This window comes from Haemaphysalis longicornis, unplaced genomic scaffold, assembly GCF_048455015.1.
Source record: "Haemaphysalis longicornis isolate Haplotype H1 unplaced genomic scaffold, Haemaphysalis longicornis Haplotype H1 scaffold_1, whole genome shotgun sequence".
NCBI lineage: Eukaryota > Metazoa > Arthropoda > Arachnida > Ixodida > Ixodidae > Haemaphysalis > Haemaphysalis longicornis.
Window position 1 is genome coordinate 449,295,961 of NW_027526203.1, and position 69,948 is coordinate 449,365,908.

The window sequence follows — 69,948 nt, forward strand, 5'->3', positions numbered from 1 at the left end:
GGAGATGCGGCGCTCCCAAAATTGCTGTTTTAAGATCAACTTGCACAAGTAGTTTGTGAAAACTTTATATGGGAAAACTAAAAATTCGCACAATATAACATGTGCAACCCGACATTGTGACTTCAATTAAACCTTTACGAACAGCATCACCTTCAAGGTGCTGGAAAATTATGCAGTCAGTAAGCATTTTCCTCCACTGAAATTGACGGGAGCGTTAAAATCCTTGGCTCTTATGCTCTTTCGGAGCAGCTTGGCGCAATTTCTGCAATTTTCAAGCTTTTGGAGCAGCCTGGCGCAAGAAAATGAATTTGTATCAAAATCAAAACTGCGCAATGTGCGCAGCTGTCTCACCCCTGCTTTGTATACCACCCGCCTTGATGCGAGAATGCTTCGCGACACCCGAAATCATGTTTAGTGTTCGCAACACACTGCTGTGGAGGAATTTTCAGAATCTTATCACCAACTCATTCCAGCTGCTCTTTTCACATTCACAGGTGCAGATTCACAAAAATTGGCTTCTGCAGCCTAAGGGAGCAGGGTGCAACTGTTGGCCCAATTGGGCACACCAGCCCTACAACTGAAACAGCAAGACATGACAGTGCTTACTAAGCAGATGAGAGGAAAAAACCACATTAAAACAGCACAATATCCCATATCCTCTACAGCTAGCTAATAGTTAACAGCAACAAAATTTATGGCATCTAGATTTTCAAGCTTCCGCAAGCCTAGGCATTTATTTGCCTATCAGAGAACTTGCCAAAAAAAGAGCTGGCAGCACTACCCTATGTGCACAGGATTCCCTCAAATATAAAAAGTTCTTGCCTTGTTCAAATATCTTCTGCACCAAAAAAGCTTCAAGGCCTACGCTTAGCTTTGCCACGTTCAGAAGGGCAGCAAAGCTATCCTATCATGCACATGCCGATTGATTGATTGCAGGGTTTAACGTGCCGATGAAACGCAGGTGATGAGGCGCACCATAGTGGAGGGCTCCGGATTAATTTTGACCACCTGGGGATCTTTTTTGTGCGCCAAAATCTCAAACACACTCGACTCTTAGCTTTTTTCCTCGATCATTAAAAGCGTCCGGGAATCAAACAGGCATCCTCATGCTACGCAGCACAAGGCCTTAGCCACTGCGGCGGGTTTATCCTGCACATGCAAAACGTGGTCATACAGCGTGTACAATGAGAAAATAGTTCAGGATTACTGCACTCGCCAAGCATGAACTCTCGCCTGTCTTGGTTCTGATAGCAGCTTAACCACAATTACGAAAAGGAAGATGCACATAAGGCATGATCACACTGTGTGACAATCGAAAGAATCCTGAAACAGCACGGTGATCATACAAAGGAAGGGAAGGACCCGGTGCGTGCGAGTCAAGCCCCTTTATTAATGTCGTCGATCTCAGCTAGTCTCCTACGTCTCCATGGCCACACTCTCCTCGGTGTGCTTGCCCTTGCCCTTGTCCTTGAGCTGGCGGCCGCGCGCGCGCCGCTCGAGGATCTTCTTGCGGTCCTTGTCCATCTTGAGCTTGACAATGACCACCTTGGAGGGGTGGATGCCCACGTAGACGGACGCCCCGTTGGCCTTCTCCCGCTGGATCCGCTCGATGTACACCACATACTTCTTGCGGTACACCTGCACTACCTTGCCCACCTGCTGGCTCTTGTGGTGGCCCCGCACAACCTGCAACCACCACCCGGAAATCAGCCACAGCAGCAATGCAACACACCTGTTAGTGAATTCATGCCACTACGGCAGCGATTTACTGAGCCACTAATATTAAAGGTAAACTTTCTGTCTCATTGATGGCATATCTCGTGTCTAAAATGCACTGCGAAAAAGCCCACTTTGACGATGGTGATCAAGGGTGAAGTGAAGAAAAAAAAAAAAAAACCTTCCTGTGGTATGAATCAAACCCGAGTCCCCCGTGTTACGAAGCTGACGTCTAGCCAATCAACCGAACCCGAGTCCCCCGCGTTACGAAGCTGATGTCTATCCAACAGCACCATTCCGATGCAAAAGAGGTTTTGATTTGTAAAGGGGTGCATGGATGTGCAAAACGACTATTGTTCAACACGAAGCTTTCTTTGTGCGAGATCAAATAGCAAAAAGTCAAAGTCCTATCTCAGACAGCACCCAAGGAATCCCCCTCGAGAAAGTTTCGCATTCAACCACCATCGACATTGAATGATTCTTGAAGTACCCCAATTATGGCCCAACAATTTTTGGAATGTTAAAAGGCCAGGCCTAATCTAAAGAAGGGGCTATAAGCTTTGAACACCTTTCAGTGACTACCCACCACTTAATGTGACATGTATGACAATGGATGATGAGGGATGAATTGGTAACCCAGGACATCTAAAATGCTGCCATCATGAGTGCAATGTTTTGTCAGAGCTATGTTTCACCTTCATGCCCAAATTTGCGCAGTTCATGTTTATTCCAAATAAACATTCTGCAAGGCAACAAATTGGTGTCCACCAATGTTGCAAAGTTAACCACTTCGGAATTGGAATGAATCTGGAGTATCTTCAGCTGGAACCTACAGACAGGCTGGCTCTGTGTAAGTCCCAGCTGAAGAAAGTATGCGAAGCACACAATAGCTACCCACTAAAGAGACATGCTGTGTGCAATAGGGTGCATTCACAGGGCCTTGGACCGCGGCGGCGGCGACGCCATATGTGAGGTTGCACTCCGCCGCGCGAGCAGCGCGTTTCCCGACGCAAAACGTTGTTTGCGGCGTGGTGCTGGCAAGAACGTTCATGTGGACGGTGTTTTTCTCTGCGTGATTCGTGTGTTTGAGAATGTCTGGTCGTAACGAGTAGCCAGCATTGTTTTCGCTGCGAAATTCCGGATGTGATGTTCACGCCTACAACCGCAGACCCGAAGCAGGCCGAACAACGAAAGCAAGCGAGCCGTTTTTTTTTTTTTTTTTTCGGAGCGCGCTGTTGTTTCGAAGCGAAGGCCAGGGCAGTGCTTGAAAACAGTGATTTTGCGCGACGAATGCAACTATCCAATGGTTTGACAGGCGCGGCCAGCGGCGTGCATAACCCGGTCCGTTTTGGCGATTTCGCGCTATCTCGGTGTCATCCCCATGCGCCGATTTCCTTCTTTCCTCCGTTGCTTGAAGCGACCGTGGCGCCAGTAGAGAAAATTTCTGCACCCAAGGCTGCGAGGATATTTGATGTGGTGCGGCGTGTGAGAGAGGAGCTGGTTTTGATTGATTGTGGGGGTTTAACGCGCCGACGCAACGCAGGCGATGAGGCGCGCCGTAGTGGAGGGCTCCGGATTATTTTTGACCACCTGGGGATCTTTAACGTGTGCCGAAATCTCGTACACACGGGCGTTTTTGCTTTTCGCCTCCATCAGAAAAGCAGCCGCCGCGGCCGGGAATCGAACCCGCGACCTCGTGCTCAGCAGCGCAACGCCTTAGCCACTGAGCCACCGCGGCGGGTGAGGAGCTGGTTTTACCGTGCACCACCCAGGCATGTTGCGCGCTTCTTGAGGAGTATGAGAGACGGTGAGGTGCTCTGGGGACAGTGTTCTGGACGTGGAACGCACGAAGGTCGTCCATTTGAGCTCCTAATGAAGCGGAACAATTACGCACAGGGTATGGGTGGAAACCATCGCGAGGTAAGTACGTGATAAAATTAGGTATGGTGGTGACGACAAAGATCCCACCGATGATTTTCAAGTCTTTTCCTTTCGGTAAAGACGAAGCAGAAATTATAAGCAGAACAAGATTATGGAACACGTACGCTTTGGCTACTTCGAAAGCAGCGCAGAGACAAGTGACAAAGGCTGCTCTAGTTTGTCCCTGCATACGTTAACGTTTTAGTCTCTGCGCTGTTTTTGAAGTAGTCAAACTGCGTACCCAGCGTCAAGCGTGTCGGAACACGTAACACGCTTGGTCATTAGAGAACAGTCGAAGGCGACGAAGAAGAATTGGATCAATTTGGATGCCCGCAATTACCTGGGAAGCGATATTGCATGTACGCGTGCGTTCACCTCAACACTCGAAGTAGCCCACGTTGAGGCTGGGAGCCCAGTATGGTTCGTCTCATCCATAAAGTACGCCGGCTACCTTAATTTGGGAACATTTTAAGCATGGGAATGTTTCAAACATGTGACGAGGTGCGAGGTGAAAGCTCCGACGCCCATCGTCCCGGGGCCCACCTGGATGAAACGGGTTCCAACAGATTCGATACTGATTAGCCATATTATCGATAACTTCTTTGGGAATTTGTCGAATGAAGACAGACAGCCTTGAAGCACTGCCCTAGCCGCCGCTTCGAAACAGCGAAAGGAAAAAAAAAAAAAAAAAATACACGGCGCGCTTTTTTTATTTTGTCGCGCAGACTGCTTCGGGTCTGCGGTTGTAGACGTGAACAGCGCACCCGGAATTTCGAAATGAGAACAATGCTAGCTACTCGGTAGGACGAGGCATTCGCTAACCCACGGATCACGCAGAAAAAACACCGTCCACACGAACGTTCTTTCCAGCAGCATGCTGCAAACCACGTTTCGCGTCGAGAAACGCGCTGCCCGCGCGGCGGAGTGCAACCTCAAATATGGCGCCGTCGCCGCTGCGCGGCCCAAAGCCCTGTGAATACACCCTATAAGCATTACTTAATTCCCTGTCATCCCCCCAAAAATCTTAGCCCAATCCGCTACACTAGTATCTGCAAAATTATTGAATATTCAGGTGAATGAAGGAAGTTCTTTGGTAGGGGTCAGGCAGTCACAAATTTCGCATAGATGATACAAAGACATTTACAGAACAGCCTGATGTCAACATTTGAGGCGAGGAATTGAGAAAATGTCATCAAAAACAGAAACTGCTTGACCTCAACAGATAAGTGGATCAGTTTTTATGCAAAAAAAGGAGGGGGGGGGTGGCAATGTTGCCAGTGATATGCGATGAATGCTGAATTATGAAAATGCCTCCTACACTCAGTTGCCAACAAGCCAGCCACTTTTAACACTGCACCCTCAACATTTAGCTGTGAGAGTCCTGTGTATGCTCGTTGCAAGAACTCAACCCTGCTGTGTGTCAGTTCAAAAGCTGAAATCACCACTTATCCTAAGCTGCTGTCCTCAAGACAGGACTATACATACACAAAATATACCCTGGCACACAGCTAAAATAGAACCAAAAGGTGGACATAGGACAGGGAGGATTTACAGTAAGAAGCCAAGCAGTTGTTGGCCTACAGAGGCTCATTTCACACCTCTTCGCAAGCACAACCGGATTGGAAAAGCAGTCAGGAGAGTACGTTTAACTGCTTAAGTCTGACAATAAACATAGGACACAATTCTGGCACAAATGTGCTGCCCCGTGAAGGCTATGAGGCACCAGAGGCCTTATAAAATTTTAAGTGTCTGTGAAGTTAAAGTTGTTCACTGAATTGCTTCCATGATGTGTAGATTTATGTATTGGCCCACTGACGGGACCTTTCATAGCTTCCCACCAATTGTTCAAAACTGAACACGCACATATTCCTAATAAACAAACCAGACATTTTGCTTTTATTTCCCTTCCCGTTTTACAACACTAAGGTTCCCCCAAGGTTAGAAACTAAAACTTAAAAACGAATCGCTTTGCACTTGCAAGCATGTTAGTCCCTTCCACAACTTAAATGAAAAGGAACGGGCGACAGGAGGCCTGATCTTTTCAATCAATCAACACGTGTTAGTCCCTTCCACAACTTAAATGAAAAGGAACGGGCGACAGGAGGCCTAATCATTTCAATCAATCAACACGTGTCGCCCTGAATGTGCAATTTTTAAGCTCTACTTTTGCCCCTTTATATTTTGCCATAGATAATTGCCTAATGTACTTGTCACCTGAAGAGCCCTAACGAACATGGCTTGGCAGCAGGCACTAATTCCAGCAAACCTGTCGGAAAAATGTGGGAAGAGATAGTAAATATGGCAAATCCAGTTGCCAAGACTATTTACTGCTGCAAATCCTGTCAAGCGTTCTTAACCCCCCCCCCCCCCCCCCCCCCCCCAGAAGCTCAATTCAACACATTATATTGTGAAATGTGAACAGAGCACATGGCGTTCCAGCACATGCGTTTCGGAATACAGAATTAAGTTCACGCCCACCACATTTATTCGTGCTACCATTATCAAACTTCATAGTGCAGTTTTTAACCTACCCAGCTACCAAGCGTGGTAGCAGGAGCTCATAGCAAATGTGGTTATGGGCCAAATCAAAAGCTCGCACGCCGAAGGATGCTCTAGCCATACCCAGGTTGGACGCGAACCCTAGCATGCAATGTACTCCTCCTGCACATATGTGGCCCGACGCCAGAATGCACAACATGTACTGGAAGTCACGCACTGTTTTTCGTTTCAATTTGTCTTTAGTGGGCAAAGTTGCTAGCCATCCATCCATAGCAAAACCAAAACTAGTTGTATGGCTGTGGCAGAAACGTGTGCACACATCCCTTGCTTGGTGACATCGTCTTTTTAATACATTGAACCTCGTGATATGCGTAGGTTGTACCGTTAACACACGCACCCTTATCCGCTATTTCTGCCAGGTGCATAAGAGTTGACAGGGAATCATTTCAGACAAGATTTCTTACACAGCAAATACCTAGAGGCAAATGAGACTAAATTCGCATCTATTAGAGGACAAGTTGGCAATATTAAAAAAAGGGAAAGTTTTTAATGTAACGGTTTTAGAAATGGCATGACCAATGCCATAATTATTTCATGGCAAACAATATTGTAGAAGCAAGCAGGATGGAAGGGCTTCTGCACGAGGCCAGGCCGACATGCCCTTCCGTCCAACTTAGCTTCAAAACTAGTGGGAAAGGAATGTGCTGTGCCTGCATCGAAACACGCCAATAAAATTAAACACAAATAAGGCACGTGCTTACGGCTACATTAGTACTATAGCGCAAAGCCAATACTAGTGCTCGCTATCACCAGCAGGTGGACCAAATAGGTCAATCTACAGTCAGACAAAAACCTATTTTGTCCACCACACAAGTAACACAGAAGGTTCCCTTCACTCAGGCTTTACACGCGACAGTCAAGCTTGCTTTGCCCGAGATACGCTTACAACAATGCTCTGTGCCGATTTCAGACTACAGGTGCGGGACACGACTCCAAGGGTCTCACACGCGGATGAAACGTCAAGTTACCTGAACTTCATCGTCCTTTCTGATGGGCATGCTGCGGACGTTGTACTTTTGGCGAAGATCCTTGGAAAGGGGCGAGCTCATGATCTTTCGTCGAATGTGTGATGGGGCATTGAAGTGCCTCTTCCTGTTCTTCCTCCGGGAAGATGACACCAAACGGTTGAGCTTCGCCATGTGGTCCTTTTAAGGCCTAATGAAGGGAGTACAAAACATACAACAGAGCCTTGTACGTCACAATGGTGAGCACTGACATGAAACAAATCATTCTTGGCTAAGCCGATGGTTTAACTTCACATGCATGTAGAACCGTTGCGATGTTGAAACCACAATCGCAGAACTGGCAATTAACAAAAGAAAACAGAAAATATATGCTACAGCGATTACGCGTTCTAATATTTTAGACAGAGACTGCACCAAGTAGAAGAGAACTCTTCAGCGTGAACGACAGTAGCCGGCAATGGAATACATGGTCCACTGGGGCCTACCAGAAATGTGCGATCAAAATGACTTTTTCAAACCCAACCTGCAAAATTATACACTAGGCGACAAGATAACATACAAATGCATGCAAAAACTATAAGAAATATCAATACTTCAGCCAGTATTATGAGATTAATTGAGATTTTTTCCAGCAACAAAACGCAGTACTCACTATTGCCTCCCAGCAACCGGAAAGAAAGGCACTGGCGTACTCTGGCGCCAGGGTCCAGGCAGTCCAGGGTCTCCGAATCAATATAAGTTTTATCAAAAACAAAAGTAGAACAAGTCACAACAAAAGTTGCAATTTTAAGAAATTTTAATATTTATAATTGTAGTTTATAATAAAAACATCTTTTTACTTTTTATGTCACAATTCGCAAAAACACTGGGTAGGTACAACTGGGTACGAGAGCAGCAGCTAACTTCCGTTCTCCAACATTACTGTGGTCGCTTGTCGTCAGCTCGTCAATTCGGTCTTCAGAATTAATTCTGTGAGTTGTTTGATGGACGTATCGGCAGTATGGTTTGCGCGTATTATATGAGTAATGTTGGCAAACGACCAGGCTAGGCCTCTTATTGCATACGGTCTGTAATTCATGGGTATGGAATCTGGTGATAAGCTAGCTGACTCCGCCAGTTGAAGCGGTTGTACTATCCTGTGATAGATTCTTTACTTGCTGTCGCACAAGCTGCAATCTACTGAGAAAGCTCGCAGGTTTATTTTCAGTGAGTCTCAGGACATTAAATGTACCGCGACGCCATAAAAACGCCAACTTAATTTTAATCGGCGGTGGTGATGTCAAAGACCTGGAAGTTAGAGACGCATCATGTTTACGGAGGTAATATTCAATTGCAAAAGAGGCACCCTGGATTTCTAACCAATGAGAGAAGCGGCTGCCCAATAATGGATACTTTCATTCCATCAACTTGGTAATCCAGAAATCCGCAGAATGTTATAAACCTCTTTTCATGACATTTACAGATTACGAAACAGCGTTTGGTTCAGTGGACACTGCCGCGGGAGGGGAAGCATTGAGAGGCCAGGGAGTAGAGGGGACTTATATAAGGTTCTTGGAGGAGTTGTACAAGTCAACCACAAGAGGCACGATAAATTTTTGTAAGAGAGAAGTTTCCTGTGTGGAAGGGCGTGAGACAAGCAGGGGAAGACAGCGCAGCTGACAGACGCACAAAAAGGAAGAGGACTGGACACACACGAGCGTTGGGGGGAAGAGAACTGGAAACACAAAAGAGCACTGGGTCCAGCTCCGGTCCTCTTCCTTCTTGTCTGTGTGCCGGCTGCGCTGTCTTCCCCAGATTGCGTACAACCAACATGCCCAAGTAGCCACTTTAGTGACACAAGCAGACGTCAGCTCTATGAAATTATTGACAGCATGTCTAAGGGGAGCATCTCGAAAGCGTAGTTGAAAAAGAAGCCATGGATACGAGTAATTGGGGAATGTTTGAGCCTGTGGAGATTTGCCAATGATCCCATCTTTTTCAGTGAGCCCAGAGAAGACCTGCAAAGAATACTTCACGAACTGTACTCAGCCCTAAGTAAATCGATAAATGTAAAGGAAGCAAAGGTAATGTTAAAGGGACACTGAAGATAACCAGTGAGTTGGTTTTAAATGAAAGTGTGACCTTCCTATGGCTATTTCAGTGTTGATTTGGTGCTGAAAGACGCTTTAATTGCTGAGAAATGGCTAATCAAACAACGCATTTTCCTTCATTTCCCTCGCAGCAACTCCATGATGCCAACAGCGGCTAGAGCAAATGCTGTTTGCGTCACGATAAACCGGTAGCAAGCGGGGCAGTGGTGACGTCTAGTGGTATAGAAGCAACCGAATACAACCATGCCACGTACCAAGCGGTTTCATTAGTTTCGATCAAATCGATCATGCGTTCTCAAACTCCCACGTCCTTTGCTGCTCCAGACCACTAAACAAAATGTTTCTTTATGGACCCGTGATCAACATGGATGCTTTATTGAAGAAAAGCCTATTGCCCTTTTTAGCCCGTGAGGAGGTCGGTGTCGAATCAACCACTTGTGCGCAGCATGCCTCCTCGCATAGCAGTATTGGCACAAGCGTGGATGAGGCGCCATCCAGTGCTAGCCAGGGAAAACCTTGCGTAAACTTGAAAATACTGGCTTTAGCCAGATAAGGATCCCTGATTTTTTTTTTTTTTAGCACAGCAAAATCTTACAGATAGTCATAATAAAAGTGTCTATGCACACAGTAATGTACAGGGGTCACACAACAATTATTCAGCTGAGTATATTGCACCGAAACTGAAATGAGCTTGTTGGCGTTTGGGGTCGATGCGCAATCTCGGCTGGGCTGCCATGATATTGTTTCTAGCTTTCATTTTGTTCTTTGACGTTCAAACATGACACGACAACTACTTCCATTTCAGTTTTTATTAACATGTGAAGGCATATTGCTAAAATATTTGCCATGCAATTTCAACCAAGTTTTGCGGTATAGCCAGTGGCAGCAACACCATTCTTCATGTTTTCGCTATTTTCTGCCTTATTTTAGAAAAGCTACGCGTAAGAGTGGCATATTTGTGTTCTTGGTGAGTTGATCTATAGATCTAGAGCAACTTGTGTTTTGACTTTAGTGTCCCCTTAAACAGGCATGCACAGAGCGTTCCCTTCGGCCTAAGTAATGAAATGCTAAAGAAGGTGAATAAATGTCTATGTTGATCGAAAACCACAAAAAAATCAGCCATAAAATTGGTATGGGTTGGGTGCATTCGGCAAGCACTTCCAAGTAGTGAACAAATACTTTAGTCACTAAAAAAAATTGTGTACAATCAATGTGTGCTTTTAGTGGTTGCTTGTGTGTGGAGGAGTGTATTATTTAGAAACCTGAGGGCAACTTAGGTCAGCATAACCAGTTATGGAAATAAGGGTGATAAGAGTAATGCTTAAGAGCAGGAAATGAGCTTAGTGGGGTAGGGAGCGAGTGTGGGTGGATAACTTTTGAGATCAGATTGAGAGACAAGTGGAAATTGGGCAAGGCGCATAATGTAGAGGGCTACATGACATCGGAATGGCCACCAAAAGACAGGAGTAGAAGCACAGCAATACAGAAAACTCCTTGATGGGATGAAATAAGCCCCCAAAGCATGGGTTCGGATAGCACAAGATAAGAGTGGTTAGAAGTCTGTGGGAGAGGCCTTTGTCATGCAGTGGCCATAACTAGGCACATGATAGAGCTGCAATCTCAGTATCTTGTTTTTCAGAAAAACTAGAGACCCGGAAGGAAAACGCACCATGGTAAAGCTTTTCCACATAGCTGTGCTGTACAAGCACTCAACCAAAGGTGTGCTTTTAAAATGTGCAAGCGAAGTGTCATCGTTCAGCTTCTTTCAGCGATCGAGGTGGGTACCTCCAGCCTGATTATATGCTGTGTATTCGACTGCCATTGCCCAAAGCAATTGTTTCACCCCTAAAACGTCTAACGTATTTTCTCCTGTTGCAGCGTTGTGGAATTTCTCAAATTTTCCAGTCAAATCTTAGTGTCGCGAAGCTGTCAGGCAACCCGGTCATCAGTGCGGGAGAAAGGTAGGCACGACTGCGCGCGGCTCAACCATGGTCTTAACGCCTTGGCATCTTTCGTGCAGAATATATGTGCCACGTCTACGTCCGTAGTGACTGCCTGGCGGGTGTCGTCGTCTCCGACCACGAGTACCCAAGTCGAGTTGCGCACACATTGATCAACAAGGTAAGCATCAATACCTGTGCAGTTTGGTACAGCATACCCAGCTCACGCCGGTCTTCCATCCTTTAGGTACTGGATGACTTTGCTTCCAAGGTTCCAGCACATACATGGTCCTTGATAGTTGAAAGGTAACATGACTGGACAGTTGTCCTCGTGGTGCTTTACCATTTGCTTTTCATTGCAGCACATGCCAGTACAGAGGTTTGGAAGAGTTCTTGGCAAAGTACCAGGTAAGTCGGTTTTTTTTTTTTTCACTGTTAGATGTGCGGAGTGTCATTTTTCACAATTTCATAGGTGCCCACGGAAGCGGATCCAATGACTAAGATTCAGGCCGACCTGGATGAAACGAAAATTATTTTGGTAGGTCCGCATCTGTGTTTTGGCGGGCGAGGAATGAGAGCATGTCTTGTGTGCAGCACAACACCATTGAAGCTGTCTTGGAGCGGGGCGAGAAGCTGGACGACCTCGTGGCAAAATCAGAAGACCTGAGCATGCAGTCAAAAACCTTTTACAAAACTGTGAGTGTGTTTGTACTTCACTTGGCTCTAACTGTGGCTAAATTAAGCAATGCACAAAATTATACATGCTTTCTTTATATCTTGTTTACTCGTGGTTAAGGTTTCACTTGTGGATTCACGTTGGCTTTCCTGGTTGACACTATTGTGAGGTGGTTATCGCTGTTCTGAGTGGTTAGGTGGGCGCTGTCAAAAATGTGCTCGCGTGTAACTGCAAACGTCAACATATGCACATCAGCGCAGCTCGCCCTTCCAGTGCATGGCACTCTGCAAACAGCCTCCGTGCACTACGAGCACATTTCCTGCTCTCACAGTAATATTTGTGAAGCAAAATGCTCTAAGGCAAATCTGTGCTGCAAGTGTTGAGATTCACTGTCTGACAGTGGAACAGTGAGTGCGTGAACAGTTTTGGTAAAGGCGGACAGTAGTAGTACAAACACAAATCACATTTTACCTCGTCACGGCAAAGTAGCAGCACCATGCTAAATCCTGTGCAATTTTGATGTTATTACATTGTGCAGCTCAGCATTTTTTTTTTGCATACCCGCCTTCCCCCCCCCATTCTTAAGATTTCTTGGGTGAGCGGTGTTGCATGGGATTCTACGGCTATCCAGCTCCTTCAGAAGCAGGACCTATGAAATCTCGCTTGTACAGCCACAAAAAAGGGCACCACATTAGTACCTCGTGAACGCAGTAATTGCACTGAGTGTTCACGCTTTTTTGGGATGATAAATGCTCTGTGGGTGAATACAATTGCTTTCACTAGTGCTCCACATAGCAGCGTAATAAAGACGCGGCTTGTTTGGGCCCTTGCCGTTAAAAGGCCCTCGTAGTCCGCTGGGGTCGGTTCTGCTGCAGTTTCATTCCACGAGGTTAATGGCTTTATGCTGCCCACCACCGCTGTATGCTATCTTGCACAAAATCTAATGTGTGGCAATGCTCGCAACCCTCAAAAAAAGGTTGCGAAACGCCGTCCTGCACCCAGTGAGTCCGTGCCACATGCCAGAACAGAGCAGCTGCTTCACCAGCGCCCGTGTGAAGCCACCATGGTCAGTGCTAGCCGTGCTTTGTCTGCCGTAGTTTATAAGTAAAACTCTGCTTCTTTCTTTTTCTCCCCCCCCCCCCCCCCCCCCTTCCACTAAAACAAAACTAGCTGTATAAGGATGCCGAATCTATTTCCACAATTCAGCCGTGTTTGCTGCTGCAAACTGTCAGGTTTGGGTTCAACACTGGATACTTTATGTAACTTAATGACAAAGCTCCTTGTGTTACAATTTTCCAGGCTTCTTACTTGCAGTGATTTTGCGAGTTACACAAAATTGATTGAAGCTTGTTCATTTGTATATGGGTGGGAGTCATATTTGAAGGCGCCATGCAGACAAAACAAGAGTTTAATTTATTCAAAAGATTGCCTTGTTAGAATAGAATTGTACTGGCACCACCTTTAAAGGGACCCTGCGGTTGTTATCATTGACTACTCAGAATGTTTTGTGGGGTAAAGTCTATTGTCCCAGCAATCTCCTCCCGCAAGATTATAAAAATCAATTCACTATCATCAAAACTTGACCGCGGACAGGCTCACAACGTTTTCTTTGGCGGCCTTTGATATATCACAGGCCGGGGAGTTTTCTCCTTTTCTCTGCAGCATGGGGTCAGGTCTGGTGCCACAAAAAAGCAGGCATGGCTGCCTGCTAGCAAGCGCACGCTCAGGCTGGTAGGGCGTTTTTGAAGCAATAAACGTTTGTTGTCGAGTAGTCTCGTTAAAAGGGGAGTATTGAGTTTGTCACTCAAACTCCGCGCGCACTCAAAACACAAGAGAAACGCCAGAACTGTGCGTACAGGTTCAGGCATAGAAGACGTTAATACACTGCGGCGACGGTTGATCGTCACAGGAAATGCGAGAAATAAGCTGCAAAGTTGAGCCGCGACAGCCAATAGGACAACCATTATCGCAGTGACGTCATTTAGGCCATGCCAGGGGTGCATAATGAGGAAAATTGAAGAGAGCGAAGTTGTTTTTTCCGCGTCTTTCACAGCAATTTGCGCGCTCACCGCTTCACGTGCACGTGTAATATTTGGCTCAAGTATTCCTGGCTGTGTAATCTAAACGTCGCACAGCTTTACTTGCACTGCTCGAAGAGTGTTGCAGGGTCCCTTTAATGTAAACTTTGCTCATATAAGGTACACAATTAGGAAAAAAAGGAATGGCCATGCGACCCGCAACAGAACCCATGATGTCATGTGCCGGCTCTGCGATTGGCTGAGGCCAGCAAACACAAATTAGGTAGGGCTTATAAGCTTGCTGAATGAATTATTTGCGCTTACATTTAGGGCACATTCTTATTATAGCAATAAGAATGGTGTAGTAAACAGTGGAAGCTACGAAATTACCGTAAACATAGAAGTACCGATGCGTACTGGTGTTGGTACTGCGCACACCATGCTTGTTTTAGCTGCACAGCATTGCGGCGCTTTGGGGTTGTGTCAGACGACACTGGCCGATTGGCGTAAGTGACGATGTCTTACGTGACAATATTTGTCGAGCGAACAGTTTCACGAAATGATTATTTTCTGCGTTAACAAAAACAAGCCAGGTAAAAATATGGTCAGAAACAAAGCAAAGGCTGAAAACGGCCCACCACGGTATGGTAGCGCCATCTAGGTTGACTAATGGTAAACAAGGCTCCGCAGCACACTAGGTTTAGATTGAAGACCTGCTGTTGTGATGTCATTGCAAACGTCATGAAAACACACGATTTGGCGGGAGAATCAAAATTTTAACTTAAATTGATTAGTTTCTCAGTGAATGAAGCATCATTTGCTTCCGGACAAGCACCAGGGGCACTACAAAACATATCTTTCGAATAAAAAAATTGTATTTTGTCTGCGTGGCCCCTTAATGAAACACTAGCAAATTATTAATTTGTATGGGCAGCTGCATTTTGCAAACTGAGTCATATAAGTCCATTGTGCATGCATCAAACCTTTTAGGCAGCTGAAGCTTATTTTTGAAGTGCAGACTGGCCACCATATGCCACTATTGGCCGAAAATGACTGCTTGCTGTAATGTATTCTGATAGACGATAAGACGATAAGCTGTACCTTGGTTCGTTAGTACATTTTATAGTTAATGAAATGGCTGCGTGTGATCTTTTTCTAAACTCTATTAGATTACTTTATTAGATTGCGTTGTTTAAACGGCATATTTGCTTGCAGTTCACGTGAGAATCCCAAAACCATACTGCCAGAGAAACGTTGGCTTTGGCTCATGTCTGTATGTCCTCGCGGTCTGGACAAAACTGCTACCTGTGTCTCAAAAATATGATGATTGTCGTTTTATATGTAAAGCTATGGGCTCAATTCAAAGAAAAATATAGATATTTTGTTGAGACAGCTGGCTGTGCTAGACCACCCCAGTTTTACACTGCCTGCAATGTGTGCAAAAAAGGAACAGAGAGTGCTAAGCGTGCTCCTAGCAGTGTTTTCACATCCCGCATTAAGCAGCAGCCATTTGATTTTTTTTTTTTTTAACTGACAGTGAAGTGAACTTGGGAGTGTTTGAGTGTGGATACTGAAGTAAGAAATGCAGAACCTAATCGCTTGGACACAAACAAACCATATCTGATTCAGTTCGCGCGATAAAATGCGTAGTATCAGTGCACTTGAAGTCGGTAGCATTCCACCTCCCTTAGCTGCTTACTGAACATTTTTCAAATTCATGATGCCTTTTCGTACTTATTCAATCAGTTACTTATCCATTGAGAGTAGTGTTTGCATGAATTGATAGTTCTCAACAAGCACATACAGGGCTTCCTCTTGAAAGCAGCATATCAGTCGTCGTCATATGAAAAGTGGCATAGTTGGGCCTCAAGCTTGGTTAGCTATTTTTGTTGAAGGGACACTGAAAGCAACTAACAAATTTGTTTCAAACAAAAGTGTGACCTTCCCATAGCACTTTAAGCGTTTTTTTCAGCAGTAAAGAACGCCATAAGCGGTGTGAACTTCCAAATAAAACAGTGAATTTCCATTGCAGTGTATTGTGGTTATTCCCATTCTCTCTACCAATATCCCCAACCGAGGCAACCACAGAGCAAAATATTGTGAAGGCACATTCTCCCAGTTTTATTGGGCTGATGGTGGCCCGCTTGTTCCGTGCTGCATTGAAGGAAGATCCAGTAGTTGGTCAGCTTAAACTAACCTGACCTGAGGCAAAGGTAATGTTCACTAGGAGTTTCTATTGCAGCAGGAGCCCAAGGCAGGGACTGTATTGAAAGCAGTCGGTCATATTTGCAGTGCTGTACAGGGGTCACCTATGATCTGACTGAACAATGAGGTATCACACTGAAACTGGAATCGCTGTGTCGACCTTCGGTGCTGCTGTCCATCACAGTGGCTTGGCGCGAGTCGTATATTGTTCCCTGGTCTCTTTTTGTATGTTGGTGCTCAAGAAGGACCCTATAGAAAACTTCTATTTTGAATTTTATCAAATTGTTGTGGCATATTGTTGTGGAATTTGTCGGTTGACTTTTTATTACTTCCAGTGGCAGTTCCACAGAATAGCTTAGGGTTGCAATACTGGTCTTTGTATTTCATCGTTTCCCACCTAATTTTGCAAGTGCTGTATGCATGAGTGGTGTATCCGTGTTTTCAGTGAGCTTATCTCTTCATCAGGGCAACTTTTTTTCCTCTTCAGTGTCCGATTAGGTTCTCTTTGTTCTGCTCAGTGCACACACCCATTGTTATCAATTCAGCGAGCCCTTGTCTTGCTCATAAAGATATTGCAGCTACATCTGCTTATGCACCCACACTAAATCCAGCTACCAGATCAGGACCATGGTTGACATTTGCGTTGCATTTTATCATCACTTACCTGTCACTCACCCACTGGATGCTGAGTTTGTGCCAGTGGTTCGGGAACAGAAATGAAGGTTCATCACAGGTGCATAACACAGCCCAAGTATAGTTCAGCACAAAGCGCAGCTGAGCCTTGTTCCTCCTCAGAGTGGAGGGAATTCGTGCTCAGTTTTAGAGTGGGTGCTGTCTGCAGAGGCAAGCATCAGTGGTACTCTTATGCGAATTTGAACGTGAGCGAATGTATTTGGCCGAGTACAATGTGCTTCAGGTATTTGCCGGCTGATGAGGCCGTTATGTATGATCGTTATTTTACACCGCACTCGAGACTTCAACAGTGACAGAGCAACTTGCAAGTTAATATACTGTCTGGGCCTTTGGGCAGTTGCAAGATCCAGGGTGGCTGTCCCACTCACATATGCCTAATGCCAGTGTTGATTTCAATCATATTAAAGTGTTCTAAAAGGTGTAAACACTTGAGAACGTGTCTCAGAAAAACCTCATTCATCAAAATCAAGAAGAAATGGTGAAACCGGTGGCCTTGGCTAGGGGGGCCTTGCTTGTAAACATTGGAGAAGTGCACGAGAGCAAGCATTGTCATCGGTTTGCAGCATGAAGCTTATTGCGTCGACACCATTTCTGCAATTAGGCAGGCCTTAACGGCTAAATCTGAAACTAAATAAAGCCGAAAGCACTGTTGCTGCGCACTTACAAAATATTGCCGGGCCTGAAACTGATTTTTTTTGCAATAAAACAGATGGTTGGGCAAGTTGGTGGGTATTTATGTTGAAGTGTTACAGTGCAAACAGACGAAGGATGTAGAAGAATGCACGGGATGGGCGCCTATTCGCAACTAGTAATGTGCCTGTGGAACATTGCTAATACATGATTGCCAGGTACAGCTGCTTATTTGCAGGCTGCCAGCACAAGTTATAGCTGCGGTAGTTGTGACGTCTCGTTTATATGCTTGTAAATGCTGCAGCCTTATTTAGGGTTATTCACGAGGTTTAGTATAAGACACACTGCTAGACAAATACAGAAGTGCAAAACATTTTTTTACAGAAATGTTTTTGAGCATTTTGCTTGTGCCAGCAAAATGGAAAAAAAAAAAACGAAAGCTCGGAGCACTAGTGAAATGTGCCGATGTAAGACGTACTGCTGCTGTAAAAAATAAAGCTAAAGCACAAAAACTGTCATTAACTCTTTTTTTTTTTCACTCTAATTACCTAGTTCCTTTCGTACAGGATAATTTATGTGAAGGAAAGGAGTACTGAGAAAGTGAAATTGATCATGTGATCTGCATATGCTGCACCTCTCTTCAGTAGCTATTGTGAATTTCAAAGTGACTCTGTTATGTCAGTCTTGCTAATGTTGTTGGCAGGACTTTCTATGGCTTAGTTTAGTTCAGTGTTGCTCTCTGAAAATAGAAGCATGTAAGTTGTTTCACATACAAACAGCTGGTGCACAAGCCCAAATAAGGGAAATAAGCTAGCTGCAAACGTGCTATCAGTGCAAACTTCAGCCCAGAATGAACATTTGATGTTGAATTTTTGAGATTTCACTAAATTTACTGGTTTTATGAAGCCCCTAAGTGGCAACCAGGTTCAAAACACTATTTTATTAGCACACCCCTTTTCATTGTTATCATGGCACTTAAATAGAAATGTGCGGTAAGACTTTAGAGCGTATTGAGTTTTGAAAAGAAAAATGGTAGGGGCTGCTTAGAATTGAGAAAATACGGTACATCCTTGGTCTTTTTAGCACGTCCAGTCATGTTTGGTACCCTAGAACTTGATTTGCAATTATGTAGCTGACTTTGACTCCATGGCTACTGTTACGGCAAGAGGAGACAGGCAGCAGGGTTCGGCGTCATGGCTGACTGGAACGGGGTTCTGCACTTTAATGACATGATTCTGCACGATGATGATCATGATGGAGCATACCCCAGCGGGGATTCAACACCCTCCCGCTGCCGCATAATACGTGAGCCACAAGCAAGTACAGGGTTGAAACGCGTAGTGACGCCACTCTTTCTCACAGTTCGACACTCTTTCTTTGTTGGCGCTGCGTGTAGATGATCTCGCGTTGCAGGCTGTTGTACCCGACCTGAGCAAGCTTTTTTTGGAGCAAGGCTAGCCCAGCGGATTCTGCAGTTTGTCGAAACGTCTGAGCAGAAGTTGTGCTCCTCATAGCGGTTCCCACTGATGCAACGCTTTTTACAGGCCTCCGACATGTCCGCGCTGCGTCGTGGCTTCACGTTGAGCATGCCGATTGCGTACTCGCCACTTTTTTTACTCCCGCCTCCGAGACATGAAGGTGGCAATGAACCATTAGTCCGTAGTCTTGAAACCTGGGTTTTCTGTCCGTAATGTTTTTCCTTCTAACAGCCCTCAGGTGTAGTCATTACTTCCATTTCCAGCGGTGCTTCAACCGTCGTCTCTGCTTCAGCAGCGCTGAGTGTCGCCAACGTGGTATGCAGCTGAACCACAACATGTGTCCAGCTTCTGTCAGGAACGCATTCCGAAAACGGCCTCGAACAACCCTCGACGGGTTGGCTGTGTTGCAGCAATTCTTGTGGCCTGAGTTGACTGACGTTCGCTGATCAGATTTGCGCCTGCCATTAATTGTTCATGTTTTCTTTTCGGTGGAGTCCGCTTTTACGATGTTATTTCCATGATGATCCTCAACGCAAAAAATGGTTCTGCCTTATCTTGATAAGGCTTCGCTGTTTCCTCAAGTTGATCAGCAGTGACGAGCACGAGCAGCGGTTCAGATTTTCCAGCTCGAGTAAGATGTAACGACTTATATTTGCGCACAGGCGCAACCTCACATATTTCGGCGATTGGAGTTAGTTGGGTTTGGGGAATTTCCGGGAAGGACTCCCCCTTCATGAAATCTGGAACAGAGATGTACTCGAACTCCCACGATGCCGGGTCAATGCGTTTCTTCAGATCGTAATGCTTTCAGTTGAATAAGGGCCGTTTGAGTTTCCCCTAGTTCCATCCATGGTCGATGAAAAGTTCTTGCACTCTTTTCTGACAGGCTTGGGCACACTTTCAGTAAACAAGTACAAGAAGTCTCTGGGTGTTTCTAGAAAGGTGACCATTTCGGAAAAGGCTGTAGATTTCATATTTAAGAGTTCATTGTTCTCGAGGCATTGTATCCAATTTTTGAGGCAAGCACTCACTCGAAAAAATCTGAGTGTGCAGCAATCCGCATCCTGAACTTCCTGCTCAACTTTATCTTCGATTAAGTAAAAAATATCGGAGTCCAATTCTGTAAGATCATTTCTGATCTGATGAAGGTCTTCTAAGTTACCTTTCAGCTTTGATACCTTTCAGTTACCTTTCAATTTGATTCATTTAACAGTCGGCCGCTACTGGTTAAAATTCTCTTAAAGTCGGTTCGGATATGCTTCCGCAACGAACGCAGAGTGTCCAGGTCACCAGCTTGCTCTTCCGTAGCGGTACTGTTTGTTTCAAGCATGGTGGACTGAACGGGACGTGGCATGTCTGCGTTGGTTTTTGTCGGTGCACCGAGGATGGCCACGCCCGGTGTCGGTTGTCTGATTAGTCGCCCGTTCCTCGAGGGCGGCGTCAGGAACGCCAGTGTTGGCGTTGGTGCCGTCGAGGGAGTTGTGGTCGGTGTGCGGTCACTATCAGCCATGGTTCCAGGTGGCTCAGGGCGAGTCGGCGGTGAATGGCTCTGGGTCTCGCATGCCTGCAGCCACTGGCATTCCTGCTGCTCTCCACGTCGGTCCCTGGTCTTCTTCCCGGGTTTACCGGCACCAAATGTTAGGGAAAGAGGAGACAGGCAGCAGGGTTCAGAGTCATGGCTGACCGGAACGGGGTTCTGCACTTTAATGACACGATTCTGCTCGATGATGATGATCATGATGGAGCATACCCCAGCGGGGATTCAAGAGCTACTGTTGGTGCTCCTTATGGTGAAGGTGGCTCATTTCCTGCATTTATTCTGTTACTTGTAAGGGTATTGCAAACTATTTATTTGTGTGTAATTGCATGTTTAAAAGTTGTGCCTGTTTTTCATCTTTTAATTTCACAAGTGACTTTACAATACATGGGTAAATTAAATGTATGCAAAGCTACACAAAGTGAATACCGTATTCCGCAAGAATAAAAAATGGTTAGCCGTTGAATGCAGCCTTGTTTTGCTGTGTCCAACTAAAGTACAGCTACGCTGCAATATTACTGTACATGGCAAGGATAGCATTACATGACACCGATATTGTTTAGTAGATGTAACTTCGCTTTGACTTTGTGACTTGCTTTGAAACATAGATGATGCAACAATACATATGCCATAGGTTGAGATAATGTCGGCACAGTGATGCAGTCTGCTGCTTTTCATGCTTTTATTAAGTCTTGTAAATGCTAGCCGCTAAATTTGTGTATGGAATGCCAGTGACTTGACCTTCAAATGATACTAGGAAGTTGTGTGTATGCACTGCCAGGAGGTATGCCGTTGGATTTTGGCCGAACTCAAGCTTCCGAACCAGCTGTGTGTCAGATTACCTTTTTGCTGAGTTGCACTACACTTCCGATGCATGACTGGAATAGGATGTTTCAAGACATGTCTAATGCCTTGTTCCTAAATAAAGAATGTAAAACTGTTGACATAAATAAGCCTAATTTTCATGAAATTTATGAGCATATGAAAATATTGCAAGATTAATGCTTTAAACAATTGGTACGTGATCATCATCTTTGGTTGTTTTGGTACCGCACAACGCCTCAAAAATAAAATCTGCATTTGAGCTAAATGTCGACAAAGTGGTGGGCAACACATTTTATAAAATGCCTCTTGGCAGTGTCAGACATATTGTGATCAAACCATCAAGTTAGTTGACCACATGGTGTGCAGTCATTTTATTGAGGTGGCACAAGAAGTGCCTGAAAGATTAGTATTTTCACAGTGAGAAGCGGGGGGGGGGGGGGGGGGGGCCTTTGAACAGTGTGCCTTGCTGAAAGCCTTGTGATGCAGCTCTCAAACTGGCACAGCAGATGATTAAGGGCGGGTGATATCTTACTTGAACTGTAACTTATAAAGCACCCATCCTAAAAGACATTCACCTACCAATGTAGGGTTTTTGTAAAACAATTGAACTGAAGGTGTTCTGTGCACCATGAGCAGGCTTGGGTGCATCTATCATCTCCTAGTACTTCATCACATAGGCTGAAGGGTAGGTTTACTTGCAGTTACTGAATCTGAGGTGCACCTTAACACATCACAGACTGCTTTGGTCAACAGTAGTATTGTCATAAAGGCGATGCCAGTGGTTCAAACGCTTACCCGCACGGTGTGTTCCAGGCCCGCAAGACCAATCAGTGCTGCACCATTCTGTGAAGAAGTTTGCTGCCTGTGTAGATACATGAAGGCTGTTGTGGCACCTGCCAGACACTGGGCGCTACTCGTTGCGAGCCTTGCCTGAAGGGTCCATTCCAAAATATATTGTTGTGGCTATGTGGAAAAATAAACACTCGACAAGTTCCAGGAGTTGCTGTACAGATAATAACAGGTTACTTTTATTTCCCTCTTTGTACAGAATTCTTCAAAATGTGGCACTGAGATTTGATGTGCAATTTCCTAACTGCCCAAATCAATAAAAATGTTCTAGACTGTGCTGTACACGCGTTTACTTTATTTGCCCCTTCCCTTTCCTTTCTGCGCACTTTGTACAAAGTTCATCGGCAGGCCTGGTGCCCCATGCGCAAAGTCCTCTAATTGCGGCGACTGAACTGGTGCACAAACTCTCTTGCACTCGATGGCGGCACCATGTGCAATTTCCTAGCAGTGTAAGCCCAAGATGTGGCATGTGGGGCTGCCTTTGGCAGTGCTTGAGAGAAGCGCAGTTCGTGGGCACTCACAACACCGGCTGGTGAAAGCACACCTGTCCATTGAGGCAGCCCGAAGCCAGGAGGAAGTGGGTGGGTGAGAACTTGGTGCTGACGACGTAGTTTGAGTGGCTCACGTTGGTCAGCACGTGGACCAGGGGTCGGGGCGGTGTGGCGGGTACGCAGTCGCTCAGTTCGCGGATGTCGGGGTCAAACGCAAGCAGGCGCACGCCCCGCTCAAGTGGGGAGCACACAAGCCGGCCGTCGGTGCTGAAGCACAGCTCCTTGATCCAGCCCCGGCCGCGGTTGGGCTCCTGGGCGTAGTGCAGCAGGCGCGGCTGGGCCGACTGACACCGGGCGTCCTTGGAGGGCCGGCCCCCACCCAAGGGCTGGAAGCCCACCACGGGTGGCTCCCCCGACAGCAGGGCCATGGCCTCCTCCATGGTGCCCTCGGTGACGACGGGTCCACCGTGCGGCGCGCCCAGGGACACGTGGAACACTCGCGACTCTGGCACCCCGCCCGCGGGCGCCTGCTCGCCGGCGTAGTAGGCCGGCGGCATCCACAGGTTCTCCCACTCGCTGTCCCACAGGGGGTCCGGGGCGGGCCGCGCAAAGCTGTGCGCCGGACCCCCGCTGCCCATGAGCAGCTCGTCCTCCAGCTCAGAGTCTGTGTCAGGCCACTCGCGCTCGCCACATGAACTGTTGCTGCTTGCCCCACTGTAGCTGGCACCACTGTCACAGGAGCTTGTTGCGGGAGGCTGCTCTTGGATGTCGTGGACGCAGGTCCACTGTATGAACAAAGCAATGCAGCTCAGGGGCGGGGGGTAGGTACCACAATAGACTTGTTAACCCTTTGAGAGTCAATTTTTTTCCCCAAATGCGACCCCCAGGGTTGATTTTTTTTTTTTTTTATTGCTGAGATCGAATCTCCGGACGGATCTACTTTGAGAAAAAATTGTCCCAATTGTTTTAGGGTGATCATAAAGTGACAAAAGATCGTTTGTGTTGTTGCATACGCGTGGCTTATTCATCAGTAACGTAAGAAACCTTATAAGAAAGTTTTGCGGATGCAAGAAGCCGGAGAAGTGCAAGAAGCGCATCAGTTTCGCAGACGCAAGAAGTGGGAAGCGCCCGGAGGACAAAACCCAAACCAGCCGCCGCGCACCCACCCGTGACCCAATGCACAACTGATGGCCGGCGCACTGCTGTAGTGAAGCATAAAGACAGAAAAGAAGAGCCATCGGCACAAGAAAAACATTACACGTATTTCCGCAGTGTGGCAGCACATGCCAAGCGAGGGAAATTATTTAAAAACGTGCACTTTTTAAACATACCATCGATGACAAACATGTATGTCATTAACCACTTTGAAGGCATTTGCCGGGGATGTACATTGACCCTGAAAGGGTTAAAGGATAGGCTAAAAATAAGTTAAAAACATATCCCAGCTGCTTTGTCATGGTAAAGTCTAGAATATACAGCTTTACACCTTTTAAAAAAGGACATTCGGAAGTGGGATTTTTTAGCAGAGCATTTGCAAATGAATTTGTTGCTGCCAACTGTGACAACGCACTGGCAAGCCCAGAGGGCAGAATGTAACGGATTGAGGGCAGGTATCGCCTGTATAGACTAGGTATCACCTTTATAAACTATACATGCACATACAGCTGCTATGAAGCATAAAACGGGTTACAATCTGAATTTCGAGGCCTGAAAGAGCATTGAAAAACTGTGACATCAATTCGGTTGCCACAAATGGCACCCGAGGTTTTCCAAACTGGGGTTTTGTCTCCTCTAAAAGTTCCAATTAGGGATCTACATCTCCCACAATTGTAAGATACTGATCACATGACACAGTGAAAAATATTGTTGAGCACTGTGGAGGCTACACTGTTGTCAACAGTCGCCATGAAGGAAAGCAACAATAGGCGCTGGGGTCTTGCAGTTCCACCTGCCCTGAAGGGAGCCAGAAATGTCCTTTCAAGGCCCCCGTTGCGACGAGTTAGGCGTGCTCAGTGGGCGGACTGTGACGACATTGTAGACTCTACAGTGCTGCACGCAGCTTCTGAAATGTACTATGTTTGACGAGTGCTCTTCATTCTCTCTCTAAACCTCAAAAAACAAAGCCAGTGAAATGGAAATTTACTTCATTATACTGAAATATAATTAATATGGTAAATGTATCCATTTGTGGTGGAGAATCGGGGCATAGCACCTTTACGGTGGCGGTCCCACTCCCTCTGCTCACGGTGCCAGTTTTAGACGATGTTTGTGTAGCCGCTCTTGCACTTCAGTTTGCAAAACAGACATGGCTAATGTACCGTGAGAAAGCAGAAGTCTTCTAGTTTTCGACCTCGCTATTTCAGCCCACTTGGCTTTAGCAGCCACATTTCAAGAGCGAAAAATCGTGCTTTTGCTTCCCTTGCATCAGCATTTTCAATAAGTACAGAAAACTATTCGATGTAATTATACGTGATTTGGTATGTGCTTAGAATATACATGAATGCAGATAATTACGGTGAGAATTTTTGTTTCAGCAAATATATTTTGTTATGCAGCCGTTGAAAAATAGCTAACATAGCAGAAATTCACTCGCAGTATACTTGCACGGCTTAATGCAGAGCAATGAATTTCCGTACACGCATTGCCAGCATATGTATTTGCATACTACCAAAATTTCACTGCGTTTGGTACAGCGGGTTTTAAGTTATTTTGGTCTAAATATAGCAGCTTACACGAGGCGCTTTTTTTTTTTTAATGAGCCAGATCCACCTAACGCGAATTTGAGAAACAAGCAGAAGTTTGTTACCAGACCTAAATGCAATGCTGTCAAAGCTATTATATGACATATTTTATATGTCAGCTAGGGGAAATGTATAACCACAAGTAGTTAAAAATTATGCCATGAATTTGAGCAATATTGGAGTGATAAGTTTGTATTTGGCTCATCTTGAACTGAAACACTCAAGTTGAGGCGGCATTATTATGAAAACTTTATTTAAATTGACTTTCAATCAAGGTGCGATTGACTTTTGGTGGAAAAGGCATTAAAAATATGCAAGAGGGTTTTAAGAACAGTAGAACTATACATGGAGAGCAGGTGAGTCCTCTTGGCACCATTAGCAGCTCTTGTCGAATTCTTCCCTAGGATAATTTTTTTGGGCACACCTGAAGGCACTCACGAAGTAAGCAAGCTCTTCATTCCCTTGCCATGAATTTCCAAAACACTTCGTAAGAAGGCTGCTCATATCTTCTTCACCTGAATGAAGTGGTTCGTACTCGCAAAGGGGGGAGGAGATGTGCCAGGGCTTGCAAGTGGCGGCTATTTAGGCAGGTACTAAAATGGTAAATTTGGGAGTAAAAAAATATATTTATATAACCAGAGTTATTTCGTAGGGACGATGAGACGAAATGAAATCATTGTTACACATCTCTCAGTTTCATTTCGTTGACTTTTTCCGCTCACTTTTTCGTTGACATCAGGGGCAGATCTTTCGCCAATCTCCTAATTAAGCAAAAACAGAAAAACTTCCGAAAGCACCCACGGAAGAGTCTGAACCGTCAAGCCAAAAGAAAACTTCCATTGGGCAAATGGATTCGGCTCATTTTGATCCGTGAAACAGCAGGGTCTGGCTCATTTTCGATGCAAACTACGATCTGCATACACCTTTTCAGGGCGTTATTTCAACTATTTTCTTGTCACCCCTTTTTTAGGGGAAAGTTGTCAAGTTTTTCTTGACACTGCAGCTTTATATACAAGACTTAGTTTCAGTTTATGGATTTGGCTCATTTCAAAAAAAAAAAAAAAAAAGAAGAAAAAGCCTCACAAGTACATGGATCAATCAGTGTGCAAGTTTTCCGCATTCCTGCTGAAGAGGCACCTTCAATATTTTTACAGATCAAACTTGAAGTACTCCTCAGGTAATTATGGTGAATTATTGTGGTGTAACAATTAGAAAACTTATAAACTAATAGGTAAATTGGCTGATTTTTCCCACCCCGCCAAAAGTACACGAACACAGCCATTCACCTATATACACAGAAATCCTGAAAGTGCATTACATGGAATTTTACGTCAATTTCATATCTTTATAACATAACCAAGTAAATGTACAGTTAAGACTTTATTACTGCAGTGACAGTTTTATAGCAAATGTAGCGAAAAGTAGCGTGTGGCACTGCCAGTTTTTTTGCAGTTTCCACTTTCACCAAAGGCGGCGCGTGGCCAAACAAGTTTTCTTTTTCGGAGGACAGAGCAACCCGGTGGCAGGAAACACTACTCACACAGCAGAGGGTGCATAGCAGTTCGCTATGCCACAGCTCTTCTCGAATTCTTTGAAATCGCAGCAACGAACAACAACCCCGTAAGGCAAGGTGAGTCGCGAGAGGTCCAGGCTCCCATTCAGAGGGACTTCCTCAATGAAGAGAGAGGGAACAAGGGGGGGGGGGGGGGGGGGGGGGGGGGAGTGACTGGAGGAATTCGTTACAGCATTGTGAAAGGGAGGGTGGGAGGCAGTGTTTGTAGGCTTGGCAGTTTCACCTTTTCTTCATTTTACCAACACATGCTGAGGGAGGCTGTGAGAAGTCGGCCCATGTACAGCGAGAATTCTGAAGTAAAAGGAAACGCTCTGTATACTTGTGTTGTACCTGCGCTGCCATGTGCTAGTAGCATTCCTATGTTTCAAAGCACCCTCCAACTCAAGTTCATGTGGTTGACCACGCACAAGCTCAGAAAGAACGTAACAAGGTAGAGCACTGACTTGAAACAGTAGCTTATGGTAGTTATAATCACATTTGAAAAGAAAACAATTCTGTTCACTGTTACCACTGATGCAATAGCCTTCTGCCATCCTACTAAAGGGACTACATAGTGTAAGCAGGTCAAACGCAAAATAGGCTTTAGTTCATGGTGCCATAACTCTGAGTGCCGTGTTCTGCTGTCGATAGAGAAGCCAACGTTGCCGCCGTCCAGCTGTCGAGGGTGTTGCGGATGAATGAACAAGTGGTACACAGTGGTAGAACAACCCCCACAGAGCCTTACAGCGTATAGGATTCCCCTTTTTGAACCCCCCCTCCCCCAAGAAAGAAAAACATTGTCGCGAGTCGCTAAGAGTATGGCCCTCAACATATGGCCCCCTTATGTAATACCCCGCAAGGGGCCTTTAAGGGTACAATAAATGATGATGATGATGATGATAAGCCGATATCGCTTCACTCGGTGTCATGCCCATCCTTCGTCTATTTATTTTGTTGCATTTTCATTTAAAACTTGCCTTGACATATGTCGCCTTGCTAACCAATATCATGCATGCTCTTCGGCAAATACAATGGACTTCTTGCTGAAATGCTGTTTTCATTTTGCCACAAAGAATAACCGCTCTACTAAGAAGCATTTCTGCAGAATCCATTGAAAAATTGGCACACAAATTAATCCAACAGTGCGATCTGGTTGAGGCGTATAAACGTCTGGCATTTCCTGGGGGAAAATGCTTAGAACGTACGGGTACTGTAGGATGAAGTAAAAATTAGTTTTTATTATTTTGCGATCTGTAAAGATATAAAGCAACTGCTACGATACCAGAATTATTTGCTGCCAGCAATTAACAAATGAAACCACAAGCCGGGGTCGACATGAAAGTACATGTGTGTGCTTTATGCAATGAATACACCAATGCATGCATTATTCCAGCCGATATACTGGTTCCGTATCAAGGCATGCACTCTGCATTTGGTCCGCCCATGATCACAAGAAGCTGAAGCAGGACAGGAGAGCAGCTGTGCACAGTCGAACATGGCGGTATGTTTTTCTGCACATTGGGTTTCAATATGCCGAATAAAATACTGCAGAAGTAAGATTTCTCCGGAAAAAAATTTGACAATTAGAAAATGACTACAGCAGCCTCAAAATGCACGGTATAGAAATAAGAGTTGTTCCTGCAACTGCACAAGCCCACATGCAGGTGCATGCGCACACGCGCACGTCCTGTGTGTCCTGGTCGCGCGCTTGTCACATACAGTAATCCTTCGTTATAACGAACTCGCCTTATTCGAAATAACGCTTTATTCGAAATTTCTTCTGGTCCCAACCCAAACACATGCATTTTAGGCCGCATTAATCGAAGAACACGAAGAGCTTGACCCGCTTAAAGCGAAGTGGCGAGCGGAGGCGTCACCGAGCGGCGGCGACTCAGCACGAGTCAGGCTATCAACATAGCGGGTCAACGCAAGCTGGTGTTTCCTCGACGATTTTCTCGAGCCAATCATGCTCAATTCGCCCCATCCGACTTTAGAGAAATGGTCCAATGCGTGGTAGGCCCATTGAATTTTTGAGCGGTGATTTTTTTTTTTTTTTTTTTCTCAACAAATACAACCTCAAACTCGAGCCACTGCGTTTGCGGCACTTTCCAGTGCGGAACTCTCGTAGCGTTCCATGACGCCCGCACGCCCCCTATAGAAGTAGCCACTGCCACTGCCACTTTAATGTGCGGCGACCGCAGCGTCATGCAATGCTTGGCCAAATTAGAGCAGCAGTTGCTCGCGCCCAGCAAGAGCTTTAAACAGCCAAAGCTCGCTGCCTTTTTTGCACCTTAATAAAGCTTTGCTTCACGGAATACATTGTGTTTTGGTTCCTCACAGCTGTGGCGCAATGAAAGCTCAAATGCTTTAGCTTTTCTCGAGTTGTTACTTATATCGAAACACTGCTTATATAACAAAATTTTTTGCCGCCCCGCTGACTTCGTTATAACGAGAGATTACTGTATGTGATAGCACAGAAAAATGTTGAGCACACCGGTCAGTACGTATAACAAATCTGGGCAAATCAATGCCAGATGGAAGGGTTATCTGCTAGCACGTGATGCAAATATTCAAGAAGGGCAGGTGATGCAGTGGTGGATCCAAATGAATGGAGGAGCGGAATGGGGACGTTCCAAGCGTCAAAAAAATCGCCCCTTCGACTCTCCTTTTGGTAACATTCCTACACAATGGCCTTGGCTTCCTAATCCCCCACCCCTCCTGTTACTACAAAGTTCAGTTTGAATTCACCCTGTAAATGATGTGCACCTATCGTGCATTGTTGTGGACCTTGGCCAAGGGGTTAGGGTGGTCGGAAATGGCGGCAAGAAGCCTCATTTCTGGCGAATATTTTTTTTTTCTTAAGCAAACCAGAACGCACTCCGACCGCATGCAGTACTTTCCTTCTCGGGAACAACTTGACTCATTTTTTGACGATCTAGATTCATTTCAAAGGTAAACAGGAAGGGGCAATCGCCCACTACTCTACATTTTGTAGCTAACGAACTCCAGTTTCTATGGTTGGACACGCGTGAACTAAACAAAAACAAGGACGAACATTGACTGGAGTTGAGTTTGTTATAATTGCTGCTGTATTATATATGTAATAATTTTTTTTGCATACGAGCTAGCTGCAATTGAGTTTATTATAGCTGCTGCTGTATTATATATGTAATAATTTTTGTTTTGCTTAAGAGCTAGCTTGAAATAATAAAAAAAAAAACCACAACCAACTAAACACCCAAACGACAAGCTGCTGGCTACGCTTTGGTTCAGTGGCTGCAAAGTTGCAGAAATCGGCCGACACAGCAGCCAGTGTCATGTGACCCGCTTTCCTCCAGGTCTCGGCACTGCTCCCACTCGAAGACAGAGTGGTCAGACAGTGACATTCAGAGACGACTAACTGAACATGCCTGTAGCGCTCGATTCAGACCACCAAAATGCGCAGCCGCTTTTTAGAGGGCTCCAGAGCACTCTAAAGCTACCAACATGACTTTTTTGTTTGATTGTTTTGTTTTTTAGGTGGGCGGGGGGGGGTTCAGAATAATACTACAGCATCGGCTTCAGCGAAAACGTGTGAAGTAATGTAATTAATGTACATGGATTGGCGCCTTTCCGAAGCCATCTCTTGTGACCGAGATAAAGAGGTTACGTGCGTTGGTGGACTTATAGCGTCTCACAAAGGCACGCAGCGGCGTCACCGCTCGCAGTTGGGGTACCGTAACTTTATGTACTAGCCACCTAGATGGACAACAAAAGTGTGTTAACAAGGCTGAGGCCAGAAGGCGATGTATGCAGTGAGGTGAGCCAAAAGACAAAAAGAGGAGTCCTTTATAGCATGTTCGACACAAAATACACCAAGGTCCGAGAAGATAATGAAACACATATATTGAGAACCCTTATGATGCCAAGCTACCTTTGTTTCTTTTTTTCTCCCTCTCTCTAATACGGGGGGGGGAGAGAGAGAGAGAATTTAGTAAACGGGTTCCCAGACAGTTTATCCAAGCATTGTCCATTTTATCAAATGCCGTTTTGTCAAAACACCGTCCATTTTATTGAAAGTGTGGTATTACTGAGTTCACTGTTTACTGAGTGTTTATTTTCTTGTACTCGTCATTGCACTAACCTTATCTGCAGATATTTTCATTCGATATTTTCTCTGACGTGCATTACATGCAAGAACCTGCCTTTGTATGTTGACATGTCTTTCCCGCCTTTTTGTTGTTTCCGAACACCTTTTCATTTTGTTAGTAATTTTTATAATTGTGTGTCCATTGATAGCTCTCAAGCATGCATGTTTCGAGTCGATCACCCAGGCTGTGTTCCAATTCGCGGACAGCTTGGTAGACAGCTCACGAAGCAATCTTAACAGACGACTAAAGGAACAAGAATTGGAACAGCGCACCAGTCACCAATGCAGACGAAAACCTTGTAGAAAACATGTTGACAAATGCAAGCCGCAGGTTTTGTAAAAAATATTAGCGTTACTAATATAAGCATTATGTGATTTGAAAAAGTAAAAAAATGCATCTTTACCACTATAAATTATACAAAATATTTCAATAAAAGAACTAGTTAGTTTGCTGCAACATTAATACACAGAAAGGTGCATCACTTTTTGGCTTAAACAGGAAGTTAGCCTGCCTGCATCGTTGCTGACTTCGATGCTGTCTCCACGAAACAGTATTCGTTGCCAGCTTGATTCGAATTGGAATGCGGCTTAACATGGCAGACTGTCCACGAAGATGGCAATGAAACCGTGTAAAGGGTAAATTGGAAAGCACCCGTAATGTCCGACGAGTCATTTTTGTGTCAGTCCTTCTGTGGTCTAAACGCCATATTCACAATTGGGCAGCGTCAGCACGTTCGGTGTGGTGACTGTGGAAGTTGCAATTATTTTTTTTACCTTCCCAGAAAAAAAAATTGTTCCGTTTGTTGAAGGAGAGAGGAGGGCACAAAATACATACTGCCACCGGAAAAAAATATTATTTCAAACAGTAGCTCCAGGATAATTTGAATACATCTTTGCTGTACCTGTCGCTTCCCTTGTCAGGACAAAATTCTTTTGTTATCTCTTGCCTTGTACCTTGAACATGCATGATGAACTACTATGTTTACTGCCAGGAGGCAAGAATGGAAGACTGGCCATTGGATACTTGCATATGGCATAGTTTATTATAGCTGCACTATTATATATATGTGATACGGTTTTAGAAAAAGAACTTTTGTTTTGCGCCACAGCTTGCTTAAGCCCATACTAGGGTCCAGTGGTGTTTTGATTCCGACTAAAATTGCCATGGCATCAACGGAGATGACAGGATTGCACAGCACGAAAGGTTAGGCCAGAAGGAAAGAAGCAAGACACGTTCCGACAATTTTAACTGCAGTTCATTAGCGAAATTACCTGAAATATATACATGAGACACAGATAATTTGCATGACATCACTCTTCACTCCTTTACACCTGCGTTCTCCCTTTGCTCTTTTAGTAATGTGTGCTGGCAGTCTTGTCGACATACGTATCGCTAAATTGTCCAACCTTCCACCCCAACAACAGTGAAAAACAGGAAAGTCAGTTGATGATAAACGCTTTCTTTTATTTGTGCTACGCGCGTTAGCTAGCGCTCGGGAAAACGGGCAAGTCGCGGCAAAGAAGGCAGGGCCAAACCATCCCAGCAAAACATCCCCCCCCCAAGTGCACAATGGAGAATAAAATTGGTTTGCCATGATTCCGGCAGCAACAAAAGGAGCACCCTTGGGCATCGCAAGTGCAAGAGAGGGGACCCGGCACTTTTCTCTCACAAAACCCATCTCAGTCGCTTTCTCAGCCGTGGATCAGTGGGGTAGCCCGCTGGCAAAACCTGAACTACTCTCAAGATAGCGGCCGTGGAACCGCCACCTTAACAAGAGTGTCTTAAGGGGTGTCTTCAACTTCGGAAAAATGACCAAAACATCGTTTTTTTGAAACCCATATATTCGGCTTCTATGTTTCCTATTCTGTGCGTCTGCAAAGTTTTTACGCTGAAAAACGTCGCAAAGTGGCATAAAAAAATACTTTTGTCAGGCGCGGTGACAAACTATCAGCGCAAAAGGGCGAAAAAACGGCAATTTTCGGAGCGCTCTATCTCCGCAACGGTGCCACCGGGCGCGGCCATTTTGATATGGTTAGATCGGCCGAGCGATCGTCTTTCCGGTTCCGTTCGTCTCTTGTATCTTCGTTCATGCACAAACGCACAACGACGCACAAACGAAGCTAGAAATAGATGCTGAAGCGCTATTGGTCCTCCGGTCGAGGCGCAGAACAACGACCCTCCTGATTGGATGTCGCGGGCGCAACGCAAGATGGCGGCCGCCTGAGCTGCGTAGCGAGCGGATTGAGTTCATTTTTGCCGCTTCGCTCGGCCGAGTTTCTGTTCAATCTGTGGTATTCAACACGCACGTTATCGCGATGGGAATGCAAAGATAACGAGCCAGATTACGGGAAGTTGTGTGGCTCGAAAGGCGGAGGTCATCGAACGCTTCGTGGTGCGCGTGACTCTACCGTCGCCAGACCTTGGAGGGTGACGCGGTGTGCGCGCTTGCGATAGCGGTTCGTGAAGTGAACTTTTAGTCGGATTTGCGATGTTTACACGCTTAGTTATTGCTGTGTTTTGACTGTGGGCTCGCTAGCCTTGAGAAAGAAACGGTCGACGCGTCAAACGCTGCGGCGCGCACGGCATAGCCGACGCGCATTGGAGCATCACATGACTGGGCAACCGGTTACGATTGAACGCCAGTAGTTGTAATTAATGCCTGCGACGTTAGATTTAATCTTAAAAGCGACCTGACCAGCCATATCAGGTATAATCAAAGTTCGATATGTCGCGGTAAGCGTGCGCTGCGATGCGCGCGAGCCATATCGCCGTTCTTGCGCTACGTTTCCCGTGCACTTGTAATTTTCATGCAAACAGGTTTGAGTTAGTAATATATGAATAAAAATATGCTCTCTGCGTTAAAAATGTACGTTACTGTGGCAGCATTCAACAGTGATTTTTTTAGGGAAATTATTGATACCATTGCTTAGGGCATACTGGCTGTGCTGCGAGAAATATTGGATGCCTTGAATGTCAAAAGTAGTAAAAAAATATGCTCTTGCATTGAAGTTGGGAGTTATGCAGAATACTCTACCAAGCTTCAAAGTAGCTCATTTTCATCCTTGTGGTATGCAAACTTTTGGCAATGAACACCTGCACGTATGAGTACTAAGTTGCTGTGCCAGGCAAGATAAAACATAAAAAAAGCCAAAAATGTTCAAATTTAAGTAAAAACAATGCTTAACTTGTTGCCATGGTGACAACACTGCAAAAGGAGGTTGTCCAGTGCGATAGAGCCAACCAGCTAACCTACTTTGCATTGAAAGCCCATTGAAACCCATCTTCCCCTCCGTTTGGTTTGCAAAGGGGGTATGTACTATTCACGGAGGAGCTGAAAATGATGTTTTCTGGAAAGAGAAAGGCTGTAAAAGGCACTCCAATTTCAAGGCAAGGCCTTCCAGAAGCCCCATGTTCAAAAGGACATGAAAGGCTGCAACCGTGGCGACTTTTGATAAGTGAAACCTGTGTTGCAACTTTGGAAGCCGTTTTCTCAAAACAGTTTTTTTTGCCACCTATGTCGCTTGTACCAGGGATTTCTTCGTGACCACTGGGTCTATTTTGATTCCGTTTCTTGCATTACATTCCTTGATGAACAGTTCAGGTCGTGACACTTTTGGTTTTCCAGATTTGTTTTTTGTGACTTTTTTATTTTTATTCAAATAGTCGTTCACAGTCGACATGCCTGTTGCACATTAACCTCTAAATAAATGAAAACTAAAAAATATTGTTTTGTAAAAAAAAAATTCTAAAACTGTCACGACCTCGCCCATTCATTTGGGAATGCAAAGCACTTCGAACAAGTTTTCTATCGTGTTTTATAAGTCGCTCAAGCTCGGTACAAGCGGAACAGAAAGAAAATTTAATAAATAAAAAAGTTATCAAAATATTATCTTGAAATTTTTATGGTGTTATCACAGAATCATTTCCAGTTGCTGTGCCAATTTTCATGAAAATCCACTCAGAAATAAAAAAGTTGATTTTGAAAGCCACGTCCCCCCTTAAAACATCCTGCACACTTGAAAATTATTAACGTCTTCAGTATTCAGGAGTGGGAGGGAGTCCAGACAATATGTGGCTTCCCTATTATGATGACAGAGAGATGTGAAATTCAAATCAAAATGGAGAACGGCAACTTGTCGAGTTGAAGCAAGTGCGGCACCAAATAAAAGCAAGTACACAAACAAACAACGCCTTGCGTTTTTGAATCAGAATTGGGAGCCAAGTTCGCGCAGATGCAGACTTGTTTACAGGCACGAAAAATCAACAAAATGCAAGCCAAAAACAGTTTCGCTGAAAAAAAAAAAAAAAAAACGGAAACCAAACTCGCATCTGTAAAAGACACTACACAAAAGCCTAGAACAGTGCTTCCCAGCAAATTTGCAGTCTTGCCAGAGAGGGTGAAGATAGTGTAGCCAAACTTCCAAAATTCCAAAGCCTCACTGCTCCAAGCTCTTCTCCTTGGAATTTGAAAATCAGCACTAGCAAAGGGTCAGCACTCAGTGCTGGCACTTCCTTCCAGGACAATTGCAGCAGTAATGATCAGTAGCATGGTTTCGGAGATAGTGCGCACTACCGTCCACTCGTCATTCACTGACACTGCTTGCCCAGCATCACTAACCAGAGCGTCTGCTGAATGGACACATGGAGTGCAACCTGGCAATGCACATGCACCGCTCGTGTGCGTCACAACAGGGTGGCTGGGATGGGCAGGCACTCACCTCAGACTTCTCGTGCCTACTTGTATTGCGAGATAGCACGCACCAGCCGTGTGGGTGCACCTGGAGAGAGGAGATGATCTCTGCGTCGTTCTCGCTTGGGAAGTCACAGATCAACTCGACCCTGTTCCGGCGGGCCGTGAAGTGGTGCCCGCTGCAGTCCCCCGCGTGGTAGGCCGCTCGCTCCGAGGCTCGCCAGCGGTACATCTTGGGAAGCTGTACAAGTGCACACACAGGCACAACACGTGTCGGCACTGCTCGCACGCAACCACGCAGCTGTCAAGTAAGGTGGGCAGATAAGGGTGGACACTGCTACAACAACACTTCGTGCCCTCTGTTTTGGGGGTTTTGTCATGTTTGAAAGTTGGGGACAGGGGGCAAAAATCGGGTCTAACTATTGTCAAAGTTTCTGAGAACTCACTTTTGTTTTCACAAACAAGACATCAATATTCAGCACTATCATTATCACTTGAGATGCAAAAAACTTTGACATAGATACTGCACACCAAGGAACTGGCACCAGCACGAAAACATAGCTGCTGAACTCGCACACCCTCTGCATATATTTTGGACAAGTAGCCACCTTCACCGCATTACGAATAACAGCCACTTCACAAGAAATAATATCAGCACGCCTTTTCTGTGAGCCAGTGCAGAGACATTTAGTAATTCCCTCTGTGGCCTGTAGCGTTCTGGCAATTCCTTTCAAAACATGCACTATCGAACTTACTTTGAACAATGCATTTGTAGTCTGCCAATGAAGCAGAATAAATTTTCAATGGCCAAATGAAGACGAAAAGCAAAAACGCCCGTGCGTACGAGATTTCGGCGCACGTTAAAGATCCCCAGGTGGTCAAAATTAATCCGGAGCCCTCCACTACGGCGCACCTCATCGCCTGCGTTGCGTCAGCGCGTTAAACCCTACAATCAATCAATGGCCAAATGAGCCACTAAGGTGACAGACACCCTTGGTATCCTTGACTATTAATAACTGCTCAGCATTATCTAGGGAGCACAATTTTACTTTGCCAGAAGAATTTGACTACAGATAACAGTCCCATTTTGTAACCATAAATAAGTTTGTGGATGGCAACTTATAGTTTAAAGGGACAGACAATCGATTTTTGTAGAGTATATGTTCTCTAGTTCATATGAAAGTCAGCATTTTATATAGTGGGGTAACCACAAGCAACTTATAAACAAAGTGGAGAAAATAATTTTAATTTCACACTAAACTTTCCGAAATCGGAAGTGTGGCGGTTCGTAGTGTAGAAACTTGACACTACAATATGTGTTACGGTCATGTGACCTGCAAACCTTGCACTACTCAAACAGCTAAGACGTTTATTCACTTATTGAAAACCTTTTACAACAAGTATTTGTATAAGTTTAAATTGTATATGCATTTTTAAATATTATTTTGAAAATTTTAAAGACGCGCCACCCGCCACCGCTGCTGTGTTGCTGCTCTCAGTGTGGCTAACTGAACCTTCATGCCCAGTCCAGAGTCAATGGCAGTGTTCAGTAAACAGACCAAGTGAAAGAGCTTCCTGCTTGTGTCGTACGTTGTTTGACGACTCTGCATCAGTCGGGGGCGTTTCTTCTGCCGAAATATTCGTTTTCAGCTACCAAAAACGCCTACAGCAGCTTAAAAACAATAAAGACACGCCTGGAGAGAATCGAACTGCCGACTTCCACAACATGAAGCCAGCATCCTACCTATCGTTCATCCCAACAGATTCCGCCTTCGTGCAAAATGAACTAGTGATTAAAATAACACATTAAGTAATAAGAAAGCCTGCAATTCACTATTTGTTTAGCTGGGGACAAGTTTTTAAATACCGCTTTTCATCTCGCATACAGACAAAAGTATGTCATGGCTGCCAGCATTATTTTTGGGAGGACACATACGGCTTGTAGTTCTAAAAATTTTGATTTGAGAAGTTCTAGGGCGTTATCAGCAAAACCATTTCGCGCTGAGGTGTTTTAAGGGATGCTCTTTCATTTATGATAGAGAGCATATACTCGACAAAAATCGGTTGTCTGTCCTTTTAACCTGTTTCTCATAAATGTCATTCAGGGGAAGGGCAGGAGGTGGAGATGAATATCAGTAAAAATCTGGTCTTAAAAATGAAGGACCCTAATTACACCGCACCAGCAGCCTACAAGGCAGTACTATTACCACAAAGAAAACGATTCCACAGCAAATATCTTACTTCCGGCAGTCATTATCTGGTATTTGACAATATATGAGCAGCCATGGGTGGAAACAGATTTCGAAACGAAGGCAAAACGGAAGGGCCATTCAGGAATGGAGCTACGCTCTGATGTCGCTCCACACCCCAACAGAGTGGCCAGGTGCAGTGCCTACCTTGAAACCACGCAGGTCGTGCGCCAGTGTGTGCAAGTCCAGGTCGTGGATCACTACCAAGTAACCCCCTGTTGTACAGATGACCATCTTCCGGTTGTCTGGAGTGAGCCGCATCCGCATCAGTCCATTCGTGTAGAAGATGCGCTGAAATTCCGTCCCGTTCTCAGAAAACCTGCCAAATGCACAATAATTAGAAATGCACTCTGTAGCTGTTACTACATCAGAGAATGACACAACAGGGACATTTTCACACCAAACATTTTAAGAAATGCTGAGTGCCAGAACACCCTGACCAGCTGCACACACACATTTCATTAGAAGAGTTACCGTGCATTAACTGAACATAAATATGCATGCAACGTTCACAAGCATAACATTATTACTGCTACATGCAGGCTTCCCCAATTACAATCAGGCATTGCAAATACTTAAGCAGAAAATGACAGACATTGTAAAATTCCAAAGAAATCAGAACGCTATCATTGATACAATTTTCTTGAAACAAGTTACACTCAACAAGAGCATGAAATAAGTAAAAGCCAAAGTGCTTTTAAGAACTGAGCTGGCTGCACTTCTTGGAACGTTTAATGCTAGCAGTTCTACATAGCAACATCATCGACAGCTAAGATGCTGCAAAAGTTGTGGCGAAAAAAAAAAAGTTGATGCATCATCTCGACTGTGTGAAAGAGGATGTCTGGCGAAGCTGTTGCAAAACCACTACACCTGCTGATGGGGATACACAGCGCTTCATTGCATTTGAGTAATGGTGGCAGAAAACGCTTTGTTGCCAAGACTAAATCCAAGCACAATTTGTACCGTGTGGTTGGCTAATGTTCATTTAGCCTGGGAGTCTGAAGTTGTCCAAGACAGAAGCTAAAAACCAGTCCTTTTTGTCATGTTTCGCAACGTCAGCATTACGGGCGCCAATGATTACCACTGGTATGTCTTGTTCTTGTCTTAGCCATGCAGAGTGCTTATGCATGAAGTTAACATGTATTTTGGACTTTGAAGGAGTGATGTAGACTGAGAAGACTAACATTCTATCGCTACGGCTTACACCACAGGCATGCACATTGGCGGATCCAGAGGGGGGGTCCGGATGTCCTGACCCCTCCCTTAATTTTTGAATTTAAACCTCCAAGAAGATGACCACTCAGGTCGCAGAAAAAGGTGAATTGATGACTTGTTGTATTCCTTGTGTTTTTGCTTTCCCGGAGTATTGGGTATATGGGAGAGAGTATATGGGCTAAATGCTATGTTGGTCACATTGTGCGAGCTATCATGGGACTAGCATAAAATGAAAACACTGAGTAAGCGCTGGTCAATACCCCTCTGGGAGTATTTGCAGAACTACTGGCATGCAACACGGAGCTTTGAGACTTCCATGAAACAAGAAGCCTTGTGGTAAGCGTTGGCCAATACACCTCCACAGGTACATGCTCCTCCTCTGTGGGCCTGTAACCCTGAGTGAGCATTGGGGTCACACAAAACAAGAAAATCTCGGGGGTAAGCCTTGGCCAATAAAACCTCCGTAAATGTAGGCTACAGCCCTTCATGTGGCTCTAATAAGAGCCTAATGGAGTGCCAAGCAACGTCAAACTCGTTGTACTTCAAGCTGCGGGTGCCTGTTATCACCGTAAGCTTTTAAAGGATAATTTTAGGCATAGCATCAGAGCATTGACCAATAAACCACAACATGTATGTGCTGCTTTGTGGGTAAATAACTCACAGCTTTGTTCACATACGTACATCACAAAAAACCCTACTACACACTAATCGCTTCGCTGCGAAGAGCCCCAAGAAAGGCATCTCAGAATTCAGGAGCCAAACACGTGTGAGATATCATTGCCTGTCTCACAAATGTGAATCTACATGGCAGTGCTCCCACTAGTCTGCAGGATGGACACCGACTCACTTTTAACGTGACCTATTCCTAGGCTACTTGTTCGATATTGGAGAAAGCTGGGGAAAAAATAAAAAAGGAAGACAGTGTAGCCTAAACCCACGACACTGCTCGGCAACCAGGCGGCGTGATAACGTGCTTGCATGGGCTTCCAACTAACAGCGGAAGCTCCATACCATGAAATGGGCCCCCCACGTGAGATCTCACGACTCACAGCATTAGTGCTTGTGCAGTAAGGTATAGAAGCAAGACGACACAAGCAGCAATGGGCAGAGTTTTCTCGAAAAGTAGAAGGGCATGCAGAGCCGTATACATAAGCGTACGTTAGCCATAATTTTTCCCACTACACAGCAACCATGTAAACCAGTAAACAAAAAATTGCCTGGTGTATACTGAACCTATGGTATTGTTTGAAATGACTGAAGTGTCCTCAGTGCTCATCATACTGAAGAAAGACAGTAGCAGGTAAACTGTCATGCCCATTCTTTCCAACAAGTGGGCATCTAACTTGATCAGTGCTCATACAACAAAGCCTGAAACCATAATTTTTAGAAACTTGTCTCCGGGCGCTGTGTACAGAACTTCTTGTTCATGAGCTTAATATTGTTACTTTGTGAATTAAACTAAATGAACAAAATCAGAAATTTCTGTGGGCACTAAGTTTCAGAAAATAAAGAGTACGAAAAAAAAAAAAAAAAAAGTCAAACAAGCTCATTTCAGTCTTGTCTTGTGTCCCCGACATCCTGTTAGTGGCCTTCTAAGAGGCCAGGAAGGCTACTTAACCATAGCTCCATTCGATTCAGAAGCGGTGCACAGCAACGGTGCAGAGAAATTTCTGTGGTGCTGGTGCAGTGCAGCAGCGTGGTTTCGTGGTGCCTTGCACCACGGCTGCACCGTCAGCAGTGCCCCTGTGTGTTTACAATCGAGCGAGGTGCAGGCGTAGTAGTCTGCTAATCATCCCTGCCTGCCGTCCTTTACAACTGGATGTTTATGGCCATCTGGGTTGCGCCGCACGCATCAGCGCAGCCGCAAAGTTCGTCCTGCGTATCTTCAAGCTCAACGTACATTTTCACGCGGTCGCCGCAACTGCCAGTAGCCGCCTGCAAACCCGCAACGCCCAAACTACGGCGCGCGCTCATGGCACCGAATTGTCGCACCTCTTCCGTAGCAGGTGCAGCAGTTCTCTAATTAAGGTGCAGCAATTAAGGTTAATGCACCAGCTGGCTGCACCAAGGCAATGTAAGGTGATCTCTAAGCAGCCAAGAAAGGAGTGGCGAGGCTTGCAGGTTTGCCTTCAAACCAAGGAGGGACTGGAGAGAGGAAGGAAGGTATTAGGGGGTGTAATGGTTAGGTGAATCCTGTTTGTCAACACAAGCCGGTCATAAGTCTCTCACCCAAGTGCCTCACCCAAAGAAGCTGCTCACGCAGGCTAGGTACGAAGAGTGCAAACACAAGCGTAAGGCTCACATTCTCATGCAAGAAAAAGAGAGAAGCTCAAACACTGCAAGAACAGGACGCCGTGCTGGAGCAGCGTTGAGCAGCTGGACCGTCATTCTGAGAAGCACTTCACAAACGGCCTGTTTGAGAGCTCACATAGCATCCACGGCAGGCCCTGGTTCTCTTTAAACATCTACCTGATCCATAATTCACAGCGTCATACCAGTACGAAATCAGTACTGTCATACCAGTACTGTATTGTTCGCACTATGCCTGCAACAATAGCATTGTTCGCACTATGTTGCACACAGCTGAAGTCATGACCAGCGTAGGTTTTGTTCAAATTATCTCATTACTACATGAGGATTATGATGAAAAGAGCACAGCATTCAGCAAGCAGCAGTGACTCACTTATTGATGTCCCACGTGTGTATGCTGCCATCAAAGCCCGATGTCACGAGAAGTCCCTCAGCCGACGCATACTCGATGTTCTTGACCCAATTGGAGTGACCAACCAGGGAGCGTATCTTCCGGCTCAAGTTCCGCACATCCCACAGAGCTACGGTGGTGTCATCCGAACAGGTGGCAAATGTCCGAGAGTCGAGAAACCTGTCGCAAGCGTTTTGTTCACTTTTTAGAGACCTGTGTCGTTTGCAACCACTAGCAGTACGTACCTAGCGTAGTTGACACAGTCAGTATGTGCATGGGTTACTTCCCTGATGAGCCTGTGGTTGAGCGGGTCAAATATGAGAATACTCTTTCCCTCAGTGGCTGCCACCAGGATTGAACTGAAAAGAGCAGTTCGTTGCTGTGATGAGCATATGCTGCAGCTAGCAGACAACACTTCGTCGAAAGGGCAAAGAAAAAACAATATGCAAGCACATGTGGTCATAAATGAGTAAGATCAACTCACTTATGATTACATCTGCTCGCTATAAATGTCCAAACAGAGAAACAGTCCGTGAACAAACAAAAAGTCCGTATTACCCAAGCAATGCATCAATATCAAAATTCTTTAAAAGTGAGACAGCACGACAACACAATGCAGATCAGTGTGATGCCATTACCAATAGTTTGAGAGGCAGCCGTGGTTGACCTTTTTTTTTATTCTTCCAAGCCTTGCATATGAACTAGGGCTACATACTTCGAACAAAAATTGCAATAAAGAGTCACATACACTGAACTAAACAATGCAGCCACAAGCGAAAGATACACAAATTCACTCCCATCTCCTGGCCCACTCTGTCACAAAGAATTACCGGAACAATTTTAACAGCTTCAGTGATAGCTCAGCTGGCACCACAGAACACAAGCAACTGGGAATGAAGGTACACATAACGAGCTAAGACCACACACAAAAATAGACCTACCCTTCCGGGGCAAATGACAAGTTGAAGATGCCTCCATGACTTGAGTGGAGCAGGTCGGGATTTTCTGATGGCATCAGTGCACGATACAAGTCCTGGACCACGTGATTATTGGCACCAATGTACGCCTGCAGGCCAAGGCTTCGACAGTCCATTCTTCTGCCCCAGAACTCCTCTTTCCTTGAAGACATGCTTGGTCAGCCCTTCACTCTGGGAAAGTGAGTTTACCAGACATCAAAAGCGAATTAGTATTTGTCACTCAAAGCGAGCACAGGCTCAGTCTGTTCCAGCTTTCACACCCACTGCTACTCAGCTCGTTATTCCAGCCCTGAGTAACCCTCAGCTCGTGCTACTCAGCCCTCGTTATTCCAACATGTGGCAGATCAAAATGCTGTTTGTATCCCCAGTTTTGCGACGAACCGCAACAATCATTTTGCTCTTGACTCTGTCTCTCAGTTGCACACTGCCGTCCGAATTTGAATGGATATGCTTAAGGACAGCAGAAAGTGCACAGTGATTTGTAGAAACACCAGCATGTTTCGATCCCAACTTCTGTTTTTAAATATGCAAAGTAATAATCGAAGCTTGGTAGTTCGGCCATCAACAAATAAAGTTACACTGGCGGAAAATATGGGTTTTCAGTAATCGATTCTGGACACGACAGAAAGAGTCGGTAACAAGTCGCTCAATTTGCTACGCAACAGCCGCGACTGTGCTTCAGAGAGAAAAAAAAAAAGACGACCACAAGCCACGTGCCCAAGCATCACTTCACTGTGGGCGCACAATAGACCACCACTTTGACGAGTTTGAAACATTCGCGAAGAAAGAGACTACGCCACTGTGAGCCGACCCGCCAATTTGCTATACGTGACACAGCACTTCAGTTGCGACTGCAATTCAAATGTAAACAAACCACACAACGATGGTCGTGACCAGCAGAAATGATGTCCTATTAAGTACACCACGCCTTGCAACACAGCGCACAAGTATTACAACAAAACGCTCGTGGCCTGACCACAGCTCGCCGATTTTCGTCGACGAGGCGCCAAAAGCACCCGCTGCTGAGTGCCTCGTCGCAGAGAGTGCAATCCCAAAGCGCCAGACACAGAGGAAATGCTGGCTATGAAATTGCAGCCGCAACACAGATCAGGTACGCACAATAGAGTACCCGCCGCCGACAGCCAGAGCACAACCAACCTACAAATGCACAAGAACACACGTATCAACACGGCAATAAAGGCTTCACTCCCAATGAGCTCACCGAGACGTCAGACACGAATCCGAAAATTCCTTCACGAGGCTTGCTCTCACCTTAAGCGAATTTAATTTGAACTGAACGCGTATGATTGCGCTTAGCGATCCGCATTCGCCACCGATCACGGAATCCGAAGTGAAATGGGGCCTCATTTGCTCGTTCACTCCCGATCACAACCACAACACAACATCACACGGTGCAGGACACACAAAACACGCAGATCGATCAACAACGGTTACCTGCGCCCTGCAACGCCGTGGTTACAGAAGATACGGCTGACTGTTAGTGGGCGCAGCAAATGTGCTCATTCGAAGCAGATGGGGCAGTAATATATTTGCGCGACATATTAGATGAGACGTTGCACCGCAGCCTGCCCCGTTTCAGCCCGAGCCCTCGAGCAGTTCCTCAGGCTCCAACCGCACAAACAGCCGCGATCAGCAGTACGCACCGACGGAAGGCGTGTGGCGCCACCTAACGTCATTTCGATGCAGTATCCACTAAAACAGAGGCACGAGTAAAACCATCGAAAATAAAAAGGATGAAAAAGTGATTGCACGTGTTCCAAACATCGCAGCAGGTGTGCGTAAAACGTGAACACATATGCATTATAATTAGTGTCCATTAGACGTGCCCATTCTCTTACCGTCCAGTCATCTAGGATGTGTTGAACCCAAACAAGTAGGGATTTTTTTCCCGGAAGGGAAACCGCGGAAGCAGACCAAAACACGATCAATGATCGCCAGGCAGGGCGTGATGCCTTGTTTTGTCAACATCACAGAAGCGCGCATGGACGTTCTTTACTCCATTCGGTAGGCGCAGGCTCGCTTTAGGCTGCAGTAACAACGAAACGTAATTTTTGCATTCGGTATGGTGGCTGCAGGCAAACATCCAGGGAATTTAAGGAGAAGGGCAGGGTGCATTGTCGAGAAAATCAGCTACAATGCCAAAATCTATATCAGGGAACGTCGAAGAGCATTCCTGTGAAAAATGAGACTAGAGTGTCCATGCACTGTGCCTCTTTTTCGCCCGTGTTGAACAATGTCTTCGGTCGTCATTTGTCTACGTTACAGAAACTTGGCATTGGTTTCTAATCTCTGACCCACTTGGCACATCGGGTCGCAAGCTTAAAATAAACAAAATAGAAAAGAGGGAATTCTGTGTTGTTTCCGTTTCAAAAACGTGCATTTCAAGCCATGACCGTTGGCGGGGCCTCTTACGTATGCGCAGCGTAGAGTTTCATAGAAATATAAGGTCTCTTCTTTTTGCCTGCTCAGAACAGTTCTGAGCAGCTCCAAGCAGCTCATATTTTATTTGCCCATAGGAAGTCTATGGCGGGAGCAGTTTTGGGCTGCTTGGAGCTTCTCAGAACTGCTCTGAGCAGGCAAAAAGCAGAGACCAATATTTTGGTATGAGGAAACCATGCAGACTTCGGCATGCCCGTTTTGCGTCACTAGCCATGTCGTGCCCCGAGCGCTAGTTGAGAGGGGGCGCTGGGCCGAGTGCGCCCAGCCGGGGGTTTATCCTGAAGTGACCAGACGTCCCGATTTAGGCGGGACACGTCCCGGTTTTGCGGCTGTGGTCCCGCAGCCTGCTTGTGGGACGGTGTTTTGTCCCGCTTTCGGTCGGAAATATGGAAAACGGGTATCGAGCCGAGTGTCACTAATGAGAAGCTGGAGGAATGAAAGAGGCGAACGAAACCGTTTGAGGAACTTCAAGAAAAGAGTGACACGATGTAACTATAGCAAGAAAGTGTTGTGTGTTCCTTGCTTAGTCCGAATATCTGAGCTGTTTTGTTTAAGTTACAGTGTGCCAGCAATCCGCTCACCCTTCTGCGTTTGACGAACGCTGGGTGGACATGCTTCAGTACTTATTTACTTATTCAGTAAATAACGGATCATTGCTCGTCGAACAAAGACCCCGAGAGAACTACGAAACGTATTATCTTCCAGTTAAAACGAAATTTCACTGAGCCTGTAGAGACGCGCCCGGGTGGCGCGGACGCCGCGAGCCGTGCCGAATGTGGGCGTGAAGCCCGCGAAGAATGACGCAACCACGCGCAGTTCACGAACAACAAAAAGCCCCGTTTAATCCCCGCCAATGCCTTTATACAGAGTGGGGGCGCCACCTCCCAGTTACTCGAGTCAACAGGTGGCGTCCTCTACATCCCTCCTTCCGGAGCTCTCAAACACAAGTGCTACAAAAGAGCACCACCAAGAAACAGTCCTTGCAGCAGTCTCACAAATCCAGTCTGCGAGGTGGCACCACGCGCCGGCCGTATCGTGTGCAACGGTGGCCTGGCGATCCTGCAGCAGGTGCAGGAGCTGGAGTGTCCGATGCGGCACCGGTTGCTGCCCGCTGTGGTCCTGGAGACGGCGCAGATATCGGGGCCGCACGGTTGGAGCTTCCCGTGTCATCTGAGGGGGCTGACTGAGGATTGCTGCAAGGGACGAGGTGTCTGCGGTTTCTCACTAGTATGCCACTGGGCGTCTGGACGATGTACGAGCGTGGTCTCTGAGCTGGGCTTAGGACCGTCGCCCTTGACCGCGTGTCGCGTACCCATACTTCCTGCCCATCGTCGAGAGCACGAAGGTCATGCGCTGCGTGCCGGTTATTGTAGTCTCTCTGTTGTCTTCGTCTCTGGGCGGCATCCCTGTCATTGAATTCTTTCACCAGTGGCCAATCTGGAACAAGGCTTTGAGCCGTGGCTGGCACACGAGTTCGCAGAGAGCGTCCCATGAGCAGTTGAGCCGGGCTGTAGCCAGACACACCGGGAGTGTTACGGTATGCTAGCAGAGCCAGAAATGGGTCTGTGGCCTTCAGAAACAGCTCCTTGATTGTGCGAACCATGCGCTCTGCTTCGCCGTTGGACTGCGGGTAGCGTGGACTGCTCGTGACATGTGTGAACCCGTAGGTCTTCCCAAAGTCCTCGAAAGCTTTACAGGAAAACTGTGGCCCATTGTCGCTGACTACAGTCACCGGGATGCCGTGTCGGGCAAACGTGCTCTTGATTGCAGAAATAACGGCGTCCGCAGAAGTGGACCGGAGTGTGATGACCTCTGGGTAGCGAGAACGGTAGTCTACAACCACAAGGAAATCTTGATTGGCGAAATGAAACAAGTCGATGGCCACCCTCTCCCACGGAGCTGATGGTGTCTCGGTCGGAATCATGGGCTCACAGCGTTGGACACGTGTAGAAGCACATGCTGGGCAGTTCTCTACGGCTGCTTTAACCTGGCTGTTGAGACCGGGCCACCACACAGAGTCTCGGGCCACCGCCAAGCATCGATTGACGCCTTGATGACCATCATGCAGCAGGTTCACGATGTCTCTGCGTAGTGCTTCGGGCACAACTAGACGTCCGCCCATGAACAGCAGGTCCTCGCATATGGTGAAGTCCCCACGATGCTCCCAGTAACGTGTCATGTTGAGCGGCAGCCGGTCTCGTCGAGGCCACCCCTTCATGCTGTATGCTTTCAGCATTGAGCACTCGCCGTCTGAAGTTTGGTGAGACCTGAAGTCTTCAAGACGTACGGCCAGGGTTGAAGGAAGGGCTGCCACGACCATAGACACAAAAATTTCTGTGCTGTCCACTTTGGATGTAGAAGAGCATTCAGGATCCCTAGAGAGGGTGTCTGCAGTGGCCAGGTACTTCCCTGGAACATACTTGACGGTGAACTGATATCGCATGAGCCTTATGCGAAATCTCTGGATGCGAGGGGGCATGAGGTCAAGATCGGCGGAGCCAAGCAACCTGACGAGCGGCTGATGGTCTGTTTCAACGACAAAGCTGAGTCCGCGCAGGAATTCCTCAAACCTCTCGATGGCCCAAGAGACACCAAGCGCTTCCTTCTCAATCTGACTGTACCGCTGCTCAGCAGTAGTCAGTGCTCTTGATGCGAACGCGACAGCCCGTCGCTCTCCCGTCTGTTGCTCCTGCAAGAGAATCGCGCCTAGCCCGAACGAACTGGCATCTGCCGACACAAGAGTGGGTAGCTCTGGATTGTAGCTGGCCATACAAGCATTAGATGCCACCATTCTCTTCAATGTCTCGAAAGAGGTCGCTTGCGCTTGGTCCCAGGTCCAGACCGCATTCTTGTTCAAAAGGAGCCGAATCGGTGTAGTGACGGCAGACAGGTTCGGCAAAAACCTTCCAATGTGGTTCAGCATGCCCAGGAAACGACGGACGCCTTGCGTATCTGTCGGCGGTTTCATGTTCACAATAGCAGATACCTTGTCGGGGTCAGCCGAGATGCCAGTGGCGCTTACCACTACACCAAGGAACTTGACGGAAGATACCCCGAAGGAGCATTTCGAGGCATTCAACGTGATGCCCGCTTGTTCTAACTTGCGAAGGACTGCTTGGAGTCTGCTGTCGTGCTCGGAACGGTCCCTGCCGAATACTAGAATGTCATCTACCATGTTCACACATCCTTCCAGACCCTCTAGAATCCGAGACATTTGGCGCTGAAACACTTCGGGAGCGGAGGTGATGCCGAAGGGCAGGCGGCGGTAGCAGTAGCGACCAAACGGGGTTATGAAGGTAGTCAGTTCCTGACAGCTTTCAGATAGCCTTACTTGATGAAACCCCGATTTTGCATCAAGTTTCGAGAAGACTGCGGCATTGCCAAGACGCCCAAGTACCTGGTCCACCGTGGGCATAAGGTGTCTCTCCCGGAGAACTACTTGGTTCAACTTCGTGAGGTCGACACAAATTCTGTACTCTCCATCCGCTTTGGGTACCAGCACAATACCAGCACACCACGGGGTTGGCACAGTGACTCGCCGGATGACCCCGTCCCTTTCCATCGCGTCTAAGTCCTTCTTGACTACGCCTTCGAGGGGAATAGGGATGCGCCTAGGAACGCTGAGAGAAAATGGAACCGCTCCAGGCTTGATGCGGATGTGATATTCTTCAGGCATCTCGCCAAGGCCTGAGAACAGCGAAGCTGCCGCCTTGTCAGACGTTGGGGGCCTTTTCGGAGCTTCGTCTTCCACGGCGTCAACAAACTGGACGACTCCCAGGTCCACTACCGCCGAGTACCCCAACAGAGGAGAGTCAATGTCTGCTACGACATACAATTTTTTTGCATACCGTCCGGCCTCGCCACGACAGGGTAGCAGGAAACGTCCCGAGCAACTTTAGGCGGCAGCGGCCCGGCCCCATCAACTGTTCATTATTGGGTTTGTCTAGGTCTACTGGGCACCCCGCGAAGCTCGGAGGTACGACCGAAACGTCCGCCCCAGTATCCACCTTGAATTGAAGGGGGCGTCCATTGACATGAACAACAACGTGCCGGCGTTCTGTTTGCGCTGCATCCACGGCGCAGAGCTGGATTTGGCTTAAGCGCCTAGTACTGTTCGAGCGGCAAACCGCCGCGAAGTGACCGTTCTTGCGACAGTGGTTGCATGTGGCCCACCGTGCTGGGCACTCAGATCGCGGATGAGGGGCGTGGCCGCAAAAATCGCATGCCGACTTCGGGCCGGCGCGGTACTCGGGAGGCCGACAGACGTTACTTCGTGCAGTTTCGCGCGCTGGGGCGGCGGCCATTCGGTACTGCTTATTCACAACGGCGTCGACGTTCAGTGCGTCTGGTGCGAAGTCTGTCCCCTGACGCCGCCTTTTCTCATTTTCGGCGTCTTCGTACTGACGAGCTTGGATGAGCGCCTCGTCCAGTGTAAGCTTTGGATTGCGGCACAGCTGGTCGGTCAAGCGAGAGTCAAGCAACCCTACGATAAATCTGTCCCGAACCAGCCGGTCGTCAATTTCCCGAGAGGCGTAGTTGCATTTCTTCACGAGAATTCGGAGCGCCGTGAAAAACGCGTCGACTGACTCGCCTACCACTTGCGTGCGCTTGTGGAACCTGCTCGATTCGTATACCTCGTTGACGGGGTGTACAAAATATCCCGAAAGACTCGTTGTCACGCCGGAGTACGAGCGATAGGCCTCAGCGTCTGACATGAGAGACGAAAGCACCTCGCGACCTTGGGGACCCATACAGTAGAGCAGCGTGCGTACCTTGGTTTCTTCGGGGGCGGAGGACAGCCCTGAGGCGAAGGAGTAATCCTCGAATTGTTGAAGCCACGCGGTCCATTGGGCTGGGTTGTCGAAAGTGAACTGCGGCGGGGTTCGCAACGTGAAGCTGGCGGTCACGGCGGAGGCGGCGGCTGGGTTATCCTCCATGTTGCACGGTTGTCGCAGTACCCCACTTCTGACACCATGTAGAGACGCGCCCGGGTGGCGCGGACGCCGCGAGCCGTGCCGAATGTGGGCGTGAAGCCCGCGAAGAATGACGCAACCACGCGCAGTTCACGAACAACAAAAAGCCCCGTTTAATCCCCGCCAATGCCTTTATACAGAGTGGGGGCGCCACCTCCCAGTTACTCGAGTCAACAGGTGGCGTCCTCTACAAGCCTTAGTCTCCCTTCAAGCTATGTGCCACGTTCTTCCTTACACCTCCCCCCCCCCCCCCCATAACGTGGTCCGAGGAATATGGTCACTTTAGTTTATCCAGAATTTCGTTTTTTTTTTTTTTTTTGGGGGGGGGGGGGGGCTGTATAAATCCCTGCGCCCAGCACGTGCCTGGGAGAAAAATGAGTCACCCTGTCGTACAGAAGTGGATGGCCAGCGAAGAAGTTTTAGGCGTACCAAACCCTGGCACACGATAAAGTCAGTGGACAAAGAAATGCACGCTGTAAAAGTTTCATTTCGTCCGAACCGGGACGAGAATGACCTTGGGGGTAGTCTGCACCGTGGTTTGGATGTTCACGGGCGCGTCAATGAGTTGCACGCCCAGTTTAAACAGGTGGATCGGTCGGCCGAATGATCGAAGCGATGATCCGATGAAACGATGACTGGTGGTCGAAGGCACGTGGCAAACGATGAGCTACTCCAAGCAATTGTACAATATTGACACGAGGAACCGACAGGCGATAACAAACTATGTGGTTATGGGGGATTTGCCACAGGGGATTGTGCGACGAGTTCCCGTGAAAGAAGAGGACGAGATGTGATGGTTAATTGTGCTTGCAGCTAAACGTTCACACTTAATTTAGCTCATTTTGCTTCCTGAATCTACTTTCATATTATACATATTTAAAAAATTCTGTTGGGTATTTCCTTGTCTAAATTTTGGGATCTAAAATAATATGGGTCACATCCTCATTAGGCACAAAACTTCTTGGCCAATCCCCCGCGTGGGTATGTGCCTTGGTGGGAGGCAACCAACCAACCAACCAACCAACCAACCAACCCTCAGTGTGTACCAGTGGCACCCAGCCTCTCGCGTTTCGAATATTGCAAATGCATTTTTCTACGGCATCCTCGCCTCGTAACATCTTGTGGTGGGGTGCGGGGCCTTCTGAGAAGACGGAGCTTCGCAGCGGTCGTCAGATTTCGTTCACCGAGCTTCGCTCGGACGACCCAGCGGCTACTGCCCCTTTGACAAGCCCCCACATCATTTTGACGCACCCCCGGGACCCTCCCTTCTTCTATGGCACGGCTGACGAGCATGTGGAAGACTGGATCATGATGTACGAGCGCGTCAGTGCCACAACCGCTGGGATCAGACCATCATGCTCGCCAACCTGTCTTTCTGCCTCAAAGGTACGGCCCAAACATGGTTTCTCATGAACGAGGCACGCATCACCAGCTGGGACGTTGTCAAAGAAGACCCCAAAGCCATTTTTGGGACGTCCGCTAGTGGGCAGCTCACAGCAAAGACCAATCTCGCTTCTCGCGTGCAGAGCCCCACTGAGTCCTACGTCGCATACATCCTCGACGTACTGACCCTTTGTCAAAAAGTTGACCGACAAATGTCCGAGGAAGGCAAAGTGCGACACGTTTTGAAGGGGATAGCGGACGACGCGTCCAACCTCCTGGTTTTTAAGAACTGTGACAAAGTATACGGTATTATCGCCGAATGTCGCCGTTTTGAGCAGGCGAAAAGCCGTCGCATCGTTCAACATTTCACACGACTTCCGAACACGACTGCGACCTCGTCGTGCTCCGACAACGTTTTGCGAACACCAGCTCAGTTCCCTTCGACAGGGGCAGCACCGACTTCCGAAAATGGGACGAGAATAGTGCGTCGTGAACTTGAGGCCCTGGCTCCAGCCGGGGTTCAGCCTAACCAACAACCCTCCAATGTGCCTGCTGTATCTTTGATACAAGCCGTTGTACGCGACGAGCTCATCCATCTCGGATTGCAGCCTATTTGCGCCGCCACTCATCCAAATGATTGCCCTGTTCCTTCCTTTCAAGCGCTTCGACGCGACAATATACCGCCGCGCTTCCAGTACCGCAACCCACATGAATGGAGGACGCCCGATGACCGGCCAATTTGCTTCAACTGCTGCCAAGCCGGCCACGTCGCCCGCTACTGCCATAACCGCTCGTTCCAATCGCGCCCGACCAACTTCTCCCGGTACAACGACGAGGGAAATCGACGCTTCTACACCAGCCGCCAGACGCCACCACCCAACTTCTCGAATTCTACCGACAGTCGCTGGTCCGGTCGCTCGCCGTCACCGCAGACCCGTCAGTCCCGTTCGCCCCGCCGCTCTTCCTCGCCATACCCACGCTCCAACCAGAAACCATCTCCCCGCGAGGGGGACTCGAGTAAATGCGTCGCATAGGGGGTGGGTGTATTGCGTTAACGTTTAGTGTTTGGGGAGTTGGTGGTAGTGAATGCGTTGTATAAGCAGCTTCTTGACGTAGTTTGAATGAGTCAAGGATATAAGGCGCGTTCGTAGCCTCCCATTCTGTGTCGGCTTTGTGGCGCAGTGGGTAGAGCACCATGTACATTGCGTTCCGCCCGCAGGGTCGAGGGATCGAAACCAGGCGCCGGATAGTATTTTTTTTATATATAGTGTAGGGGGAGGGGTGCGGACAACGACGGTGCGGACTACGACGGACGTCAACGCGGGGGACATCATGAGTTACTGAAATGCTCTGCATTTAAACTAGACGATGCAGCGCCCAGAGGTACCGCTGCATTTTCCCGACGACCCGAAAATCCTCTAACAACGCTGCCTGCCGAAAATAACTTGTTAGACGTTAAAGTTGACGGTGTCCCTGTGAGTGCGCTGATAGACACAGGGGCGCAGGTGTCCGTGATGAGTGCGCAACTTCGCTCCCGCCTGCGCAAAGTTTTGACGCCAGCCACTTGTCTCCGAGTCGCTGATGGATGAACTGCTGCCATCGCGGGCATGTGCACTGCACGTGTCACGATTGCTGGTCATACCTCTGTCCTGTTCACCGTTTTAGAGCATTCCACCCATGACCTCATCCTCGGCCAAGATTTTCTGTCGGACCATTCTGCGCTGATCGATTGTTCTCTCGGACTCGTCCACCTTGACCTACCCCTGTCGCCAATCACAGTCGATGAACCCTTGCCCCGTTTGTGCTGCCTCGAAGATACCCGTTTGCCGCCTCAAGCTCTTTCTTACGTACCACTGTGTGTATCTCCCTTTGTTCCTGACGGCGATTACGTCATTTCTCCAATACCAGCCGCTTTACTGGAGCGCAACGTGACCCTCCCCCACACAGTCGCCACGATCACGCAAAATCGGACATCTCTTCCCTTCCTAAATTTCAGTTTTTCTACCCAACTTCTGCCGCAAGCCATTACTCTGGGCCTCCTCTCCCCTTTAGAGGGATGCCACGTTTCTGCATTGGCCGTCGATTGGCAACGAAATACTGGCCCTCACATTCCGGACGCGACTGCCCCGACCGAACCTTTTGCGAAAATGTTGGCCCCAGACTTGCTGCCTGCCCAAGCCGATCAACTCCGCTGCCTCCTGGCTTCCTTTTGGGACATTTTCGACCTGAACAATCGCCCTTTAGGGAAAGCCTCGTCAGTCACCCACCGGATCAACACCGGCAGCGCAAGCCCCGTTCACAAACACCCTTACAGAGTCTCTCGTGCAGAGCGGAGAATTATCCAACAGGAAGTGGGTAAGATGATAGTGAAGGATATCATTGAAAGTTCTTGCAGTCCATGGGCCTCTCCAGTAGTGCTGGCGAAGAAAAAAGATGGCACATGGCGGTTTTGCGCCGATTATCGACATCTCAATGCAGTCACAAAGAAGGACGTGTATCCGCTCCCAAGGATAGACGACGCCCTTGACTGCCTTCACGGCGCTAAGTATTTTTCATCCATTGACCTTCGGTCTGGATATTGGCAAATCACCGTAGATGAAATGGACCGTGAACAAACCGCCTTCATAACACCCGATGGTCTGTACTAGTTCAAAGTGATGCCATTCGGCCTTTGCAACGCTCCAGCCACATTCGAGCGCATGATAGACTCGCTGCTCCAGGGCTTCAAGTGGTCCACCTGCCTCTGTTACCTGGATGACGTTATCGTATTTTCTCCCTCATTTACTACCCACGTCGAACACCTTTCGGAAATTGTAACCCTTTTCCGACGCGCCGGTCTTCAGCTGAATTCCTCCAAAGGCCATTTCGGACGTCAGTAAATCACAATCCTCGGACACCTCGTCGACGCGAAGGGGGTTCGTCCCGACCCTGATAAAGTTCGCGCAGTTCAGAACTTTCCAGCACCGCGGTCGACGAAAGACGTTCGAAGCTTTCTCGGACTTTGTTCGTATTTTCGACGCTTTATCAAGAACTTTGCTGATATTGCTAGACCCCTCACCAACCTCTTGAAGAAAAACGTTCCGTTTTCGTGGAGCTCCGAGCACGCTGCCGCTTTTACCAACCTTATCTCCGTACTCACCCACTCTCCGCTTCTGGCTCACTTTGACCCATATGCACCCACAGAAGTACGCACAGATGCCAGCGGGTACGGAATCGGTGCTGTCTTGGCGCAACGACAGGATGGTCTTGAGCGGGTTATCGCCTATGCCAGCCGCCTCCTTTCCGCCCCAGAGCGCAACTACTCCATTACGGAACGAGAATGCCTCGCCCTCGTGTGGTCTGCCGCCAAGTTTCGCCCTTATCTGCATGGCCGCTCATTCACAGTCATAAAAGACCACCACGCGCTGTGTTGGCTCTCTTCGCTAAAAGATCCGGTCGGCAGGTTAGGTCGATGGGCATTGCGCCTACAGGAATATACATTCGACGTAAAATACAAATCTGGACGCTTGCACCAAGATGCTGATTGCTTGTCTCACCATCCGGTCGACCCACCACACGCTGCTGACGATGACCACGCAGTCTTTCTGTGTGCTATATCTGGACTCCTCCACATTCCGGAAGCACAGCGCCGTGACCCAGCATTACGATCGATCATCGACAACATTGACTCTGCCTCACCTGACGCGTAGACGGGAATGTTTGTGCTACGCGATAACATTTTGTATCGCCGCAATAGCCGTCCTGACGGGCCGGCACTTTTGCTCGCTGTCCCTGCGCATTTGCGCTCCACTGTCCTCCAGCAGCTTCACGACATGCTATACTGCTGGTCACCTCGGCATTTCTCGCACGTATGAACGCGTACGCCAGCGTTTTTTCTGGCCCGGCCTGTACCGTTCCGTCCGCCGCTACGTCAGTTCTTGCGATCAGTGTCAGCGCCGCAAGACACCAACATCGCTTCCTGCGGGAACACTACAGCCACTCGACATCCCGGTAGAACCTTTTTTTCCGGGTTGGCCTGGACTTGCTTGGCCCGTTTCCCCAGTCGACATCGGGAAACAAGTGGATTGCTGTCGCTACGGATTACGCCACACGCTACGCCATCACGCGTGCTTTGCCGACTAGCTGTGCTACTGATGTGGCAGATTTCCTTCTTCACGACGTCATTCTCCAGCATGGGGCTCCACGTCAGTTGCTCACCGACCGTGGCCGTTGCTTTCTCTCAAGTCGTTGACGACATCCTCCGATCCTGTTCTACTAAACATACGATAAAAACAGCGTACCATCCCCAGACTAACGGACTTACCGAACGCTTAAATCGTACCTTGACAGATATGCTTTCGTGCTACGCTTCCGCTGATCACCGCGACTGGGACGTCTCGCTGCCGTACGTGACGTTTACCTATAATTCGTCGCGACATGATACGGCTGGGTATTCGCCGTTCTACCTCCTTTATGGCCGTGAGCCCACCCTACCACTGGACACCCTCATGCCTATGTCGGCAGACCAACCCTCAGTGCTATCGGAGTACGCCTGGGACGCCATTGCTCGCGCTGACCATGCTAGGCATATTGCCCGAAACCGGCTTTGTTCCTCCCAAGCTGATCAGAAAACGATTTATGACCGAAGACATCGGGTGGCGCACTTCGCTCCGGGATCCCTTGTCCTCCTGTGGAAACCTACCCGCCGTATCGGCCTTTCCGAAAAACTTCTGCCCCGCTACTGTGGTCCCTTTCGCGTCTTGCGCCAAGTTACCGACGTAACGTACGAGATCTCCCCTGTGGCGTCGACACCGTCGAGTAACGCTACTTCTACAGACATTGTACATGTTGTACGATTGAAGCCATATTTTCCGCCGGACGCTGTAACCCCATAGCGCCGCGACGGCGCTCGTTCAGCCGGGGAATAATGACACGAGGCACCGACAGGCGATGACAAACTATGTGGTTATGGGGGGATTTGCCACAGGGGATTGTGCGACGAGTTCCCGTGGAAGAAGAGGACGAGCTGTGATGGTTGTGCTTCCCTCAGTGTGTACCAGCGGCACCCAGCTTCTTGCATTTTGAATATTGCAAATACATTTTTCTACGGCATCCTCGCCTCGTAACAATATGTACACCTTATTTACACTACGTATTCACAACTGTCAAGGCTCATGATCGCACACAAGAGGTCGGGCAAGGCCCGCATCCAGCGGGGCTCGCCGCTCACCTAGCTTTCCTCCTGTCCTCAAAACATCAAACTCCTCGATATTACCACCAAAACGTCGCCCACAACAGGGACGTCACAATTTGAGAGTGAGGATGGCTCATTGATTAGCCCACACTAGGCCACTGATTGGCCACAGTGACAAATAAAGCTAGGTGGGCTCAAAATATTCGCGTGACCCACCTCTCACTCTCATACAGAAACCCGGCGGTATTCCGCAAAACACAAATATAACAAATGAAAATCACCCAACTGAAACCAAACCTAGAGCCGACCATCGGTTGTCGGGCGGCTGGTCTTAAAGTATTGTCCATACTGTGCGCGCCCATAACTGTGCTCCACGCCGCCAAAATTCATTTCCTTCGTAAACACGTGGAGCGCCTAACAAAGCCTGGTCGCTTACCCATTGACGCATCCCAGCCGCCGAGTCGCCAGGGTCAGACGTGTGACGAACGGCAACTTCGCCCAGTAGTTTTGAGCAGTGCAACTGTCGTAGGCAGAACGTCTACTGACCCCTTCATACTTTTGACCCCTTGACTGGCTTTCAGCTCCCGTCCGCTTCGGGATTTCTCATGGCAACAATCGCGGTCGTTAAGATATCAATGGTCCCCCGCCACCGGTTTCCCAAACGAACTACAGGAAAGCCTCCTTCAAAAGCTTACATCGCTTTTAACTATTGTGGGGTGACCGACGCATTTGTATAAGACCTGCCTCTGTGCCCGATCGTCGGGTGAACACAAAAGTGCGGCGAACAAAAAAGAGTCTTCCGCTCGGCCGGCGTGAAACAAAGACAATAAAGGTAAACACGCTATACCTAACGAACGATAATCTAGTTGTCGGACGGTATTAATTAATTAAGTAAGGTGCCCGAACTTAACGCCCCCTCTCCCCAAGAACATGTAAGCGGGCTCTCAAGACGGTCGGCGCCGGGCACGAACGAGGTACCTCGATCACCCGCCTCCTCAAGACCCACCCACATGTCGCCTTCCCATATAAAGGACGCCCCGCACTCTGCGCTGTCATCTAACATTCTCAATAACCTGGAATCATATGCACCTTGCCCCATGGCGACATCACGGACGCAGAAGAGACAGCCATCGCCCTTGCGGCTGTACAGATCGCTCTCGGTGCCTCGCCTGGAATCATCGTCACTTACTTTCAGACCATTCTGCGGAACATCACCAACAGCAAGTGCAGCCCCCCCCCCCCCCCCCCCCCCCCCCCCAGCTGCTCGCATAATACGCACCATCTCCGAGACACCGCCCCTACCCTTTATGCGTCTCCTTTGAACCCCCGTCCACACGGGCCTAAAGGGGAACATGGTGGTTGGTTGGTTGGTTGGAACCCTTGAATCATGGCGCATACCCAGGCGGGGGATTGGCCAAGAAGCTGCCTGTAACGGTTAGGCTGTGACCCGGTTTATTTTAGAGAAAGAAACAATAAAAAAGAGAAAAAGATTGAGACAACAAAAAAGAAGTTTTGGGATATAACAGAATAGTCAGAAAAAAAAATCATGAATGAAGAAATAGCTGTTTAGCAGGGTATCCGGCCTGTCGCCGCAACAAAGGAGTGAAAGGCGAGCGCAACATCTCTGTGACAAACTCCTAGGACCGAGGCACGCAGGGAAAGAACAACGGTGGAAGATAACGGGAGATTAAGCCGATTAAACGTGTATTCAAGGTCCGATCGAGGAAAAGCTGCGGCAATCCGGAGCCTTGCAGAAAGGACATTGAGGAGATAAAGCCTGACCAGATTTGTGTAGATAAATATTTAAAGGGGGAATGCTGCATCGAAATTTTGTGGTTAATTGCCACCTCGCATTTACAAGATTTTACGAGAAACATCGCGGCGATAGTAACTTTTTGCTAATGACACCAGCGACATGCAGGTGGTGGCGATCGCTTTCTAGTAAAGATAGTAGCTTTGTACAGTCACAAGCAGCGGTACAGTTCACTGGTGCTCCAAGGCTGCAGAACGCAGCACAAGGGAAAAGGAGGTATTGAAGAATGCTACCGAATTTTGTTCACATCAAACCAATTGATCGCTCCTTAATTTTTTCTTTCAGTGCTATTGCTTGCTATATACAGTCTTACCTGATATAAATACTTGTTTTGAAAACCCTTGGGGGAATACAAAATATGCATTAGGCAATTATTTATTAACAATAGTACCAACTGTCGATCTTACGCCAGAAACAACCTAAACGCGCAATACGTGCATAAAGAGAGACATTTTATGACATTTATTTTCTCGTCAGCTAAGAACTTTCCGGCTCCTTTCTGCGCAACTAAACTTTCTGATTGGTGTAAAGGAGAGCGCCGCAAAATTAGTACATTCCAGGAACCCCCAAAATATCGAGGTTGGTTCGAGCCACCAACCATTGGGAACGGTTCCTTTGATTCTTTCCGGTTCGGGTTCAGTTCCAAAATGGCAAAAAAAAAAAATACGGGTTCGGTTCGGTTCCGGTTACGGTTCGAAACCGTGGCTCTCCGATAGAAAAATTTATACAAAAATAAGAAAGAGTTTCTAGGACCTTCACATTTTGATATATTGGACCCCTTTTAGTGACCCTGAAGAATCGTCTTCTGAGTAATGCATTTGCGTTTAAAGGCGAAGCCGACTACAGGGAGTTTAGTGTAAACTTGGTCTTTGTGAGCTGGTTTTCCCACATTGCCTGTTGCGCAGTGAAGTAGGCCATCTACAGAGGGAGTGTGATTACAGAAAATGGCTCTAAGTCTTCTATTATCAAAATTATCCCAACACAAATTCAATGACAATTAGCCGATAAGACGACTCTACCATTGCGCCGATTTTAATTTAATTGCTATGAGTAGTTAGTCCACAGTGGCGTTGTAAACGTCACGGAATTACTGCCTGCTGTCAATACATGGAGAAAACGGCTGTAACTGTTGTTGCTTCACCGGAACCACCCGGAATCAAATTATATGACAGTTTGCTGCGAAAGCGACGCTAACATTACGCACGAGAGAGAAGCCGAAGTTGAGCGGAATCTCCGTAAAGATAACCACAGCTCCGCTGTTTCAGCGGCTTTCACATTCGCTGGGATTGGGTTTATTGTTTATTATGCACGACGAAAGTAAACATAAAACATACCGTTTAAGCAAATCCTTGAGAAATCTGAGTAACAATGTTTTTTTCTTTACCTGCAACTTTTATAACTAGCTGCAATCTTCTTAGTACGGGGCTGTCATTCTACGAACTGCGTATGCTACAGAAAACGCGGCCTTCCTTTCACGTAGGCGCACTGCTGACTCTTTAAAAAAAAACGAAAATTAAATAGTGGAGGCATAATCCTACCCTCGATGCTTTTTTGCAGTCTGGAAAAAAATTATGGAGGATGCTTAGAACCTTCTAAGAATGCGGATGCGAAAGCCCAGTTGGACCTTCTGTATTAATACTAGTGAGGACTTTATCTCGCAGAGAAACGGGTGTGGTTCCTCAGTCCAGGAGCCCAAGTGATGATTTGGTGATCTTTGTCCTTGAGACCAGTGGATGCTGGGTGTCCAGGTCAGGTTAACCCACAACTTGGGTAGGGAAAGAGGGGAGAAAAGAGCTGGGAGGGCTGGGTGATCAGCACACCCGATGATGACGTGGGTTAGGGTGTATGATTGAGGTCAAACTTTACATTCTGTGGGGCGTTGGGTTTGGTAAAAGCGGTGACGCCAGGTAGGGGAAGGAAAAGTGTTCGTGTGAACTCAACAGAGAGTAGTTTCTTTGTGTTTGAGAGGCGAGGACGATGAGGCGAGAGTGATTCTCTCAGGTCGCGGTAATGCTGTGTGATGTCTTGGAAAGTACCCCTCATGAAAATGGACTTTGAGTTTTAATAGACCCCCTATTGAGATCCTATAGAGTCAATAAAAAGTCAATTAAAACTCATCGCTCATAGACTGTGCTCGTTAAAAAGTCAACAAACTTTGTATTGCAAAAACTCAACCAACATTTTATTGCCTTCAAGACACTGAGTTTTAATACACTTCATATTGCGTTTCTATAGAGTGAACCAAATCTCCCATCTTAAAAACTGCGGCCAATACAAAATCAATTAACTGTTTATTGCAAAAATGCAACGTGAATTTTATTGACTTCACTATATTGAGTTTTAACAAACTCTGTATTGCCTTTCTATAGGGTCGATCGAACTCGTAATGTGTGTACTGTGGTCATTAGACAGGCAATAAACTTTTTATAACGAAGACGCAGCAAGCATCTTATTGCCTTCGTTATGTTGAGTTTCAATAGACCCTGTATTGGGTTTCTATAGCCCACCCACGGAGGTCTGGTAGCTTATCGGCGCATATATGTGGGCTGCTATTGCGCCGCCTGCCGCGCTCCATCAACTAAGATCGCGCTATGGATGTCCCATCCCTTCGTCTTGGGAGCACTTAGGAGCGGGGGCGCCTGGGATGGCGGACATCACCGCCGGACTGTTCGAGCCCCTACAAAGCTCCTCTGTTAAAACTTGCCAGAAAACCTGACCCACAGGCAAGAGGACATTACGACTATACTCAATAAGAATTTTATAGAAAGCTAATAGAGATATATTTAATAAAAACTCATCAGACATTCTGTTCAGACTTAGCTCATATGCAACATGTTGTGATGACTGGGCACTATAAGAATTTTATAGAAATCTAATTCAGGTAAATTTAATAGAAACCGCTCAGAAACTCTATTCAAAGCTGACTCACACGCAACAGGCTGGTACGACCATACTCAAACATAATTTTAAGAAAGCTAATGCAGGCAAATTCAATAAAAACTAATCAAAAAGTCTATTCAAACTTTATTCACACGCAACAGGATGTTACAACTATACTTAATAAGAATTTTATAAAAAATAATTGCCATAAATTTAATAAAAATCCGCCAGAAACTGTATTCAAATTTTACTCCCATGCTGTTGTTTTACTCCCATGAGTAACAGGCTGTTGCGACTGTACTCAGTAAGAATTGCATAGAAAAGTTATTGAATTTATTTTATAAAAAACCCCATAAGAAACTCATAAGGAACTACATTCAGAACCGGTAAGGTCTACCGACTTGGCTCTATAGACGTTTAATGAAAACGCGGTGGCCAATTTGTAATGGAAACTCAATAGAAATATTCTATGGAATGTTGACAAAAAGTTTATAAAATTCTTTTGAGCAATATCTATAACAAGTTTATTAAATCCTGGTAACCATTCCTATGACGGGTGACCAGGGGTGGAGTGTCCAAATCGTCGTCGGTAGCCTGAGAAGAAAAGAACGCCGGCCTTATGGTGGGAATACTTGTTGCCCTCCAGTGAAGTGTGACAAGGTCAATGTTCCGGGTGAGGTTAGATGGCTGAGTAGCTGAACGGTTGTTGGGGCCACCTTACCCGACAAGAAGCTACGGCAGGCAGCGTGGGAGTACTGGGATCGGGGACCTTGTTTGGGTGATTACCAGAGCAAAATGGAATTCTTTGGTGACCGAAGTGAAGGGGGTGTTGAGGGGTACTTAATCTTGAGTAGTGACCACTGCCAGATGTCGAGACGGGGTGGGGTAAAGGCGTGCATCTGCGTATGAGATGCCGGGGTGCTTGCCAAATGCCCTTCGGTGGGTTTGGCTACTAGCATATGACGTCTGTCTGGCTGTAGTGCGGAATGCATATTCCTGGGTATAGGGTGAGCAGGGCACGAATGAGTCGGGTGAGGTTCTGTTTCTTCATGGCCCGGTGTCAGTTAGAATTGCGGCGGAGCATATGGGAAACTTGATTAAGTGCTTGTAGGGAGATGAGTGATGGTTAGGTTGTTGCCAGTGTTGCCCTCATTGGTCAAGCCAAGAATAAAGAGCGAAAATCAAGAGTGATTTGCATAGTTTCGCGAACAGAGGCTGGAGGATGCTTCCGAACAATGATGAGGTCACATTTCTGAGGTTGGCAACATCTGTAACATGTGCCCTGCCAGATGATAATGTCTTCAGCGTGCAGGGCATGATGGACGCGGATAAAGGCGCGGAGTTTTCATTGGGGGAGGGGGGCGTCTAGCCTCCTGACAGCGCCGCGGCGGAGCTCGTTTCACTCTCTCGCCATCGCCTGGAGCCTCCTGTTTGGTCCCGTCGGTGCCTTCACTTCTCAAGGCGTCTCGCATTGCACGTGCGGCAGCGGCCTACCCTCCTCCCGCTCTTCTGTTTCCCTTCCCCAGCGCGCGATCCCGGGTTCGTGCCGCGTGCTCCGAATTTATGTACGTGTAAATCTTTATTAAGAAAAGGGGTGGCCAGTGGCCGAGGAAAGGAGGGGGTTGTTGTTTGGAAGTGCACCGAATAAAAAAGCAAAAAAAAAAAAAAAAATAGCACCCTGGGCTCTGCTTCGGCGTCTGCTTCACGAAGCTTCGCGAATGGAATGCAGCGGTGTCGTGACGCGATTGGTCCAACTGTCGCGTGCTCAGAACTACAAGAAACCGCCGCGCCCTCCTTCCTGTGCCAGCAGTATTGTGCATGCTCCTGGTGCTCTCAGCGCGGTCACTCATCATCTCCCGTACCTTCGTTGGAGTCGGGGAACACTGCAGCTAGAAGGTGAGTTGCTTGCTTTGATCGTGCTCTCCGTAATTTCTGCTGAAGCGAGCTTCGTCGGCACGGTTGTAGGATTTAACGTGGGGGGACGCCATTGCAAAAAAATCAAATTCAGGGGGATTTCGCAGGTTCACCTGGGTAGGGCACACATCGAGGCACCCTATAGACCTGGGCTATGAGGCGCGCCGCATAGTGGAGGAGAACGCTCTCCGGGTTAATTTTGGTCTTTGACGTGCGTCGAAATCTCGACACAGCGGGGTTTTCGCTGTTCGTTTCCACCCGAAAAGCGGCCACCGTGGCTAGGATGGAAGCCGCGTCCTTGGGCTCAACAGCACAGCTCCTTAGCCACTACGCCACCACGGCGGGTGGAACGCCGCTCCATCGCTTGCGGCGAGGATGGCGTTCGAGCGCCATCGGTTCGGGTCAACACGTGGCGCTTACGAAAAAATGGCGTCGTCTCATCCACGTGCGCAAAGAATGGAGGATGGCGCAAATGAATCGATGCCGCGTCATTCTGAGATGTGCATCAAAATGCGTGGGTAGGGCGTAAATTTAGTGAGCGACGTCGGTTGCTGATTTTGAGTGTTATATTCGAACTTCTCCTGTTCTGCGCGCTGTTACCCGCCGCGGTTGCTCAGTGGCTAAGGCTTTGTGCTGCTGAACCCAAGGCCGCGGGTTCGATTCCCGGCTGCGGCGGCCACTTTTCAAATGGAGGCGAAGCGCGAAAACTCCTATGTGTTCGAGATTTCGGCGCACGTTAAAGATCCCCTGCAGGTGGTCAAAATTAATCCGGAGCCCTCCACTACGGTGCACCTCATCACCTGTGTAGCGTCGGCGCGTTAATCCCGACAATCAATTGTCACGTAGGATAGAACACAAGGGTTAAAGAAAGGACTTTTATTTAGGCGAACTTGTGCCCGAACAAGACGAGAGAAACAAAAAAGGAGCCCTGCGTCTCGCTCGACCTCCGAGAACACACCGACCGCTGCAGCGCACGTGCGCTCGCGCCTTGGTTGGCGAACACAGACATGCTCGCGCTCCCGCCGCTGAGTTTGCGCTGCCGGTTGTAGCCGGTACTTGCGCGTGCAACGCCGCCCACTTTGCGAGAGCTCCTAAAGCATGCGGCACAATCAATAAAATCCTGCGATGTTGTGCCCACTGCTGCATTCGTGTTGGTCGCGTGCAAGAGGGATCCGACCAAACATTTCGGGATAATTGTGCACAGTTTGGCAAGCTTCGTGGAGCACTTTAATGCAGTCGCCAGTTTAATGGCTGGACTATAATACCCTGCGGGAGTTCGTGTCACTTGGCGTCGGTGAGCACGTTCCCAAGTTCGACCGATCTGCGGGAGCGCCTGCTTGCGTCTACTTGTTACGCGCTTTTGTAGCGTAAGCTAATCTGGCCGAGGTTGAGCAGTTTCGCGTAGACCTTGAAGGGCCATGCTGCGCAAGCGCGAGGAGCATGGATTGGATTTAATTTCGAGTGGATTGGATTATATTGGATTGTATTGGATTGGATTGAAAATCTAATCCAATTGGAGTGCGAGTGTGCAGAGAATTGGGTCTGCACATTCGCCGGTCTGCGATTCCAGAGCAGTGACGTCATAGCCACGGCAGACGCACTGACGCCGGCATGTGCCAAGCTGTGCGCCTCCGTTGCGCAGTAGCTAAGTATGACGCTGCGCTGGAGCCGCTTGATAGCCGTCTCGCGTGGCTACTGCAGAGGCGTGCTGCGCATGCGCGGGGAGCAGTGACTAGACTGGATTGGATTGGAAATCGTTTTATCCGAAGTAAGCATGATAATCAGGTAATCCTAGACAACCAGGAAACCTAAGAATAACCAGCTGTACCTTAGCCCACGCTACGTATATCCTGGCATAGCCGAGCTAAGCCACTGCTAACTTTTTAATGACATATTGAGCGAAAGAACTGGCGTCTGCTGCAAAAAATAAAAATAGCGGCTCCTTCGGAAGCATTTCATCGTACGAGGCGTTCAATATCACACGAGGCGTATCATGTCGCCAGCTTTGAGAAGCCGGCGCCCAGCATCGGCACTCCCAATGGAAAAACGACCCCTTTCGGGGCGTTCCAGCACGCAAGCTGAAACTCAGCTCAGCTAGTATGCAGCAGATGGAAGGTGGTGAAGAACAAGCAGGGAGATTCACCGTCCGTGTTAACTCTCCCACTATACACGGTGGTATGAACGACTCCGAACGAGCATGCAGCGGTGCGGTGCAGGCCATTCGAAAGCGCTAAGCAGAGTGGTCTCCGGCGGCAACCTTGCAAAGCCCTTCGACAAAGCGAGGCGAATCAATTGCATCTCAGGCGTTCAACTGGGCGTTCGTGGTTTCGCATCCGTAACCCACAAGGAGTGCCTATTGGTGCCTTCGGATTTTTTTTTTCTCTTGGGGGTTCAACGAGTGAGTGTCCACTTCCTTCGGGTGCACCGCGGCGAGATTTGAATATCATGAAGATGAATCGATTTAATTTTGCAATTGTCATATGACCGCGTTTGGGCGCCCGTTTGCAACTGAAAATCGGGTGCTTGCCTATAGCGTCGTGTATTTGAACCCATGAACAAAATAAGCTTCGATTGTATTATGGTGTCTAACGGAAAAGACAAAATGATAGGGGGAGGCAGTATGTAGTTTCTGGAAGCGTTTTTTCCCCTTCGGAATATTATTCCGGGATTTACTCGCTAGATAAAGGAAGGCATAGAGAGCTGCTAAAATATTTTTTGGGCACTTAAGTCTGCGTACGTGCTTTGAAGGGGAAAACCGGGCGATACTTGCCTTACTGCGCATAGGCGCGTCTGCCATCGCTTTCGTTCGTTTTTTCGTCTTTTGTGCGAATTACCTTGACAGGCAGACTGGTGACAAACCTCGCAGCTTACTAGGTGCTGCAATTTTACTCACCTGCCGCCATGGTCACTTGGCGTGAGGCACGGACTAGTATTGTGTAACAGGCGTTCCGCCAGTGCCAAGCGAACGTGCGGACATATCGTGGTGGTTCCGCTATACCCGTGAATTCGATGCGAGCTCACAGTAGCAGTAGTAATAAGCATTTTAAACCGAAAGTTTCCTTGGTGGGACCGGTGGCGTCCTGTAAAAAAGCAATGCATTTCCCCATAGACTGGTTGGTTGACCGAAAAGCTCGTAAAAGATCGCTGGACAGTGGACACACGGCGCGTGCGTGTAACCGGGCTTCCACCTTCTTAAAGCGGTTACTGGAAAATCGCGAAAAAGGAATTCCGCATCTAACCTCGACCAGTGGGAAGCAGCGCTGGGATGCTCAAGCCTGCAGGATCTCCAGAAGTCACTCACGGGTCGGGCAGCCACAGTCGCCGAAGCTCTACGGTCTTCGGCCACCAAGCTGCGCTAACCCTTGGTTAAATAAAGTGTTATCTCTCTCTCTCTCTCTCGCTACATAAGACGGTACACGCATCGATCCCGAAGGAGTACGACAGCATACCTTTAGCTCATCACCCACGCATTGCCATACGCTTAGATCGTTCGCAGGTGCGTTTACTTAGTGTGCGAGGAATCGTCGCATGGGCTCACTCTTCGTTAGCGATGTGGGTCTTCGAAGGTTTGGCGATCGATTGGGCGCACTTTTGGCGCAGTTTTGATGCGACAAGGCTATCGGCCTTATCTCAGCTTTGTTTTTTGTTTTTTTCAGGTAGGGATGGCAAAGTTTTATTGACGTAAGTTTTGGAGTGGAGTGGGTTGAGCCTCCTCGGTCCAGAAGGCCACGAGCCCGCGCTTGCATCATCCAGGGCTCTAGTGACGCGGGCTTGCCGCTGCTCGGGCCATTATTTGGTCAGCGCGGTCTCCCATTGCGCAGGGCCGGGCACTGTTAGTGGCTTTGGTGGGAGGTGAGGGTTGTGTGGTGCGGGGTGAGGGGGAAGCAGCAGTGCTGGCATAAGGGTTTCTAGAGGGAGGGGGACATGTGGGGAGTGTAGCGTGGTTATGAAATGTGCCTGTTTGCAGTGTGCGCTAGACGTACGCCCACTAGGTGGGCGGGAGGGCATCGCCTTCTGGAATGCAAGTAGTGGGCGAGGATGTCTTTATTTCTACTCTTTACAGCGGCGGCCAGTAATAATAATAATAATAATAATAATAATAATAATAATAATAATAATAATAATAATAATAATAATAATAATAATAATAATAATAATAATAATAATAATAATAATAATAATAATAATAATATCGTGCTCAGGGCGTTGCACTGCCACTTTTTAAAGTGCAGAGCACTTTAGGCGCTCGCCTTGTTGTCGTAGCTCGCTCGCTGGACCCAAGTAGAGCAACAGGGCGTTCCGTCGTAGCCGCTGTCATTGCGGTGTAACCCAGAGGCTTCGAAAGGCAAGCGGTTTATTTAGTCATAATCGTTCGAAACTCGTCAACCGCTGGCGGTTGTCCTACACCTCGCCGTCGTTTAGCGCTAAGAAAACTGTACATTCGAGGCAAAATATACGTAATCAACCGGCAGCGCCCGCGTTCATTTAGTGAGGAACACTCGTTCGGTTGGTTTTTACGATAGTAAGCGAAAAGAACGTGGCAGTGCAACGCCGTAACGTGCGGGAGGAAATGCAAGCACAAAAAGAACAGAACTCCCGCTGGCGCAGTTTTAGGCAGGGGGCGCGCGAGCACTGCGAAGGCGGGAAATTTGACTTTCTTTGGGTGGTAGCAGTGAGCGGAGAACGGCGACAGCCCATTATGGCGAATCACTGCTCTGCACTTCCGACAGCTTTCACATTGAGTGGAACGGTTTAATTTTTTTCGCTTACTGCCCTAAAAACCAACCCAACGAGCGTTCCTAACTAAATGAACGCGGGTGCTGCTGGTTAATTACGTGTATTTTGCCTCGATGCACCTACAGTTTTCTTTGCGCTAAACAACGGGGAGATGTATGACAAGCGCCAGCGGTTCAGGAGTTTCGAACGCTTATGACTATATAAACCGCTTGGCTTTCGAAGCCTCTGGGTTACGCCGCGGCGACAGCCGCTATGACGGAACGACGCGTGTAGCTCAACTTGGGTCGAGCGAGTGAGCTATACGACAAGGCGAGCCCCTAAAGTGCTCTGCACTTAAAATTTGAGGAGCTCTAGTATCAAATTTGTTCCAGAAATCATTTTTACGATGTCTGCTCATACTGTCCCTGGCGATTCCTCGTAGGGAATTACAAACTGCGAGCGATCCCTTAGTTACAAACACCTTTTAATTGGTAATATACCTAGCGCTTCTAGATTACTTAGCTGTTATCGAATTTAAGGGAAATGGCGCTGCTTCGACCTTTTTGGTTTTGGTCTCACGATGGGCGCTGATGTGGGAGCGGATTTTTTGCTCAAAAAGTTGCTGCTTTTGCCGCCGACTCGTGTTGAGAAGCAGCGATGAAATCTGGATTTTGCAATTCTTTCCTCATTCCTTGGCGTTCGTTATTAAAAATGCGACAAGTTGAGCGTGTTCTATACATTCTAAGCTGCCTGTCAGGGTTGATATTCACGGCCTTATTACAGACCACTGTTGACAGTACTATGCCAATGAATTTTGAATATCAAATAATCGAGAATATTTACGACACTCATAGTACTCTTGCTAACGCGATTTCGCTAATCATTTTATAATCGGCGCAATTGATAGCACACGGTGTAGCTTTGCACTATTAATAGTAATGTAGCTAATTTTCCCGTAATGTTTCACTAAACTGCTATTTTCGTATTAACGACGAACTTTGTGTACGCGTTTGAAGATACGCGTATTGATGGCCATTTTTGTTGGGGAGAGAGAGAGAGAGAGAGAGAGAGAGAGAGAGAGAGAGAGAGAGAGAGAGAGAGAGAGAGAGAGAGAGAGAGAGAGAGAGAGAGAGAGAGAGAGAGAGAGAGAGAGAGAGAGAGAGAGAGAGAGAGAGAGAGAGAGAGTAACTATTTTTATTTATCGAGCAGAGGCTGGATACGGGGCGAGCAGAGGCTCGCCCCGTAGAAGGCATCCCCCTCAGTGGCTAAGGCGTTGCGCTGCTGAGCACGAGGTCGCGGGTTCGATTCCCGGCCGCGGCGGCCGCTTTTCTGATGGAGGCGAAAAGCAAAAACGCCCGTGTGTACGAGATTTCGGCACACGTTAAAGATCTCCAGGTGGTCAAAAATAATCCGGAGCCCTCCACTCCGGCGCGCCTCATCACCTGCGTTGCCTCGGCGCGTTAAATCCGACAATCAATCAATCAAGAAGGCATCCCTAGTCCGGGATGCCTTGACTTCGGCTGGCTGTCCTTGCTAGGGTCACCAGTTCGAGCCGGGTATCCGGGTCCAGGATGGCCAGGAAAGCCCTACACCGCTCGAAGGTGGGGTTGGGAAGTGGGGGTAAGTCTGGAGTACATTGGCACTCCCATACTATATAGTAGAGGGTGCCAGGCAGGGGACAGTGAGCACACGTCTAGGGAAGATTGTTGGGTGGGATCTTGGTAATTTTTCATATGTGGAGCCACCGCCAAGTTGTAGCTTCGTCTCTGAGGCGCCACTGTGGCGGTGG

General features: G+C 47.5%; 5 protein-coding genes across 11 annotated transcripts in view; 2 read left to right on the forward strand and 3 right to left on the reverse strand.

The window, feature by feature from the left end:
- Window positions 1–1,370: 1,370 nt before the first annotated feature.
- On the reverse strand, window positions 1,371–7,943 carry Rpl26 (ribosomal protein L26). 3 transcript variants are annotated; one of them, XM_077687721.1, is made up of 3 exons: window positions 7,813–7,943; window positions 7,164–7,350; window positions 1,371–1,686 (listed from the first exon to the last, which is right to left on the reverse strand). In XM_077687721.1, exons 2-3 carry the CDS (start codon window positions 7,332–7,334, stop codon window positions 1,417–1,419), a joined length of 441 nt encoding a protein of 146 aa, XP_077543847.1. In that variant the 5' UTR covers window positions 7,335–7,350; window positions 7,813–7,943; the 3' UTR covers window positions 1,371–1,416. The 3 variants fall into 3 exon arrangements, with proteins under 3 accessions (XP_077543847.1, XP_077543848.1, XP_077543849.1); XM_077687722.1 differs by lacking the exon at window positions 7,813–7,943 and adding an exon at window positions 7,754–7,798; XM_077687723.1 differs by lacking the exon at window positions 7,813–7,943 and adding an exon at window positions 7,646–7,773.
- A 65-nt stretch (window positions 7,944–8,008) lies between these two features.
- Window positions 8,009–22,383, forward strand: Ykt6 (YKT6 v-SNARE homolog). 4 transcript variants are annotated; one of them, XM_077687718.1, is made up of 11 exons: window positions 8,018–8,131; window positions 9,142–9,253; window positions 10,890–11,027; window positions 11,129–11,211; window positions 11,271–11,371; window positions 11,438–11,496; window positions 11,553–11,598; window positions 11,663–11,728; window positions 11,785–11,886; window positions 12,843–12,932; window positions 22,066–22,383. In XM_077687718.1, the coding sequence occupies exons 3-11, from the start codon at window positions 10,921–10,923 to the stop codon at window positions 22,099–22,101; spliced, it is 690 nt and encodes a 229-aa protein (XP_077543844.1). In that variant the 5' UTR covers window positions 8,018–8,131; window positions 9,142–9,253; window positions 10,890–10,920; the 3' UTR covers window positions 22,102–22,383. The 4 variants fall into 4 exon arrangements, with proteins under 4 accessions (XP_077543843.1, XP_077543846.1, XP_077543844.1 ...); XM_077687719.1 differs by having other exon boundaries at window positions 9,142–9,223; XM_077687717.1 differs by lacking the exon at window positions 9,142–9,253 and having other exon boundaries at window positions 8,009–8,131.
- LOC144155972 (DDB1- and CUL4-associated factor 10) lies at window positions 22,244–44,515 on the reverse strand. Of its 2 annotated transcripts, none has more exons than XM_077687715.1 (7): window positions 44,303–44,515; window positions 42,812–43,018; window positions 42,116–42,229; window positions 41,853–42,050; window positions 38,102–38,273; window positions 35,734–35,946; window positions 22,244–23,377 (listed from the first exon to the last, which is right to left on the reverse strand). In XM_077687715.1, exons 2-7 carry the CDS (start codon window positions 42,997–42,999, stop codon window positions 22,619–22,621), a joined length of 1,644 nt encoding a protein of 547 aa, XP_077543841.1. In that variant the 5' UTR covers window positions 43,000–43,018; window positions 44,303–44,515; the 3' UTR covers window positions 22,244–22,618. The 2 variants fall into 2 exon arrangements, with proteins under 2 accessions (XP_077543841.1, XP_077543842.1); XM_077687716.1 differs by lacking the exon at window positions 44,303–44,515 and adding an exon at window positions 44,070–44,226.
- A 4,492-nt stretch (window positions 44,516–49,007) lies between these two features.
- LOC144155975 (uncharacterized) lies at window positions 49,008–50,456 on the reverse strand. Its single transcript, XM_077687724.1, has one exon. It carries the CDS (start codon window positions 50,242–50,244, stop codon window positions 49,120–49,122), a length of 1,125 nt encoding a protein of 374 aa, XP_077543850.1. The 5' UTR covers window positions 50,245–50,456; the 3' UTR covers window positions 49,008–49,119.
- Window positions 50,457–63,211: 12,755 nt separating this feature from the next.
- The window catches only part of LOC144173256 (eukaryotic translation initiation factor 4E-1A-like), an 8,400-nt gene continuing 1,663 nt past the window's right edge, over window positions 63,212–69,948 (forward strand). Inside the window, exon 1 of the mRNA XM_077701747.1 lies at window positions 63,212–63,425. Coding sequence (XP_077557873.1) covers window positions 63,248–63,425 — 178 coding nt within the window. The 5' untranslated portion in view covers window positions 63,212–63,247. The remainder of the gene's footprint in view (window positions 63,426–69,948) is intronic.

Coding starts and splice junctions, on each gene's coding strand:
- LOC144155972 (XM_077687715.1), bottom strand. CDS start 42,999: ATGTCTTCAAGGAAAGAGGAGTTCTGGGGCAGAAGAATGGACTGTCGA. Junction 42,051..42,115: donor GACTGTGTCAACTACGCTAG/GTACGTACTGCT, acceptor CGCTTGCGACAG/GTTTCTCGACTCTCGGACAT. Junction 23,378..35,733: donor GTAGGCACGAGAAGTCTGAG/GTGAGTGCCTGC, acceptor TTGTTCATACAG/TGGACCTGCGTCCACGACAT.
- Rpl26 (XM_077687721.1), bottom strand. CDS start 7,334: ATGGCGAAGCTCAACCGTTTGGTGTCATCTTCCCGGAGGAAGAACAGG. Junction 1,687..7,163: donor GAAAGGACGATGAAGTTCAG/GTAACTTGACGT, acceptor TGGTGGTTGCAG/GTTGTGCGGGGCCACCACAA.
- Ykt6 (XM_077687717.1), top strand. CDS start 10,921: ATGGTAAAGCTTTTCCACATAGCTGTGCTGTACAAGCACTCAACCAAA. Junction 11,497..11,552: donor TGGTCCTTGATAGTTGAAAG/GTAACATGACTG, acceptor TTTTCATTGCAG/CACATGCCAGTACAGAGGTT. Junction 11,599..11,662: donor AGTTCTTGGCAAAGTACCAG/GTAAGTCGGTTT, acceptor ACAATTTCATAG/GTGCCCACGGAAGCGGATCC.
- LOC144155975 (XM_077687724.1), bottom strand. CDS start 50,244: ATGGAGGATAACCCAGCCGCCGCCTCCGCCGTGACCGCCAGCTTCACG.